General features: G+C 41.4%; 2 protein-coding genes across 2 annotated transcripts; both read left to right on the top strand.

The window, feature by feature from the left end:
- Nucleotides 1–28,502: 28,502 nt before the first annotated feature.
- Nucleotides 28,503–32,192, top strand: LOC132384651 (tubulin alpha-1A chain). Its single transcript, XM_059955977.1, has 4 exons — nt 28,503–28,652; nt 30,243–30,465; nt 30,549–30,697; nt 30,802–32,192. The coding sequence occupies exons 1-4, from the start codon at nt 28,650–28,652 to the stop codon at nt 31,780–31,782; spliced, it is 1,356 nt and encodes a 451-aa protein (XP_059811960.1). The 5' UTR covers nt 28,503–28,649; the 3' UTR covers nt 31,783–32,192.
- A 21,008-nt stretch (nt 32,193–53,200) lies between these two features.
- Nucleotides 53,201–60,288, top strand: LOC132384650 (tubulin alpha chain). Its single transcript, XM_059955976.1, has 4 exons — nt 53,201–53,351; nt 54,576–54,798; nt 54,882–55,030; nt 55,118–60,288. The coding sequence occupies exons 1-4, from the start codon at nt 53,349–53,351 to the stop codon at nt 56,096–56,098; spliced, it is 1,356 nt and encodes a 451-aa protein (XP_059811959.1). The 5' UTR covers nt 53,201–53,348; the 3' UTR covers nt 56,099–60,288.
- Nucleotides 60,289–72,089: the final 11,801 nt, after the last annotated feature.

The following is a 72,089-nucleotide window of genomic DNA, read 5'->3' as shown; positions in this document are numbered from 1 at the left end:
TGGTTTTCAAGAAATATTGAGGCCGTGGTTCTAAAAAAGGAGGTGCGTAGCAGGTATAGCCACATAGGAGCAAATGAGATGCTTATGCAGTGTAAGAGATGCAAGAGGACACTTAAGAAATAAATCAGGAGGTATAAAAGAAGGCATGAGGTTGTCCTAGCAGACAAAGTGAAGGAGAATCCTAAGGGATTCCAGGGACCACAAGGGACCAAGTTAGTCCTCTGGAAGATCAGAATTGTCATCTATGCGTGGAGCCAAAAGTGATGGGGGAGATCTTAAATGGAATTTTTGCATCTGTATTCATTCAGGAGATGGACACAGAGTCTATAAAAGTGAGGCAAAGCACCAGCAAGGTAATGGACCCTATACAGATTACAGAGGAGGAGGAGGTGTTTGCTGTCTTGAAGTAAATTAGGGTGGATGAATCCCCAGGGCCTGACAAGGTGTTCCCTTGTCCCTGTGGGAGGAAAGTGCAAAAATTGCAGGGGCCCAAGCAGAGATATTTAAATCATCCTGAGTGACAGGAGAGGTACCAGAGGATTTAAGTATAGCCAATGTTGTTGTACTGTTTAAGAAAGGCTCTCAACATAAACCAGAAAATTATAGGCCGGCAAGTCTTACATCAGTTGTGGGAAAGTTATAGGAAGGTATTGTATGGGACCAGATATATGAGTATTTGGAGCGATTTGGACTGATAAAAGATAGTCAGCATGGTTTTGTGTGTGGTACGTCATGTCTAACCAATCTTATAGAGTTTTGAGAGGAAGTTACCGGGAAAGTGGATGAAGGCAAGGCAGTGGATGTTGTCTACATCAACATTAGCAAGGCATTTAACAAGGTCAGGAGTGGGAGGTTGGTCTGTTGCTCGGCATTCAAGATGAGGTAGTAAATTGGATTAGACATTGGCTTTATGAGAGAAGCCAGAGAGTGGTAGTAGCTGGTTGCTTCTATGACTGGAGGCCTGTGACTAGTGAAGTGCCGCAGGGATTCATGCAGTATCTATTGTTGGTTGTCATCTACATCAATGTGTGTTGGCGCGTGGCCAAGTGGTTAAGGCGTTCGTCTAGTTATCTGAAGGTCACTAGTTCAAGCCTTGGCTGAGGCTGCATGTGTGTCCTTGAGCAAGTGATGACACCAGTGCCAAGCCGTATGGGTCTTAATACCCTTCCCTTGGACAACATTGGTGCAACTGCCGGTCTTCCATAAAAAAAAACCTTGCCCAGGCTTGCGCCCTGGAAACTTTCCAAGGTGCAAATCCATGGTCTATCGAGACTAACGGAGGCCCACACACATCAATGTGTTTATCTGAATGAGTGAATTTGTGGATAATACTAAGATATCAATGCAGTTATAAGAAAGTTATAAAAAAAATGTAGTTTGAAGAGATTTGGCATGTCAACAAATACACTCAAAAATTTCTATAGTTGTACCATGGAGAGCATTCTGACAGGCTGCATCACTGTCTAGTATGGAGGGGTTACTACACAGGACCGAAAGAAGCTGTCGAAGGTTGTAAATCTAGTCAGCTCCATCTTGGGTACTAGCCTACAACGTACCTAGGACATTTTCAGGGAGCGGTGTCTCAGAAAGGCAGCATCCATTAATAAGGACCTCCAGCATGCCCTTTTCTCACTGTTACCATCAGGAAGGAGGTACAGAAGCCTGAGGGCACACACTCAGCGATTCAGGAACAGCTTCTTCCCCTCTGCCATCTGATTCCTAAATGGACAATAAATCTTTGGACACTACCTCTGTTTTTGCACATTTTTAAAAAATCTATTCAATATATGTATACTGTTATTTATTTATTTATTTATTTTAAAAAAAATTTTCTCTCTTCTAGATTATGTATTGCATTGAACTGCTGCTGCTAAGTTAACAAATTTCATGTCACTTGCTGGTTAAATAATAAACCTGATTCTGATTGGGGGTGTAATGGAAGGCTATCAGGGCTTGCAGAGAGATCTGGATCAGTTGGAAAAATGGACTGAAAGTGGCAGCTAGAATTTAATGCAGACAAGTGCGAGGTGTTACAACCAGGGTAGGTTTTACACAGTGAACAGTGGGGCACTAAAGACTGTGATAGAACAAAGGGATCTGGGAATACAGGTCCATAGCTCATTGAAAGTGACGTCACAGGTAGAGAGGGTTGTAAAGAAAGCTTTTGGCACATTTGCTTTCATAAATCCAAGTATTGAGTACAGGAGACTGGATGTTATGCTGAAGTTGCAGAAGACATTGCTGAAGCCTAACTTGGAAAATTGTGTATGGTTTTGGTCACCTACCTGCACGAAAGATGTAAATAAGGTTGACAGAGTTCAAAGAAAATTTGTAAGGATGTTGTTGGGACTGGAAGACCTGAGTTATAAGAAAAGATAGAAAAGGTTAGGACCTTATTCCTTAGGGCGTAGAAGATTAAGAGGAAATTTGATAGAGGTATATAAATTTATGAGGGGTATAGATAGGGTTAATGCAAACAGGCTTTTTCCACTGAGGTTAGGTGGAACTACAACTAGAGATCACGGGTTAAGGGTAAAGGTAAAGGGGAACATAAGGAGAAACTTCTTCACTCAGAGGATCGTGAGTTGTGGAATGAGGTGCCAGCAGGAGTGGTGTGAGTGAGTTTGATTTCAACATTTAAGTGAAGTTTGGATAGGTACATGGATGGTAGGGGTATGGAGGGCTGTGGTCTCAGTGCAGGTTGATGGGAGTGGGCAGTTTAAATGGTTCAGCATGGACTAGATGGGCTGAAGGACCTGTTTCTGTGCTGTAGTTTTGTATGACTCTATTTGATGAGGTGTTCGAAAGGCTTGCAAAAGTGAGAGGTCACTAAAATCATCCATAATGTAGCTGTGTTCATGAGTTGGATGGGTACTCTTGAGGGACTTGTGAAGACAAGTCGGCAGTGTGACTGGATTGATTGTGAAGGTGGTTGGTAACAATGGCCACTGCCAGAATCACTCTGCACAATGGTCAGTAAGAAAGGGTGGGGCAGAGAGGGCTGGTGTGATTAGATTGGCACACACTGAGAATGGGAGATAAATGGCATGGCTGAGTGGTACACCTCAGTTCTGTGGAGAGACTTAGGTTATATTCAAAGGAGAAGGATTATGTTTTAATTATATAAATGATATAAGAACTTAATAAATGAAACCATGGAGAGTGGTTTCATGTATTAAATTCTGGTGTCTCAATGACTAGATAATTTGCATAGCAGCATACTGAGTAGAGTAAACAGAGACCCCTTTTCTCACTTCATTAAGTAAAATTTTAAATCACAGCATGACACTTGTGATTTCATATTTCACCAAACGTTGATTGAAACGGATTTGATTTTGAATAGCTTTGTAGCCACAGATTCCATTCAGAACTAAAGAACAAAGCGCTTCTCTTCTGCAACCTGGTTTAATATTGAATTGCTCAAATCCGAAAGTTCAGTATATTGGGCTGAGATTTAAAATGGACCAAATCTACTAAAATGGTGTGTGCTTATTCTTGGCTCTGTCTCCAGCCTCTCTTGGTGCATTTTGAGCTGATATAAGGGCAGCTGCTGAATTATTGATAGCACTGCAGCTGTCTGTCATATCCTCTTGAGGTCTGAGTTCCACCCAGGCTCTTTCAGGAAGCAATAGGCTGACAAGACGTTCTCTGGCTGAAGCAGCAATTATTTCACGGAATGGTATGCTTTCACTGAACTATTTTCTGAACACGTCCTTCCTTGTTATAGCCAATCTCAGGCAGCCACAGCTCAAATCAGCAGCTGGGACCTTGTCCAACTGCTGACATCCTGTTTTTTTCTCTCAGCCAGTTTATTAGTTATATTGGCTTTTTTCTTTGAGAGCATCTGCCTCTGATAGCCTCCTGTTTCCATGGATATGACCATTAAAACAGTGGTGATAGTGGGGGAAGAGGCAAGTTAGAGCGAGCCACGTCCTTTACAAACTTAATCATTCATTTTCTGCTTTCTGGATCTGTAATCTAATCGCTCTATCTCTTTTTAATGATGATAGCCTTAACGGGTCAGTTTCACAGAACAGAAATCAGATTGCTTTGTTGCAAGGGGGGAAACAATCCCCTTTACTTGCACAAAAAGAAATACAGTACACAGCAAATATCAGTGCATGGGACAGGATGTTTGCCCAACACAGAACTCTAATCAGACACAATTGAATTTTTCCATTCTCAGGAAGGTTCCAATGTTGGTGTGGTAGAATAACAGACTGACCACAATATGAATCCCATTGCACATTGAAATCACAGCCAAGATACATAATCAGTCAAGCAAACATTCTGTATGAATATTTTTCAGGCCCAGAATAATCATCCACTATTCATCCTGCCCAATACCCCTTTTTTTTCAATCTCCCTGCTCCCATAACCTCAGTAGTGGGACAATCACTGTGTCCTGTGCATGACATTAATGAGCCTGCTGGTACCATTGAAGCAGGACAGATATTTGCAGGTACCTAAATCAGGTTTAATGAACTATTAAATACAGAAGTATGAGCATGCACAAGACAGGAAGGAAAGAGTTGATTTATTTTGCAGTTATATTTTATGCTTCATGATAATTAATTTGTCAAGCAAATCTGCTATGATATATCATGGCACAGATGCTCGTTCTTAATAATGCTGCATATTTATATGGGAAGTTGACAATGCACACACTTGCTTTTGAAATAGCACTAATGAACAAGCAGACTCTAACAGCCAGTGGAGCTAAAGAAACAGTTGTACTCAGTTTACACAGTGCGCACAGACCAGTCTTGAAATAATACCTCCAGGATACTTTGCACTGACTGCCCATTTCCCTTCCTTCTCCTGACAGTCACCCAGTTACCAGGGGTGACTGCCTCCCTGTAGCTCCTATCCATCACTTCCTCAGTCTCCCGTTTGAGCCAAAGCTCATTAAGCTGCAGCTCCAGTTCCTTAACACATTCTCTGAGGAGCTGCACCTCAGTGCACCTGGTAGTGATGTAGTTATCTGGGAGGCTGGAGGTGTCCCACAGAATTCACACATCTCACACACAGAACAAAACACAGCCACTGGAGCCATTCTCACTTCACTAACTATGTCCTAACAGACGAGGAATTTTTTCTTCACCAAGCCAAAGGTTGTGCCAACGCAATGCAGATGACATTGAATTTTATCATTGATGTTATCATCAAGGATGTAAAGAGGAAGGGATCAGGAAGCTATAGGTTAATCATACAAACATTAGCCATTGAAAAGACTATCATAAGATAATCTGTTTGCATAATTCTATAAAAGGGAAATCATGTTCAACTAATTTTAAATAATCCTTTAAGAGTGTAACAAGCAGGATATATAAAGAACCAGGGACTATAATCACTGTCTTGCATGATGTGAAATTTGTTGTTTTGCGACAGCAATAAGTTGGAAAAATATAAAATTACCTTAATTTACCAAATAAATAATAATGCAAAAGAAAGCAAATAATGAAGTAATGTTCATGGACAGATCAGAAATCTGAATGGCAGAGGGGAAGAAGCTGTTCCTAAATCATTGAGTGTGGATCTTCAGGTTCCTATACCTCTTCCCCGATGGTAGTAATGAGAAGAGGGCATGTGGATGGTGAAGAAATGGATGCAGCCTTTTTGAGTCTCCATCTCTTGAAGATGTCCTCGATGGTTGAGAGAGTTTTGCCCATGATGGAGCTGATTGATTCTACAGGCCTTTGCAGCCTCCATACTAGACTGTGATGCAACCAGTAAGAATACTCTCCACCGTACATCTGTAGAAATTTGCTAGAGTCTTTGGTGGCATACCAGATCTCCTCAGAGAGCCAGTAGACGTAATATATTTGGATTTCCTGAAACACATTTGATAAGGTGCCACATAAACAATAACTGCACAAGGGTTTTGGTGTAAAATATTGGGATGGTTATGGGTTTACCTAACTAATGGAAAACAGAGTAGAGATAAATGGGTCATTTGTGGATTAGCAATTAGCAATTTGTACTCGGGGGACCATGGCTATCAGTAACTGACTTGACTGTTCACAATCAAATGACTTGGACAACAAATATTGTAGAACAAAGGGATCTGGGGGGGGGGGGGAAGGAGTCCTTGAAACACAAAAGGTTACCAGCACATAGTTAAATTAACTAGGAGGGCCCATGAAATGGTGGCCTTTATTTCAAGGGGTATGGCAGATAACAGTAGAGATGCTTTAACATGACTTTACAGGGTGATGGCAAGACTACAACTGGACAGTGAAGGACAGCTTTATTTTCCAGATTTAATTTGCATTACAGATCATGCAGAGAAGATCTGCATGGAAGAGAGGAATTACCCGGTTGATTCCTGGGATAGAGGTGTTGGCATGTAATGGGAGACTGAGCTGGGTTTGAACCTGTACTCATCAGAGTTTAGTAGAATGAGAAATGACGTTACTGAAGTATATCACATTCTGAGGGGGGAGGGGTTGATATAGTGGGGGTATGTAGAACCAGGGGCATAGTTTCAGAGTATGCGGGACACACAGACAGAGAGATGAGGAGGAATGTCTTCTCTGAGAAGGTTGTGACCCTTTGAAGTTTTCTAACCTGGGAAAATGTGCAGACATAGGCTGACAGAATGAGGGATCAAGTGAGAGAAGGGGAAAGTGGTCCTGAGGCCAGTCATGCTTATATTGAATAGTGGGGCTGGTTCAAGGAACTGGTCACTCTTGTTTCTTATGTTCTCATGTTTGCCTTCATTTGGAAGCCATAAGCCCATAAGACATAGGAAAAGAATTAAGCCTTTCAGCCCATCAAGTCTGTTCCACCATTTGATCATGGCTGATTTAGTTTCCCTGTCAACCCCATTCTTCTGCCTTCTCCCCATAATCTTTGACATCCTTACTAATCAAGAATCTATCAATCTCTGCTTTAAATATACCCAATGACTTGACTTTCACACACACTTGTGGCAATGAATTCCACAGATTCCCTATCCTCTGGTGAAAGAAATTCCTTTTAATCTCTGTTCTAAAGTGATATTCTGAGCCCATGCCCTTTGGTTCTAGACTCTCCCACTATTGAAAACATCCTCTCCACGTCCACTCTATCTGGGCCTTTCAATATTCAAAACCCCCACTCATACTTCTAAACAGTGAGTACAGGCCCAGAGCTTTCAAATGTTCTTCATATGTTAACTCCTTAATTCCTGGGATTATTGTCATAAACCTACTCTGAGCCCTGTCCAATTTCTTATATATGTAGCCCAAAACTGCTGACAATACTCCAGATGTGGTTTGTTCAATGCCTTATAAAGCCTAATTATGCTTTTATGTATATTCTAGTCCTCTCAAAATGAATGCTAATATTACATTTGCCTGCCTTACCTGCAAGTTAACCTTTAAGGAATCCTGCATTAGAACTCCCAAGTCCCATTGCACCTCTGATTTCTGAATCCGCTCCCCATTTGGAAAAGAGTCTACATTTTTATTCCTTCTACTGAAGTGTATGAGCATACACTTCCCTTCACTGTATTCCATCAGCCATTGCTTTGCACACTCTCCAAATCTGTCCAAGTCCTTCTAGACTCCCTGCTTCTTCAGCACTGCCTGGCCCTCCACATATCTTTGTAGCATCCACCAACTTGACCACAAAGTCATCAATTCCGTGATCCAGATCATTAGCATATAACATGGTAAGTAGTAGATCCACCACAGACCCATGTGGAACACCACTAGTCAATAGCAGCCAACCAGAAAAGTCCCCTTTTATTCCCACTCTTTGCCTCGTTCCAGTCAGCCGATCTTCTACCCATGTTAGTTTCTTTCCTGTAATACCATGAGCTTTTAAATTGTTTAGCGGTCTCATGTGTGGCATCTTGTCATAGGCCTTCTGAAAATCCAGGTAAACAACATCCATTGCTTCTCCTTTGTCTATCCTGCCTGTTCCTTCCTCAAAGAATTCCAACGGATTTGTCAGGCAAGACTTTCCCTTAAGGAAACCTTGCTGACTTCAGCCTATTTGAGTTGACTTCACTCAACTTCATCACCCCTACACGGAACTGTTCCTACAAACTATGGACTCACTTTCAAGGATTCTTCATCTCATGTTCTCCTTATTTATTGCTTATTTATTTAATATTATCATTTTTTTCCTTGTTGTATTTGTGCAGTTTATCATCCTTTGCACATTGGTTGTTTGTCCATTTTGTGTGCAGTTTTTCATTGATTCTATTTGTGTTTCATTGTATTTATTGTGAATACCCAGAAAAAAATTAATCTTGGGGTAGGATATGATGACATATATGTACTTTAATAATAATTTTACTTTTTACTTGGAACTATTTTTCCGTGTTTCTCCAGGAACCCTGAGACCTCATCCTCAATAATAGACTCTAACATCTTGATAACCACTGAAGTTAGGCTAACTGTCCTATAATTTCTTATCTTTTGCCTCCCTCTCTTTTTAAGAGTGGAGTGACATTTGCAATTTTCTAGTCCTCCAGAACCATTCCAGAAACTAGTGATTCTTTTAAGATCACTACTAATGTTTCCACAATCTCTTCAGCTACCTCTTTCAGAACCCTGGTGTGTAGTCCACCTGGCCCAGGTGACTTATTGACCTTCAGACCTTTCAGCTTCCCAAACATCTTCATAGTAATAGCAACTGCTGTCTCCTTCTTTCTCCTGACACTCAAATTTCTGGTATGCTGCTCGTGTCTTCCACAGTGAAGACTGATGCTGAATATTTATTCGGTTTGTCTGCTATTTCTTTGTTCCCCGTTACTACCTCTCCAGCATTATTTTCTAGTCCATTCTTGTCTCTCTTTTATGTTTTATATATCTGAAAATACTTTTAATATCCTTTTATATTATTGACTATCTTCCCTTCACATTTCATCTTTTCCCTCCATATTGCTTTTTTAGTTGCCTTCCATTGGTTTTGAAAGAGCTGGCTCCTGAGATATGGGAAGTGTCAATGGTCAATTATAGTCAGAGGATGGTGTTATACAGTGAGGGCAGGTTGGCAGAGGAGAATCACCAATGACCTGGAGTTTGACCTCAACCATATGCATGTACTGTCTACTTGATGACTGAGCTTGAAGTGACCTTGATTCAGGAGTGGAGGTGATGTGCATGAAAGAGCCTCCCTTCTTGTCTGCAGGTTAGCTCCACTACAGCAGAGAAGCTTGTTGGAGGTGAAACATCTCCTTCCCTTGCAAACACCCTCTGTTCTCCACATTGAAGCCAGTTTGCTATCCTTTCTCTGATTCTACAAAGGTGTATAAAATCATGACAAGGTGAATGCACTCAGTCTTTTTCTTGGAGTTGGGGAACTGGGAACTGCTGTGGGACAACAGTTTAGGGTGAAAGGGGAAATAGTAGAAAACTTGAGGGGCAAGTTTTTGTTGTGTTGTGGTGTGTGTGTGGAGTGAGTTGCTGGGGGTGGGGTCTGGTGGTTAAGGCAGGTACAATAAAAACTTTTGAGAGACAGTTGGACAAGGTACATGGAATGGAAGGAAATGTGCTAAACACTGGTAAATGGGACTAGCTTGGATAAGGTATCTTTGTTAGCATGGACCAGTTGGGCCGAAGGGCCTGGTTCTATGCTGTAGAACTGTATGACTAAAGAGTGAACAAAGTGTCTGGGTCTGCACAGAGATTAGGTCTGTTGCATACCTATTGATTAAAATGACAAAATACACCGTCGTATCACTTAAAGCAAGATGTCGATGAATTTCTGCAGACAGTTACATGAGAGATACATGCTCCATTGTCCCTCTGGATTGACAAAGACTTTTGTGAGGTTGAAAAGTTGCTGATGTTGCTCCTCTCTCAAAGTGAAGAAATGAATGTTTTAGTCATATAAGAGAGTGAGGAGGCTGGTGCTTGGGCAGCAGGTTAATCTATTCTGCACACTCAGCAATATTCAGAAGAACGAGCATCAGCAGATCCATATTAAATGAATGCCAGAGCTGCTGCTGATGATCACATCATTTTAACCCGCTGGTGTATTCAAGAATCTATGGTAGATTTTCAATTTTGTCTGCAAAAACACTAGAGTCTTTGTCGATAACATTCAAGCTCAAAATGTGCCACAGTTATGTATATTTTTGAAGGTGGTCTATTTCTCTGTTGGATCAACTGTTCTGTGTGGAAACTAGCAATGCACAGATGTTAATGAGTTCAAATATAAGTACCCATATGTTCTCTCTGAAGCAGTTTTGGATGCTACAAATGGCTGCAGTATCTGGACCAGCAAGAGTAAGGAATTAATCATTCTTCAGCATCTGATCAATATCAAGTAACCTTCACTGAAAAATGATCCATGGGTGAATGCAGAATCAGGCACAGCTGTGCAGCTCCTGCAGTTAAAAAAAGTATGCTAATGCTCACTCTCTGGCCTTATCCTTGAATAACAAACCATGATCATTTTATTGAGGTACCAAAGTTAGAAGCCACTGGTGGAACTGTCTCAACACAAATCAGTACCTTCACTAAAATCTTGGAAATCTATGGAAAAAGGCTATTCGACCTATTCCATCTATGCTGACAAATGCAAGTTGAATTTATTGTCAGGTGTACAAGTATGGTGAGATTCAGGTACAACGAAAAATTTGTTTGTAGCAGCATCACCAGTATGTTGGTACAGACAACAAACAGAATGTAAAGTGTACATAAATTATACCATACAGTGGGGAAAAGCTGTGCCTTAGTGCAAAAAAAAACAAAATACACAATCACAGACAAATCCATGATAACGCAAGAGGTGGTCCATAGTGTTCTTTTGCTGAGATAGGATTAGATCAGTTCAAGAACCCGGTGATTGTGGGAAAGTAGCTATTTCTGAACCTGGTGGTGTAGGCTTCAGACTTCTGCACTTCCTGCCTGATGGTAGCAGTGAGAAGAGGGCATGGTCCAGATGGTCGGGATCCTTCGTGATAGATGCCGTCTTCTTGAGGCAACACCTCCTGTATGTGCTGTCAATGGAGGAAGGGCTGCACTGAACTCTGGGTTAATCCAGTTTCCTAGTTCTTAGTCTGTGGACCAACAGCTCACGGGTATTTATTGATTTGACTTTATTACTTACATCCTTCATATATATGAGGTGTAAAAATCTTTATGTTATGTCTCCGTTCAAATGTGCAATGTGCAATTATAGTAATTTACAATAAATATTATGTACAACAGGAGAGTCAAATATAACAGAAATACAGTCGTGTCAGCATTAATTAATCAGTCTGATGGCCTGGTGGAAGAAGCTGTCCTGGAGCCTGTTGGTCCTGGCTTTTATGCTGTGGTACCATTTCCCAGGGTAGCAGCTGGAACAGTTTGTGGTTGGGGTGACTCAGGTCCACAATGACCCTTCAGGCCCTTTTTACACACCTGTCTTTGTCAATGTCCTGGATAGTGGGAAGTTCACATCTACAGATGCACTGGACTGTCCGCACCACTCTCCGCAGAGTCCTGAAATTGAGGGAAGTACAGTTCCCATACCAGACAGTGATGCAGCCAGTCAGGATGCTCTTAATCATACCCCTATAGAAAGTTCTTGGAATTTGGAGGGGCCATATCAAACTTCTTCAACCAGCTGAGGTGAAAGAGGTGCTGTTGTGCCTTTTTCACCACACAGCCGGTACGTACAAGCCATGTGAGATCCTCGGTGATTTGTATACTGAGGAACTTAAAGCTGTTCACCCTCTCAACCCCAGATCCATTGATGTCTATAGGAGTTAGCCTGTCTCTCTTCCTCCTGTAATCCACAACCAGCTCCTTTGTTTTTACAACATTGAGGGAGGGGTTGTTTTCTTGACACCACTGTGTCAGGGTGATGACTTCCTCCCTGTAGGCTGCCTCATTATTATTTGAGATTAGGCCAATGTGTAGTATCGTCAGCAAATTTAATTAGCATTAGTTTGTGTCAGTAAATACAATAAATAAAAGTTATAGTTAAATTCTATAGTTAAAGAATGATCTGCCTGGATGGCAACAAACAAATGTTTTTCACCATATCTCGTTTCACATGACAATAATAAATCAATTACCAATATCATTGCCAACTGAACAGTTATTTGAAGAAAATTACTTAGGCCAGTAAGATTTTATAGGCAGTGAAAAAAGGAGAACCTCCATATGATTATTTATTACCATAGTTTAATGTAGCAGATGTGAACAGCAGCATGGTGCACTGAGCCACAGCTGACACCATTTTTGCTACAGAATCAGAAAGTCAAAGGTTCAATTCGCAATCCAGAGTTTTATGCACAAAAACTAGGCTGACTCCCCAGTGCAATCCTGAGGGAGAGTTGCACTTAAGTGGTGCTGATTTTAAAGTGAGATTAATCCAAGGGTATATCCCGCTCCCTCAGGCAGGTATACATAATGGTAAAGCACTACAGTATTTCAAATAGCAGGGAAGTTCTGTGTTCTAGCTGACATTTACTAACCAGTCAACAACATCACATTGTTGCTGTCATATTAATGTTTTGTGAGAGCCTGCTGTGCAACAATGTGTCCACTGTGTTGCCTGCACAAGCACATTTCATTCCATGCCAAGTGCTTTGGAATAACCAGAGTATTTGCAAGTACTCACTAACTGAAACAAGTTGCTTCCTGTGAAATAGTACTATTAAGTGGTGACTGTTTATGTGCAACTCCAATGGGAATCATCAAATATTCCTGTTTAGGACTACTACAGCTGAAATCCACAGTCATATTTCAGTAAGCAGCATCGTTTCAAGGCATTCCAGTTTAAGATGGCACTGGTGAACCTCAGTGACTTCTGTCTGGTGGCTAACTAAACAAGGATAGCAACTAAATACTTTGTTAAGCACACTTTTTCTGGCAAATGACCATTGCAAGTAACATTCTGTAACTTCCCTTTGGACTTGGAAGACCATAGCAATTCAATGTGGCAGAACCGAGGCAAGGCAAGGCGGAGGGCTCATCACTGAGAGCATGGAAGAGCATGAAAGATCAGGCATAGACTGAATCAAAGCAACAGAACCTGTTGTTCAGACAGAGAGTGAAGCGCTAGGCCAGATTGAAAAGGTCAGGCTGTTGAGCCCAAGGCAAGGTACGGGCCGGTTCAGATCACTACTCGAAGCAGCAGTACCTGATGTTCAGATGGAGAGTTAAGCACCAGGCCAGATTGAAAAGGTTAAGGTGTCGGGGCCTAAGACGAATAAAATCTTTGTTCCACGATGTTTACTCAGTTTTGTGCTGAATTATGTATGAGTCTCAGTCTCGGACTCTCTTTGTGGACTTCAGTTCAGAAACACTACTTGCTTGTGTTTACTGTTTGCATGATGTTTTTTGCATTGCACTTTGGATGCTCGACAGTCTTTTTATAGGTTATTTTATTCTTTTATTTTCTTACGGGTATGATATGTTTTTTTAATCTCTGCACATTGGGTGTTAGACAGTTTTTTCATAGATATGGGTTTGGTTTTAGGTTTCTTTGTTCCATGGCTGCCTGTTAGATGAATCACAAGGTTGCATATTGTATACATACTTTGATAATAAATGTACTTTGAACTTTAGAAAATCTATCGATACTCAAAATTGACAAACCTCAGGTAGCACACTTGGCTCATGAGCATAGTTCCCTTTTAAGAAAATGAAAGAGGGGACATTGCACCAGTCTACAAGTACAATTGAAAAACAGAGGCCTTAAATTTCCACTCCCGACTATCTTGCTGGTGAATTGTAAAACTTCTGGAAAATGAAATTGAAGACCTCAAAAGGATATTAGGGGCTGCTGTGTAATCTGCTGTATGGAAACATGGCTCACACCAGCAATTTCGAACACAGCGTTGCAGCCTGATGAATTCACCATTCTCGGCAATGACAGGGCAGCTCAGTCTTTTAAGGGCAGCAGAGATGGAGTATGTTTTGTGATGAACTCATTGGGGTGCACAAACTTAGCCGTTCTGTCTCAGTCCTGCTCAGCCAACCTGGAACATCTAGCGGTCAAGTGCCATCCTTTTTATCTGCCGAGGGAGTTTTCTGCCATCATCTTGGAAGCAGTGTACATTCTACCTCAGGGCAATGTCAGACAGGCACTGGAGGGGCTGAGCAACGTAATCAGCAGGCACAAAACTGTGCACCCTGATGCCTTCCCTATCATTGCGGGAGATTTCAACCAGGCCAGCTTGAAGTCTCTGAACAACTACCACTAACACATCACCTGTGGAACCAGAGCAGCCAACACACTTGACCACTGTTACACCACTTTCAAGAAAGCTTACCATCCTATGTCCACACTTAGGGAAGTCCAATCACCTGACTGTACTCCCGTTCCCTGTGTTCCCCTGCCCTTGAACACATAACGATCAAATGCCAACTGTTTTATTTACCAAGAGGGTCCTCATCTGTGTTGCTGACCACCATTTTACATACCACCAGCAGCCAATTGTAATCAGGCACTTGGAATACTGCATAATGCCATCTCCAAACAAGAAACAGTCCATCCCGATGCATTTCAAATCATAATCGGGGACTTCAACCGGGCTCGTTTTAAGAAATCTCTGCCCAATTACCATCAGCATATAACCGGTAGCACCAGAGGTCCCAACACACTAGACCACTGCTAAAATATGATAAGAAATGCCTACTGTTCCATGCTGTTCCAGACTTCAATTATACCAGTGCCTAAGAAGAACATGGTAACCTGTCACAAGTGCTGCTATCATCTAGCACTACTTACATCCACAGTGATGAAGTGTTTTGAGAGGATGGTGATAAAACACATTGACTCCTGCCTGAGAAGCAGCCTGGATCCACTCCAGTTTGCCTACTGAAATGACAGGTCCACAGCAGATGCCATTTCATTGGCTCTACACACAATCCTAGAACATCTGGACAACAAAGATGCAAACATCAGAATGTTCTTTACTAATTAATAGGCTCCAAGAACTAGGTCTTGATACCTCCTTGTGCAACTGGATCCTCTATTTATTTCCTCACTTGCAGACCCTAGTCCCTAGTCGATTTAGATTGGCAACAACATCTCTTCCACAATCTCCATCAGCACAGGTATATCACAAGCCTGTGTCCTTTGCCTTCTGCTCTACTCACATTACACTTAAGACTGTGAGGCTAAGCACAGCCCCAATGTCATATTTAAGTTTTCTGACGACACCACTGTTGTGGGCTGAATCAAAGGTGGCGATGAATCAGCATATAAGATGGAGATTGAAAATCTGGCTGAGTCAAAGTCAAAGCACATCTATCATCAAAGTATTTATACTACATGCAACCTTGAGATTCATCTCTGTACAGGCAGCCACAAAACAAAGAAACTCAATAGAACCCATTAAAAAAGACTGTCAAACACCCAATGTGGAAAAAAAACAAATTGTGCAAACAACAAAAGCAAGCAAACAACTAAAGTTCATGAAAGTGAGTCCATAGCCACGTAATCAGTCATCACTGCGGTCTTAATTCAGCGCAAAAATGAGTAAACCTCACAGAACAGTGAGCTGAACCAGCTGTCCGTCACCTCCAGCCCCGACACCCCACCCTTTTCAATCTGGCCCAGCGCTTAACTTGTCCAAACCTTGGGCCTTTCCTTGTTCTCGGACCTGGACTCTGCTGCTTCAATATGTTCTTGGGCCTGGGCCCCGTTGCCTCCATTCAGCCTGTACCTGACCTTTTTGGCCCGGTGCTTAAATTGATCAAACCTTTTTTCCTCACTCTCAGGCCCCACTGTATCGACTCTGCCTCACTTCCACTTGCTTTGCCTCAGTTCTGCAGCATCGGATTGCTTCCAAGTCCACTCCAGCTATGGCCAAACATTGCCTCATTCCCCTCTCTCAGGCCTGGGACCCGCTGCTTCGATTCAGCCTGTACATGCTTCGCTGCAACTGTCCTGCACCTTCAAGACTTCAGTTCACATTGCAAAAATGCCAGGTGGTACAGGTGGCTCAAAAGGAAGTTACGGGCTACTGATTGCAGTGATTGTTTACCAGAAAGAGTGTGATTAATAATGTATTTAGTAGTTACCTTTGCTTTGTTTGCTACAGGCAAGGATTTACTGTGCTTCACCAACCTCCTACTAATATCAGAAAAACCAAAGAAGCTGATTAGTGACTTCAGGTAAAGGGAACCAGAGGTCCATGAGACAGTCATCATTGGGGGATCAGAAGTAATTTTAAATTCCTCAATGTTATCATTTCAGAGGACACATCCTGAGACCAGCACATAACTGCAATTATGAAGAAAGCACGACAGCGCTCTACTTCCTTAGAAGTTTGCAAAGATTCAGCATGACATCTAAAATTTTGACCAACTTCTATAGATGTATAGTAGAGAGTATATTAACTAGCTGCATTACAGACTGGAATGGAAACACCAATGCCCTTGAACAGAAAATCCTACTATAAGTAGTGGACATGGCCCAGTCCATCACAGGTAAAGCCCTCCCCACCACTGAGCACATCTACACAGAGCATTGTCACAGGAAAGCAGCATCCATCATCAGGGACCTTCATCACCCAGGACCTGCTCTCTTCTCATTGTTCCCATCAGGAAGAAGGTACAGGAGCCTCAGGACTCACACCATCAGGTTCAGAAACAGTTATTACACCTTCAGGCTCTTGAACCAGAGGGGATAACTTCACTTGTCCCATCACTGAACTGTTCCCACAGCCTATAGATTCACTTTCAAGGACCTTTCATTTCATGTTCTCAATATTTATTGCTTATTTATTTGTTTTTTTTTGTATTTGCACAGTTTGTTGTCTTTAGCACACTAGTTGTCTGCCTTGCTGGTTATGGTCTTATGGTTCCATTATGGCTATTGGATTTACTGAGCGTGCCCCCAAGAAAACGAATCCCAGGGTTGTATTGGGTGACATAAATGTACTTTGATAATAAATTTGCTTTGAACTTTGTACTTCTGTTCCCAGCGTATAGGCAGAGATTAAAGACTGCAGCACCAGTGGTGAGAACCAAGAAGGAGGAATGCTTTGAGTTGGTGGACTGAAAAACATTTAGGGATTCATCTTTGAGTCTGAATGAATACACCACCGTTGTTACTGACCTCATGAAGACCTGTGTAAATGAGTACGTGCCTTCGAGAACATACTGGACATACCCAAACCTAAAGCCATTGATGAACCAGGAGATTTGTAGTTTGCTGAGGGCTAGATCTGTGGCACTCAAGACCCGTGATTCAGAACAATATAAGAAATTCAGGTACAATCTATGGAAAGCTATTTTAAGAGTTTGCAAACAATTCTGATTGACGTTAGAGACAGAATCGGATGCACGTCAACTCTGGCAGGTTTTACAGGTCAATACTTCCTACAAAGTGAAATCTAATGCAATGAATGGCTGTGATGCTTCACTCCCAGATGAGCTCATCGCCTTTTATGCATCTTTTGAAATAGAGAATAAAACTACACCTGTGCGAAACTGCGCAGCATCTGGCAGCCCTGTGATCTCTGTCAGAACATCTATCAAGAGGGTGAACCCTTGCAATCCCTCAGGCCTTGATGGTAGGGCACTGCCAACCAACTGGAAGGGGTGTTCAAAGACATCTTCAATCTCTCATTGCTACAGTTGGAGGTTCCCACCTGTTAAATTTTGTAACTCCAAAACATAAAAACTAATTGAAAGCAAAACAAGAGAGCCAGAAATGTGAGTCTAACTTTGTTTGTTCACTTTAAGTGAGGCAGGCATGTTTCACGTGGTGGCATGATGATGTATGCTATTTGCAAACTTTTACAAATAACACGCAATACATCATATAAACAACAAAGAACGCTTAATCAAACAGTATATTTACAATATTACTCAAATATCACTGAAATATTAAATACACAACACCACCTGCTTCAAAAGGGTGACAATCAAGGTGCCCAAGAAGAGTAGGGTGAGCTGCCTCGATGTCTATCGGCCAGTGGCACTCATGTCTACTCTGATGAAGTGCTGTGAGAGGTTGGTCATGACTAGAATTAATTTCTACCTAAGCAAGGACCTGGACCCACTACAATTTGCCGATCACTGCAACAGGTCTACAGTGGATGCAATCTCACTGGCTCTCCACTTGGTCTTGGATCACCTGGACAATAGCAATACCTATGTCAGGCTGTTTATAGACTACAGTTTAGTATTGAACACAATCGTACCTCAGCTCTAATCACCAAGCTCCAACACCTGGCCTCTGTACCTCCCTCTATAACTGGATCCTTGACTTTTTCCACCATGAGCAGGAGACCACAGTTTGTGCAGATTGGAAATAACAAATAATTGTTAGTGATCCTTGCTGACAATCAACACTGGCACACCTCAAGTATGCATGCTTAGCCCACTGCTCTACTCTCTCTACACACACAATTGTGAGGCTAGGCAAACACCATCTATGAATTTACTGACAACACTTCTATTGTTAGCAGAATTTCAGATGGTGACAAGGAGGCGTACAGGAGCGAAATAGATCATAGATCAGCTGGTTGAGTGGTGTTGCAGCAACAACCTTGCATGCATCTTTAACCTTCCACTCAACATCAGTAAGACCAAAGAATTGATTGTGAATTTCAGGAAGGGGAAAGGGTGACCCTAAATTCATAGCTGTCAACATCTCTGAGGATCTATCCTGGGCCCAACATATTGATGCAATTACAAAGTAGGCAAGACAGTGGTTATATCTCATTAGGAGTTTCAGGAGAATTGGTATATCACCAAAGATGCTCGCAAATTTCTACAGATATACCATGGAGAGTATCCTAACTGTCTGCATCACTGTCTGGTATGGAAAAGCCACTGCACAGGATTGGAAGAAGCTGCAGAAAGTTGTAAACTCAGCCAGCTCCATCATGGGCACTAGCCTCACAGCATCCACAACATTTTCAAAAGGTGATGCCTCAAAAAAGCGGCATCCATCATTAAGGAGCCCATCACCTTGGGCATGCCTTCTTCTCATTGCAACTATCAGGGAGGAGATACAGGACCCTGAAGACACACACTCAACATTTCAGGAACAGCTCCTTCCCCTCTGCCATCATTGTCTGGTACTTTTTCCTTTCTTTTTGTGCTACTTAGTCAATTAATTTTTATAAATACTTATTATTGCAATTTATAGTTTTTATTATTACATATTACTATATACTGCTGCAACAAAGCAACAATTTTCACAACTTGTGTCAGTGATATTAAACCTAATTCTTGTTTCTAGAGCTTCACATTAAGAAAGAAGATGTGCATAATTATACAACATATTGAACACTGGAAGCTGCTATACTCATTGGAAATTGAATTCAAGTACAATTAATTCTATGGATGTGATAGAAGTCACATGCTCCAATGTGATAAAAGAATCTTACCACTCAATAGAGGCAAAGACAGTCTCCATGCCAACAGAGCCATTCATCTCCTAGCAACAGGATTGAAGAATCAGCAGTCCATTCTAATTAGTTTTGCAAGATGTAATCTGTGAGAGATGAGGTACATTAGGATTACTCACAGTGGGGTGCCTGATGTATTCTGGAACAATCAGTGAACAAAGACCACAGGAAAAATAATTTAATTGCTTGCCTTTGTTTTATTATCATACTAATATTAAAAAATTTGAGGGTCCATTTTATTCTTCATCAAAAACTACTGACAAATTTCAGACTGAATATGTCTAACATTTATAATTAACTTCACTTCATAAACTCAGAGTCAGCAACCATTAATCGGTACCAGCACAGGGAGGATCAGTGAACAGATTATACACCTTTTAAAATGAAAAATATAAAAGCAAGGTTTGCATTTCCATTGTGCCTTTCTGGTCATCATCGTGCACTTTAGGTACTGTTGTAATGCAGAAACTCACAACAAGAGGGACATTTAATACCACATTTTAAAGAGAGCACATCAATCACTGAAACTCATTAATAATTAAACTCATTGCACCATTTTGCATTGTCATGCTGAAATCTCTGGAGTGGGACAATCTCACAGTCCTCTGTTTCAAACAAGAATGCTACTCACTAACATGGCCGACACTGAAGAATAGGACTCACCTATTCTTCACTGGAGGCCTATGAGCCAGTTCTTATTAGGAGATTGGAGGTGAAGAGGGTCAGTAACTTTAAATTAGTAGACGTTACTATAACAGAGGATCTGTCTTGGGACCAGCATGTAAGTGCCATCACAAAGAAGACACAATCGTACCTCTACTTTCTTAGAAGTTGATGCAGATTAGAAAGTCATCTAAAACTTTGACAAACATCTATAGATGCACAGTGGTGAGTATCCTGATAGGTTGCATCATGGCCTTGTATAGAAACACCAATACCAGGAACAGAAAAGGCTCCAAAAATTGAAGAATCCAGTCTAGTACATCATCGGCAAAGCCCTTCTCACCATTAAGCATTTCCACAAAAAGTGCTGTTGCAGGAAAGCAGCATCCATCAACAAGGACCTCCACCACCCAGGCCATGCTGTCTTCTCACCACTACCATTGGACAGGAGCCTTAGGTCCCACATCACCAAGTTCAGGAATAGTTATTACCCTACAACAATCCTGAACCAGAGTGGATAACGTCACTCACAACAACACTGAACTGACTCCACAGCCTATAGACTTACTTTCAAGGACTGACCCTACAACTCATGTTCTCACTATTATTTATTTACTTTTTTATTTAGCACAATTTGAATTCTTTTGCACATTAATTTTTTTATTTGTCAGTCTTTGTTGTGTGTGGTTTTTCATAAATTCTCTTGTATTTCTTTATTTCCTGTAAATGCCTGCAAAAAACAAACTTCAAGGTAGCATATGGTGACATATATGTACTTTGATAATAAATTTACCTTTGACTTTTGACCTCCCCGGTGCATCAGTTGATGAATGCACCATTCAATATTACTCGAGAAGTAGAGGCCTAAAACTCAAACCGTTCTGCAGATATTGGAAATCTTGAGCAGCACACAACACAAAATGCTGGAGGAGCTCAGCATCTATAGAGGGAAATAACCAGTGGATGTTTCAGGCTGAGACCCTTCATCGAGACTGGAAAGGAAGGGGGCAGAAGCCAGAATAAGAAGGTGAGGGGAAGGAAAGGAGTACAAGTGGGCAGGTGATAGGTGGAAGCAGGTGAAGGGAAGCTGGATGGATGGGGGAGGGAGGATGAAGTGAGAAGCTAGAAGGTGACCGATAGAGCAGGTGAAGGGCTTAAAAAACAAGAAATCTGATTGGAGATGTTAGCATGGAAGAAAGGGAAAGAGGTGAGGAACCAGAGAGATGTGATAGGCAGGTGAGGAGAAGGGGGAAGAGACCTGAAAGCTGCTTTTGAGTTACCTTTACAATAGGAAAGCCACTGTGGTCTCTTCAAACTAAGAGAAATCAATCCTGGTTTTGATTTCTCCTCCAGTGACTCCTGTTGGAAACTATACATGAATATCAAATGTGTCTATCATTTGAGCTGGTTCCGATGCTACCTATGGTTGCCAACACTTCCCTCTTAAATGAGACAAGAATAGCAAGCACTGGAGTGATGGGTGAATGAGACTTCACTGAGTTAAGATAAAAGCAGCAGGGTTTAAGATGTCCAAATATAAATTTGTTGACATCTAATTTCAGAACTCTGAGGATTAGTTTTATCTCACTTATCTGCATTGCCTCCTGATTCACTTAACATTATAATTCACACATTCAAATCCTTCCATCGTCTTGTCTCTCAATACCTCCATTGTCTCTTGTAGTCCAACAACAAAATGTGAGATCTAAATTTCTCTAACTGGCCTTGAAAGCTCCTTCCACTTTCTTCACTCCCAGCCCCCACCCCACCTCACCCACACCACAATGACTTCTGCAATCGAAGCTCTGGAATCACTTCCCTAAACATCGAGGCTCTCATCTCTCCTTCATTAAGACCCTCTTTATCAATTCTTTGAAAAAACTATAGCCATGTCTCTTAAAGTCTCATTTAACTTGGTGACAATGTGGTGTATTTTATCAAGAGGCATTATATAAACATAACCTCCTCCCTCAGCTCCCATAGTAACCTGGCATACATCTCATCCGGTCCCGGAGACTTATCCAATTTGATGCTTTCCAAAAACTCCAGCACACCCTCTTTCTTAATGTCTATATGCTCAAGCTTTTCAATCCACTGTAAGTATTCCCTACAATCGCCAAGATCCTTTTCTGTATTGAATACTGAAGCAAAGTATTCATTAAGTACCTCTGTTCTCCCTTCCGGTTTCATACACCTTTCCACTGTCACACTTGATTGGTCCCATTGTCTCATGTCTTATCCTCTTGCTCTTCACATACGTGTAGAATACCTCGAAGTTTTCTTTAATCTTGTTGCCAAGGCCTTCTCATGGCACCTTCTAGCTCTCCTAATTTCATTCTTAAACTCCTTCCTGCTAGCCTTATAATCTTCTAGATCTCTATCATTACCTAGTTTTTTGAACTTTCGTAAGCTCTTCTTTTCTTCTTGACTAGATTTTCAACAGCCTTTGTACACCATGGTTCTTGTACCCTACCATCCTTTCCCTGTCTCATTTCCCTGTCTATGAAGAACTCCACGCAAATATCCCCTGAACATTTGACACATTTCTTCCGTACATTTCCTTGAGAACATCTGTTTCCAATTTATGCTTCCAAGTTCCTGCCTGATAGATTCATATTTCCCCTTACTCCAATTAAACGCTTTCCTAATTTGCCTGTTCCTAACCCTCTCCAGTGCTATGGTAAAGGAGATAGAATTGTGATCACTATCTCCAAAAGGTTCTCTCACTGAGAGACCTGACACCTGACCAGGTGTCATTTCCCAATACCAGATCAAGTACAGCCTCTCCTCTTGTAGGCTTATCTATATATTGTGTCAAGAAACCTTCCTGAACACACCTAACAAACTCCACTCCATCGGGGAGTGGAGTTCCAGGGAGATGACAATCAATATTTGGGAAATTAAAATCTCCCACCACAACAACTCTGTTATTATTACACCTTTCCAGAATCTGTCTCCCTATCTGCTCCTCAATGTCCCTGTTACTATTGGGAGATCTATAAAAAACATCCAGTAGAGTTATTGACCCCCTTCCTGTTTCTAACTTCCACCCACAGAGACTCTGTAGACAAAGCCTCCATGACTTCCTCCTGAGCATCTCTGAGGATCTAACCTGGTCCCAACATATCGATGCAGTTATAAAGAAAGCAAGACAGCAGCTATACTTTATTAGGAGTTTGAAGAGATTTGGCATGTCAACAATACACTCAAAAACGACTATAGGTGTACCGTGGAGAGCATTCTGACAGGCTGCATCACTGTCTGGTATGGCGAAGCTACTGCGCAGGACCGAAAGAACCTGCAGAAGGCTGTAAATCTAATCGGCTCCATCTTGGGTACTAGCCTACAAAGTACCCAGAACATCTTCAGGGAGTGGTGTCTCAGAAAGGCAGCGTCCATTATTAAGGACCTCCAGCACCCAGGGCATGCCCTTGTCTCATTGTTACCATCCGGTAGGAGGTACAGAAGCCTGAAGGCACACACTCAGCGATTCAGGAACAGCTCCTTCCCCTCTGCCATCCAATTCTGAAATGGACATTGAACCCTTGGACACTACCTCACTTTTTTTTAGTATATAATATTTCTGTTTTTGCACAATTTTTAATCTATTCAATATATGCATACTGTAGAAAGTATACTGAATATTTATTTTTTCTTCTTCTACATTTTGTATTGCATTGAACTGCTGTTACTAAGTTAACATATTACATGTCACAGGCCAGTGATAATAAACCTGGTTCTGACTTTGCACTAAAATTGACTTTTTTTCATTCCAATTACGTCCTTTCTTCAAAAAAAAAACCATTGTGTATACTTTATGTTTTGTTATGGTGCGAAAATGACAAGGTTGTTGTCACAGGGGGCTTCAATTTCCCTAATATTAATTGGCATCTCCCTAGTGCAAAAGGTTTAAATGGGATAGAACTTATTAGATGTGTTCAGGAAGGATTCCTGACTCAAGATGAGAGGCCATACTGGGTCTGGTACCAGGAAATGAACCTGGTCAGCTGACATATCTCTTGGCAGGTGAGCATTTCAGAGACAGGGACCACAACTCCCTGGCTTTTACCATAGCTATAGAGTGGGATAGGAGCAGATGTTATGGGTGAGTGCTTAATTGATGGAATGCAAATTATAATACTATGAGGCAGGGACTTGGGAGTGTAAATTTGGAACAGATGTACTCAGGGAAACATACAATGGAAATGTGGAGGTTGTTATGGAGCACTGCCGTGGATTCTGGATAGGTTTGAAGCAGAGAAAGAATGGCAGGGTGAAATAACCATAGTTGATGAGACAAGTGGAACATTTAGTCAAGAGGAAAGTTAGAAGCAAGGTTTAGGAATTAGACAGGGCTCTAGAGAATTACAAGGTAGACAGGAAGGAGTTGAAGAATAAATTTAGGAGAGCCAGAAGAGGACATGAGAAGATATTGATAAGTAGCATTAAGAAAAACCTTAAGGCATTTTGCACATATGTGAAGAACAGTGGGAAGAATAGAGTGAGAGTTGGACTGATCATGGACATAAGTGGAAACATGTGCCTGGAGTCAGAGGAGGTAGGAAAGTTCCTTAATTAATACTTTGCTTCAGTATTCATCAGTAAAAGGAACAAGCTGATATGCTAGAATATGTCAACGCTTAAGGAAGTGCTGGAACTTCTGAAAAATATTTGGATAGATACCTCCTCAGGAACAGACAGGATATACCCAGGTTACTGCAGGAAGTGAGGGAAAAGGTTATTTCATCTTTGGCAATGATCTTTATGTCCTCACTGGCCACAGCAGTAGTACCAGATGAATGAAGGGTGGCAAATGTTATTCCTTTGTTCAAGAAAGGGACTAGGGATAAGTCTGGGAATTATAGACCAGTGAGTCTTTTGTGAGTGATGGGCAAATTATCGGCAAAGATTCTTAGAGACAGGGTTTGAAAAAGCAGAGCCTCATTATGGATGATCAGTATGGCTTTATGAAGGGCAGATCATGTCTCATGAGCTAGATTCTTTGAGGATTTGACAAAGCACATTGATGAAGATAGAACAGTGGATGTGATGTGTATGGATTTTAGTAAAGCATTTGATAAGGTTCCCCATGGTAGGCTCATTCAGAAAGTCAGGAGGAATGGGGTCCAAGGAAACGTGGCCACATGGACTCAGAATTGGCATGCCCATAGAAGACAGAGGGTGGTAATTTATGGAAAGCATTCTGCCTGGAGGTCGGTAACCAGTAGTACTCCACAGAGATCTGTTCTGGAACCCCTGATCTTTGTGACTTTTATAAATGACTTAGATGATTAAGTGGAAGGTGGGTTAGTAAATTTGCAGATAATATGAAATTTGGTAGAGTGCTGGATAGTGTAGAGGTGTAGTAAGTTACAACAGCGCATTGTTAGGATGCAGAGCTAGGCTGAGATGTGGCAAATGGAGTTCAACCCAGAAAGGTGTGAAGTGATTCACTTTAGAAGGTCGAATTTGAAAACAAGATACAGGTCTAGTGGCAAGATTCTTCGCAGTGTGGAGAAAAAAGAGGGATCTATGGTCCATGTCAATAGATCCCTCAAAGTTGACATGCAAGTTGAAAGGGTAGCTAAGAAGGTGTATGGTGCATTAGCCTTCATTAGTCAGGGGATTGAGTTCAAGAACCGCGAGGTAACATTGCAGCTCTATAAAACTCTGGTTAGACCACATTTGGAATATTTGTTTGTTTTCTCTCTCTCTCTCTGCCCATCACTCTGCCTGTTCTCCATCTCCCTCTGGTGCTCCCCCCTCCCCCTTTTTTTCTCCCGAGGCCTCCCGTCCCATGATCCTTTCCCTTCTCCAGCTCGGTATCACTTTCGCCAATCACCTTTCCAGCTCTTAACTTCATCCCACCCCCTCCAGTCTTCTCCTATCATTTCACATTTTCCCCTCCCCCCACTACTTTCGAATCTCTTAGTATCTTTCCTTTCAGTTAGTCCTGATGAAGGGTCTCAGCCCAAAACGTCGACAGTGCTTCTCCTTATGGATGCTGCCTGGCCTGCTGTGTTCCACCAGCATTTTGTGTGTGTTGTTTGGAATATTGTGTTCAGTTCCGGTTGCCTCATTATAGGAAGGATATGGAAGCTTTAGCGAGGGTTCAGAGGAGATTCACTGGGATGGCACCTGGATTATACAGTACGTTTTATGAGGATAGGTTGAGCGAGCTAGGGCTTTTTCTTTGAAGAAACAGAGGATGACAGTTGACTTGATGGGGTGTACAAGATAATAAGCGGCATAGACTGGATAGTCAGAGATTTTTCCAGGGTGGATATGATTAATATGAGGGGTATAATTTTAAGGTGATTGGAGGAAAGTAAGGGGGGAGGGATGCCAGAGTTAAGATTTTTTACACAGAATGGTGAATGTGAGGAAGGATTATGGAAGAATGGAGGGTTATGTGGCAGGGAAGGTTTAGATTGATCTTAGAGTAGGTTAAAAGGTTGGCACAACATTGTCGGCTAAAGAGTCTATACCGTGCTGTACTGTTTTATATACTCTGTTTTTCATCTGAAAGCTGCTTATCTGATGCTATGTGCCTATAACAATGCTGCCATTAAGCTTTTCATTGCACCTATGCATACATGTATTTGTGCACATGACAATAAATTCAAGTTTTGACTTTTATTGTGAGGAAATTATTTCACAGCACTTAGTTAACAATTCTACAGGCGTGCAGGTAGAGGAAAATCAATACAACTTTATGTTGTAATTGTCTGGTCTACATTATGCAGCTAACAGAAACAATCACAGTCATATTCAGTTGATCACTATATAGTTTTAGTGTTATGGTGGCGTAGATGTCAAATGTATGTTTTTTTATGGCAAATAGCTTCAAATCTATTTGAAATATTTGTATGAATCCAAAGCTACCACAGGATTTGAATGTTTTGCATTCTGTTCATACACACATGTATATTTAGATAGATATATAGAGGGAAAGAATCCATGAAAATGGTGCAAATTCGAGAAGAAATCCCTACCTCAAATGTCCCTAAAACAGTAATTTTACTGCGGAGAATTTCCTGTTCAATGTCCTGGCTCCTCCACAATGCTTACTCGAGCAACGACAACTTACTCCACAAACTCCTGCCCTCAAGACAGGAGGGGTAAAGGTAGAAAATCTGAAAAAAAAATCACTGCAGTATGAATCACATGGTATAATACCACTGCAGTACTAGTCACATGGGTCTCGGGAGCCGCCCATCCTTTTGAACCAACAATACCTTTTTCAATACATAAAAACGCTAACTGTGTGTATATGAAATAGTAACGTAAATTATATTTCCACTTGAGGCAGATGCAGTCAGTGGCTGTTGCAATTTAAAAAGGCTTTCATCCTTCGTAACACTGCCCTTGGTAATCCATGCACAATCGTTCAGACGTAATTCATATTTAGACCTGAATGTTTCTTAAAAGCCACAGTCAGTTTTATGTCGTTTTATAGCACTAAGTTTATACTTAAAATACATGAAATTCAGTGTTAATTTCTGCAGTGAATTATGATACCTTTGGATAGTAAAGAATATATCTGGAAATTATACCATTTTTGTATATAGCCTGGCAAAATCAGAAAGATTTGTTTAACTTTATCATAAATTATACAGGCAATACATCCACAAAAGGCTGCCTTTCAAGTTCGACCCCAAGAATACACAGGGAGCTCTGACAGTTTGTATCATAAAATAAAACCGATTATAAAGAAAGGGCCACATTTGATTTCTCCCGCTAAAGGCAATATTCGTTTTGAAGCTGACAGGGTGTGGTAGGGGCAGAGAAGCGCTGCGTAACATAAAGGCAGCGCTGGGTCCACCCAGGAATAAATTGCAATGTGCAGAATATTCCTACTACATTGCGAGGAATACAAACCTTGCTTCGTTATAACAGAAACAAAGGGCCAATGTAGCCTACACCACTGGTGTTGAAGTTACCTGTAAATATCACATCACTTTTAAATTTAGATTATAGGAAACCAATGCTGGTCCTGAGTTATCAGTCTAACAATGTGTAATTTACGCATTGGGAGGGGAAAGTTTATTGTTACAAAAATGTAAAAGTAATTTCATTTAAAGTGGCAATCCTAACCAATTCTAAAGGCCAGAAAATGACTTAATCGTAAATTTTTAAGTATATGGATTGTTTCCTCGATCTGATGAACAGCTAAATATGTTTTCGAATTATCACGAAACAATGAATAGCACATATATTGGATTTATGTTTACAGATCAAAATATTTGCAGATTCATATGACAACCGAAAATATTCTTAAATATTCTTATATTTTAAAAATCTCAGTCTTACACCATTTTTGCTCTTCTAATTTTATGTTTTATCAAATCTGAGCCTTTGTTAGAAACTGCAAGTAATCAAGGCATTTAACTTATTCTGCTGCGTTCGTCCAATCAAGACATGCAAATCGCATAACGGAGGATGTATCCTCCTATCAGCGAGTCAGCATTGTGGTGGTTCCCCATCACTCAACCTTACATCCTCCAATGAGAGCCCAGGTTCTGGAGTCTGGCCTTAGTATAAGAACATGTCTCTCTCGCCTGTATTGTAGGTTCTTTCTTACGACGACCCGTAAAAGTCGCGCTGTAGGAAGAAGTTTCGCAAGCCTTCTCTTTATTCCATTTGCTTTGTCTACGACCAAGGACCAGGCATCATGGTAAGATGCTTTTTAATGCAAAAGAGCTTTTTATCTCAGTACAGCAACCTACACATCTCAATTTGACTTTGTAGTAAGTATTTTTTATTCCTAGTGCTGTAAGAAAGTTTAGGTAATCTGTAATACCCTAGGCAAATCCAATGTATTAAATATGAACATTAAAGGGTACCTAGGTAAGTTCATGAAAGGGGTAGAGAGATGAGGTGGATAATGTTGGGTTAAATAGCCCTTTTGTGTTTATTTAAGTAGGCAACACTAAAATCAAAGTACAAAGGGGAGTGTATATTTACGCTATTCACAAACAAAGCCACTTCATTATGGGTTCAGAAAAAACACTTGGGCAATTGGACCCTCCGTAAAGTATTTCTCAGATCAATGAAGCTTGTGTCTGAAATAATGCATAGATTTCTAGCACAATAGGGAGTGGTTACAAGTACAGGATGTAAACTTAATTGTCAGCTTTCCCCTTCAAAATACTTGGCTTTGTCGGGAAACAGTAAGACTTCCAGTTACTTTATTTCCTCCAGTGCTTTGTCTATCATAACTGCTAAAATAACGTCTGATCCATTCCCAGGCGAAATCATTGTAAATCCGATTACTTGCGTCAGTTTGGGCATGCGTGGGACAAAGCCAGCGTCAAACTAGGTCACTGAAAAATTTAGATTTTAAAGAATCGACGTGCAGGGTTTAAATTCGGCGTCTGTATTGGTAGCTGAAATAATTCCTGTTTTGGGGAAAACTATTGGAAAGGGGCAATAATATCAGTTTAAGTTCCAAGTGTCTGGTTAACAATGGGATATTCAGACATCCCACAGTAGGTGGAGGCACTCTGCACTGCAGTGTAGCCCCACCCAAATTCAGCATCAGAATCAGTGACTTCCAGCAACTCATGAATATTAGTGTTGAACTGAATAGCACTGCTGAGCTACCCTCAGGCCAACGGATGTGTTTTTCTTCAGGAATAGGGTTTTCAAACAGTTCTAGATTTGGAGCACAGACGTTTGAGACATTGAATGGGTTCTGCAAAAGTTATTAGTCCTACTGAAATCACTTTCCTTTTTAACGGTGTGAGCTGGGCAATTGAAAATTTGTACTCTCCTCCAGAGGAGGATGTCAATTGAGAATTTGAAATTTAAGTCTCAGTCATAGTTTTATAAGATCAATTTATTTAATGTGAACATTAAAATAGAATAATGAACACTTACACTTTTTCTTTGTGCAAAATTGAGATAGTTGCCAAATTAGAATTCTCTTTCTGGCCACATGATTGCATCAACTATGATTGTGGGACCTCATTTGAATATCTTGTAGAAACCTACAAGCATAATCCCTGACCACTGTCCATGGGGAAATGACTCCCAACACAGCTACTGACTGGTCTTGGAACCTGTTTAACCCTGACTCATTTTTGTACTTTAAATCAGGACTTTGCATAAGTAGACTGATTTCCCAATTGGATATAACAATGTTGGAGCAGCAGTGGACTGCCCTAACACTTGTGCTTGTAGAACAAATGTAGTGATGAATGATCATTGAAATAATTGAAGGAAACCATTCAAGTTGCTGATCACACCTTTTATTTCTTAACAGCGTGAGTGTATCAGTATCCACGTTGGCCAGGCTGGTGTCCAGATTGGCAATGCCTGCTGGGAGCTGTACTGCTTGGAACATGGCATCCAGCCTGATGGCCAAATGCCCAGTGACAAGACCATTGGAGGTGGAGATGATTCCTTCAACACTTTCTTCAGTGAGACAGGAGCAGGAAAGCATGTTCCCCGAGCTGTGTTTGTAGACCTGGAACCAACCGTGATAGGTAGGTGCTGCTTGCTTATTCCATCATTCCTATTCATTTAATAATGTGTGACTGAGACTGAAAAAACCTTGCTTCCTCTGCAGATGAGGTTCGTACTGGTACTTACCGCCAGCTCTTCCATCCTGAGCAACTCATTACTGGGAAAGAAGATGCAGCCAATAACTATGCCCGTGGCCATTACACAATTGGCAAGGAGATCATTGACCTGGTTCTGGACAGAGTTCGTAAACTAGTAAGTACATTCTATCCTTGAGGATAGCAGATCAATGCAAACTCTTTTATGCAGCTGGTCATTGCTGTTTACCTTCTATCTAAATGTGCCCTTGTCTTCCACAGGCTGACCAATGCACAGGTCTCCAGGGCTTCCTGGTCTTCCACAGCTTCGGTGGTGGCACTGGCTCTGGCTTTACATCCTTGCTGATGGAGCGCCTGTCAGTTGACTATGGCAAGAAATCCAAGCTTGAATTCTCCATCTACCCAGCTCCCCAAGTGTCAACAGCTGTAGTAGAGCCCTACAACTCCATCCTAACCACCCACACTACCCTGGAGCACTCAGATTGTGCTTTCATGGTTGACAATGAAGCCATCTATGACATCTGTCGCAGAAACCTTGACATTGACCGACCCACTTACACCAATCTGAACAGATTAATAGGCCAGATAGTGTCCTCCATCACTGCCTCCCTCCGCTTTGATGGTGCCCTGAATGTTGATCTGACAGAGTTCCAGACCAACTTGGTGCCATATCCCCGTATCCACTTCCCATTGGCCACCTATGCCCCAGTTATCTCTGCTGAGAAAGCATACCATGAGCAGCTTTCAGTATCTGAGATCACCAATGCTTGCTTTGAGCCAGCTAACCAGATGGTCAAATGTGACCCTCGCCATGGCAAGTACATGGCCTGCTGCCTCCTTTATCGTGGTGATGTTGTGCCAAAAGATGTCAATGCAGCCATTGCTACTATCAAAACCAAACGTACCATCCAGTTTGTGGATTGGTGTCCAACTGGTTTCAAGGTTGGCATCAACTACCAGCCTCCCACTGTGGTCCCTGGAGGTGACCTGGCTAAAGTACAGCGTGCTGTGTGCATGTTGAGCAACACCACAGCTATTGCTGAAGCCTGGGCTCGCCTGGACCACAAGTTTGATCTGATGTATGCCAAGCGTGCCTTTGTTCATTGGTATGTTGGTGAGGGTATGGAGGAAGGAGAATTCTCAGAAGCTCGTGAAGATATGGCTGCTCTGGAGAAGGATTATGAAGAAGTGGGTGTTGATTCAGTGGAGGGAGAAGGGGAAGAGGAAGGAGAGGAATATTAAAACATGGTGCTGCTGTAACAGGGAACAAAGACAAATGTAAGAAACTGTGGGTTAAACATAATTGTCAAGATTGACCAATGAAGTGAAGTCCTTTGCTACATGACTCCCATTGTTTAATCAACTTTAAATTTTTCAACATTCCATATTTATTTTTAAGTCTGTTTGTAAACTTGTTCTTTCTGTGGTGAACTATACGGTACTCACATGTCAAGCATCCTTTATTGACTTCATCTGGCTTTGGGTCAAGGGATGCCATTTGTATTTAAGTTTTGATTTGCATCTGTTATCTTTAGCAATGTCTTTCAAGAAATTGCAGTATAGCCCTGTGAAGAAAAAATTGGACTTTGTTGCAAAACTAACTCACATGTTGTCTTTATTGCTTTATCAATAAATAAGATCCCTGTCTTTAATCTGTCTGCATTTGATTACCACTTTTGTGAACACATCAAACTCTCACCTAAAACCATCTGCAGCTGGGACACTAAGTGGATCTTTTATTATTGGGGGAGGGGCTTAAAATTGCACTTGCACGCACTATATCAGATAACAAAATGAACCAAGATGCTTTATCAAATCTTTGACATTAACACAAGTTTTTTTTTCTTTGGGTAGTTATTTGAAAGGGTGGTAGATTAGGAGTTTAAATGCTCTCCTAAGAAGATGAGAATAAGGTTTTGGTAACTCAACAGAATGGGAGGAATGGAACATGTGTAGTTTTAGACATTCAAGGAGTCAGTACTGAGGTGACATGTAATCAGAAGCAGTGCAATCAAAATGAGCTGAAGCATTACATGCCATCCTTAAGGGTGGAGTAAACTTGAATGACTCAATTTTTCTTGGTAAATAATATAAGAATTTTCTAGGTAATTTAAACTTGTATTCATTGTCTATAGATTGACATAAGGAAAGAATATTCTATAAATGGACTTGGAGGATATATGGTTAGTCCAACATATTGATGCAAATATGAAGGCAGGCACACCAGTAGCTCCTGTTAGGAGTTTGAGGAGATCTGGTATGTCACCAGATTCTTGCAAGCACCTTCTGACTGGTTGTAACACACTGACTGGAATCTCCAATGCCCAGGCTTGAGAGAAGCTGCAGTGATTTGTAAACTCCACCAGCTGTCAAAGGCATATGATCCTCCACCGTATGGAGGTCATTTTGAAGTGATTGCAACCTCAAGAAGGTGGCATCCTTCACCAAGGACTCCCACCATTCCTCTTATTGCTACCATTGTAGAAGAAGTACAGGAGCCTGAAGACCCACATTTAACAATTTAGGAACAGTTTCTATCCCTCTAGTATCAGATTCCTGCATGGTCCATGAACAATTTTTTTGTCATTTATAGTCATTTTTGTGTCTTTGTACTGCTGCCTCAAAACAACAAATTTCATGACAATCTCAATGATAAATAAGTGATTCTGGATCTGATTTTTCAGTTGAGCCAAGGAAATGGAAAAGTCAATGCATCTAATAAATCTGAAAATAGAAACCTTAAGCCTGGAAGTTAAAAAGTGTACAATATTTAGGGCTTGAACCAAAACTTCACTCAACTTAGATATGTAAATGTTCCTTGTTAACTAGTAACAAAGCTTTGTTTTCAATGATCTTCTGAACTGATCAGTCAGTCCAGCCAAAGGCATATGATAGTTGACATCAATATTCTTGAGGGAGAGGGTAAACAATAGGATGCCCACATCTGTTCCCTATTCAATAGTCTGATGGTTTTTGCAATGGTGCTCTGCTAAATAGATGAAGAATTTGAAAGCCCCATAAACCAATTTGGTAAGATGTCTTTTATTGGAAGAGGGTTATGGAATAGTAACTCTAATGTTGAAGATGAAAATCAGTCACCTTAAATCCAATTATCACCAACTGCTGCTTTGTAGTAAATGGTAAACAACTGCTGGATTTCAGGTAAGGCATCCAATGTACATAAGCTACAGTTGGTATTATGTTGCAACATATTGGTAACCAACCATAGCCAGCTTCTTTCTCTCTGCTTCAGAAACTCATGCAGGACAGTGTTTTTGAGTTAAACGAAGCTTTTAAACCTCCTTGACTCCATTATCCCAGTTCCTGTCTGTTGCTCTCAGCCTGAAACTCCTTTGTGTCATTACTGTGCTCCTTTAAATAGTGGACATGAAATTGTGTCATATGGCTTCTTACCATGTCTACTGATGCTGATTCATTAGGAAAACAGGAAATCATTTGGGTCATAAAGCCATTGCCAACCTGCATCGACAAAGTATCAGTATTCACGTCTGAAATGATTGCTATTATTTTAGCCTTGGAATGGATTGAAGAAGTACACCCTGGTTATGTATGTACTTCTGTGATATGATTCGTTCTCTATTAAAAGAGGTATTTTAAATTGTAGGCCAGACATTCTTCTCGAGATCAGACAGCATCTGTTAAGACTGCAAGGTCTCAGCTTGTGTATCCATTTATGGGTCTCTGCCCATGCTGGGGTTGAAGGAAACGAGGTGGCATACATTCTAGCTAAGCAATCACTTGGAATCAAGGATGTAAATGTACTGATGCCATTGCATAAAGAGGAGGTGAAAACTATAATTAAAATGTCTATTCCATAACTGTTGGGATATGGTGTTTTGAGCAGCAGCCAATCGGACATCACAAGCGTGAGCGGACAAAGCTCGCTCTGGCTTGCTGATTTGATTAGAAAAGACAATGACTTGCACCAGTTTGGTATTTTGAGCAGCGTCCAATCAGCGTTTGAGATTGATTGGCAAGAACAAATTAAAATAAGGCAGGGGCAAGCGGAGTGGTCAGAGCTTGAGTGGGGATTTTTGAGGCTTTGGGCTCTTTTGAGGCTTCAATCAGAGAAGGCAAAATAGCTGTAGGTGGAATTTTTTTAGTTCCCCACATTTTATTGTTTTTCCTTCTTTTTTATTTGCTCAATTAGAACAGCAGAGATGCCAGGTTGGATAGTGGGATGCTTCTCTTGCAGGATGTGGGAAGGCAAGGAGACCTCCAGTGTTTTGACGACTACATCTGCAAGAAGTGTATTCAGCTGCAGCTTCTAACACGCCAGGTTAAAGAGTTGGAGCTAGAACTGGATGAACTTTGGATCATTCCAGTGACTGAGAGGTTGATAGATAGGACATATAGAGAGGTACTGCAGTTACACCCAAGATGCAGGACACAGGAAGTTAGGTGACAGACTAGAAGGGGAAAGGGGTTAAACAGCTAGTGCAGAGTACCCCCCCTCAGCAACATGTATGGGATACTGTTTTGGGGATGACCAAGCAGGTAAAGTCACAGAGGTCAGGTCTGCCACTGAGTCTGGCTCTGTGACTCAGAACAGAAGGGGGGAGAAGAGGCATTCGTTAGGGGAACAGAAAGGAGGTTCTGTGGACAAGAACGAGGTTCCTAGATAGAATGTTGCCTTCCAGGTGCCAAGGTCAGGAACATCTCGGATCGAGTCCTCAGTATTCTTAAATGGGAAGTGTAAGAGCTATTACACAGATTTTGGTCACCTTGGTTTTGGAAAGATATCATCAAGTTGGAAAGAGTACAGAGATTTACAAGAATGTTGCCAGGAGTTAAGGAACTGTGTTTATGAGACAGTTTTGGCAGACTAGGACTTTATTACTTGGAGTGTAGGAGAATGAGGAATAAAATCATGAGGGGCATAGATAGAATGAATGCATCGTCATTTTTGCAGGAGGGGGAAATCAAAAACTAGAGGATGTAGGCTTATGAGCGGGCAGAGACTTAAAAGGGATCTGACAGACCAGTTCTTTACTCAGAGGGTGGAATGAGCTGCCAGAGGAAGTGGTTGACATAGGTACAATAACATTTTTAAAAAGTTAAACATGTACATAAATGGGAAAGGTTTAGCTTAAGAGGGATATGGGCCAAATGTGGGAAATGGGATGAGCTCAGATGGGCATCTGGGTCAGCTTGGATGAGTTTGGCCAAAGGGCCTGTTTCTGTGCTGCAATAATCTGTGATTTCAAGGCATTTAACTTTGATGTCATGTTGGTAACTCTTTGATTCATAAGGGTTGTCTGACATTCTGGCCTGTCCTTATTTGTGTCTCCTGGTCCTTCACAATCACTAGATATGCTATCTAGCTCCATAATTATTTAGTAGCTTACAATCAGGTCACTTCTATATATATAATCTTTTAGAACTAACTACTTAAAAATTATCCAAGTAACTGAGGAATTCAGAACAATAAATCACTATTGTACTCTCAAATCTTATCTAAAGCCAGCAGCTTTACATTCAACTTCCACATCCACCTGTCTGCAACCTAAGAATATCTTGCCAAGGTCAAGACCAATGTGCTACTTTTATTCTGCAGATTTATTGAGCATACCCGCTAGAAAATAAATCTCAAGGTTGTATATGGTGACATATATATATTTTTGATAATAAATTTACTTTCAGCATTGCAGGAGTGCAGCTTACTGTACTTCAGCAGTGGATCCACTGCAATTGATAGTCAAAGATCTAAGTAAATTTATTATCAAAGTATGCATATGTTACCATACGCTACCTTGAGATTCATTTTCTTGCAGGTATTTACAGGGAAAAAATACAATAGAATTTTACAGGAAACAATACATAAACTGACAACCAATGTGCAAAAGACAAACTGTGCAAACAAAAAACCTACCGAGAACATGAGTTGTAAAGAGTCCTTGAAAGTGGGTCTGCAGGTCATAGTTCAGAGTAGTGGTGACTGGAGTTATCCATGACGGTTCAGAAGCCTGATAGTTGTAGCCTGTCAGTTAAGACCAGGAGCTGACTGTTCCTAAATTTGGTGGTGTGGGGCCTAAGGCTTCGGTACCTTCTGCTTGATGGTAGTAGTGAGAAGAAGGCTTGGGCAGGATGGTGGGGGTCTTTGATGATGGATGCTGCTTTCTTGTAACAGCACTCCTTGCAGATGTACTCAACGTAAGAAGACTTTGCCTGTGATGGACTATGCTGTGCCACCACTTTCTGTAGCCTTTTCTGTTCCTGTGCACCGGCATTTCCATACCAGGTTGCGATGTAACCTGTTAGGATACTCTCCACAGCGTATCTGTAGAAATTCAGTAAGGTCAGGAGGCAATGACTATTACCTATTTCAGCTGGATATTCTGCTATGGAGAAGTTGCTTCATCACTGAAGTTGAAGAGATGGTTGGTAACTGTTTCCTCAACTCCCACCTCACTGAAGAACAAACAGCTGGCTGCTTTCCAGCACCTCACCCTGCTTTCAGCAATGTCCCAGACAGTCATTTTGGCAAGTGACTTCCACTGTGTTATTAATGTGACTGGACATTCTGGCAGGGTTGACAGCACATTGGACAGTGCCACTAGAGTCCTGGTTTGAAGTGGTAAAATATGCTGAAGACAAGATGAGTCAGTATGGTCCCAGATGGATTTCCCGTATATCTCATGCAGTCAAGGTCATATCTACCAATGTCACTGCAGTATTCTGTTGTCACCACAGCCATTCATTGGCTATCACCTCTAGGAAGACTTGACGTTGGCAGGTGGCTTTGGCCGGTGAATATTAAACTGATAGTCCCTGTAAACACAGGAACTGAAAAGACCATTTCTAAATTAGAAAACTGAGAATCAGTCGAGATAAACTTCAAGGTTTTTTTTGTCTTTGATCGGTATTTAAAAAGCAAGAGTAAGTCAGAGAGAAGGCAGCTCAGGAATGCATGTAGAATCTGTTCCTTTTGTGGTGGAAGGGGGTCGATATCAAGGAGAAAAGTTTGTAAGTTAACAAATTTGACGTCACATGCAATTAATAATAAACCTGATTCTGATTCAAATATTTTCTCCTTCATCAAAACGAGATGTCTAACCTAACTTCAACATAAGAATGCGGAGTGGAGGGAGTTAATGCATGTGATTGGATGACCAAATGAAAATGGATGACAGACTGCTGACGGCTGAGTGAGGAAGTTGAAAGCTTGTTAATGACTGCTAATCTCTGTAGAGGAGAAGTAGGTAGAGAATGGAGAAGAGAAAAAGGGGTGAACCAGTGATTCACTTGCACTTCCAATTTAGTATACAGGTATCCTTCAACTTATAACATTCAATTTACAAATTTTTGCTGTAACACAATTTGCACTTGATGACACATGACCTCAATTTACAAAGTGTTTCCATTAAATTAAACAATCCTTAATGTTAAAAAATAAGCTCCAAATGAAATTTGGAATTTATTGCAGATATGTACCGGTAATAGCATTGTTCTCTCCAGAGTTATAATTGCCTACATACAGACAGACATACTTTATTGATCCTGAGGGAAATTGGGTTTCGTTACAGTTGCACCAACCAAGAATAGAGTAGAAATATAGCAAAATAAAACCAAAAATAATTAAATGATAATAAGTAAAATATTCCAAGTGGAAATAAGTCCAGGACCAGCCTATTGGCTCAGGGTGTTTGACACTCCGAGGGAGGGGTTGTAAAGTTTGATGGCCACAGGTAGGAATGACTTCCTATGATGCTCAGTGTTGCATCTCGGTGGAATGAGTCTCTGGCTGAATGTACTCCTATGCCTAACCAGTACATTATGGAGTGGATGGGAGACATTGTCCAAGATGGCATGCAACTTGGACAGCATCCTCTTTTCAGACACCACTGTCAGAGAGTCCAGTTCAACCCCCACAACGTCACTGGCCTTGCAAATGAGTTTTTTGATTCTGTTGGTGTCTGCTACCCTCAGCCTGCTGCCCCAGCACACAACAGCAAACATGATAGCACTGGCCACCACTGACTCGTAGAACATCCTCAGCATCGTCTGGCAGATGTTAAAGGACCTCAGTCTCCTCAGGAAATAGAGACGGCTCTGACCCTTCTTGTAGACAGCCTCAGTGTTCTTTGACCAGTCCAGTTTACAGTCAATTCGTATCCCCAGGTATTTGTAATCCTCCACCATGTCCACACTGACCCTTTGGACAGAAACAGGGGTCACCGGTGCCTTGGCCCTCCTTAGATACACCACCAGCTCCTTAGTCTTTTTCACATTAAGCTGCATATGATTCTGCTCACACCATGAGACAAAGTTTCCCACCATAGCCCTGTATGGCTACAGAATGGAGGTTAGTGTTTGCTCATCAGCTGAGAACAGGAAAAGGTCTTTTACAGAATATTACACAAGCACATGAAAGACATTCTCCAAAATGGACTTCAATACAGAATTAGTAATTGAATGCTACTGCCTACAAACCTGCCAGTAGCACAATCCTAACCAATGGGTGGGAAATGGAGAACTTCCCAATCAGATCTGAAGGTGTGCAAGGCTGTTGCCTCTTCTTCTGTGCAACTTAAAATATGCCTAATGGGGATGAAGAGTAAAACATGAACTCCGTTTCTCTCTCCACAGATACTGCCTGACCTGCCAGGATTTCCCAGCATTCTTCTTCATTTTAAGATTCCTAAAACCCATTGAGTTCTGTATCTCATAAATCAAGCATTCTGTCCCTACTCTATTCTCTCTTGATTTATCTATACATCTAGTCCAGATACAGTAGATTAGCTGCAATTAACAAACTTACCATCTTCTCCTAGCTGGCACTGATCTAGGTTATTTTTATATTGCACTGAGCCTTTTGCTGAGTCAAGTAAGGATATGATTATCTCATCCAGGTGGATGAATTGATATAGTTGGGATCACAGAGACATGGCTCCAGGGTGACCAAGGATGGGAGATCAACATCCAGGGATATTCAATATTCAGGAGGGATTGACAGGTATGAAAAGGAGATGGGGTAGCATTGCTGGTTAGAGAGGAGATTAACGCAATAGAAAGGAAGGACATTAGCCTGGAGGATGTGGAATCGATATGGGTAGAGCTGCATAAAACTATGGGGTAGAAAACGCTGGTGGGAATTGTGTACAGGCCACCTAACAGTAGTAGTGAGGTTGGGGATGGCATTAAACAGGAAATTAGAAATGCATGCAATAAAGGAACAGTAGTTATAATGGGTGACTTCAATCTACATATAGATTGGGTGAACCAAATTGGTAAGGGTGCTGAGGAAGAGGATTTCTTGAAATGTATGCGGGATGGTTTTCTGAACCAACATGTCGAGGAACTAACTAGAGAGCAGGCCATTCTAGATTGGGTATTGAGCAATGAGGAAGGGTTAGTTACCAATCTTGTCGTGCGAGGCCCCTTGGGTAAGAGTGACCATAATATGGTGGAATTCTTCATTAAGATGGAGAGTGACATAGTTAATTCAGAAACAAAGGTTCTGAACTTAAAGAAGGGTAACTTTGAAGGTATGAGACGTGAATTAGCTAAGATAGACTGGCAAATGATACTTATAGGGTTGACAGTGGATATGCAATGGCAAGTATTTAAAGATCGCATGGATGAACTACAACAATTGTTCATCCCAGTTTGGCAAAATAATAAACCAGGGAAGGTAATGCACCCCTGGCTGACAAGGGAAATTAGGGATAGTATCAAGTCCAAAGAAGAAACATATAAATTAGCAAAAAAAAAGCGGCACACCTGAGGACTGGGAGAAATTCAGAGACCAGCAGAGGAGGACAAAGGGCTTAATTAGAAAAGGGAAAAAAGATTATGAGAGAAAGCTGGCAGGGAACATAAAAACTGACTGTAAAAGCTTTTATAGATACGTGAAAAGAAAAAGATTGGTCAAGACAAATGTAGGTCCTTTACAGTCAGAAACTGGTGAATTGATCATAGGGAACAAAGACATGGCAGACCAATTGAATAACTACTTTGGTTCTGTCTTCACTAAGGAGGACATAAATAGTCTGGAAAGAGTAAGGGACCGAGGGTCTAGTGAGATGGAGGAACTGAGGGAAATACATGTTAGTAGGGAAGCGGTGTTAGGTAAATTGAAGGGATTAAAGGCAGATAAATCCCCAGGACCAGATGGTCTGCATCCCAGAGTGCTTAAGGAAGTAGCCCAAGAAATAGTGGATGCATTAATGATAATTTTTCAAAACTCCTAGATTCTGGATTAGTTCCTGAGGATTGGAGGGTGGCTAATGTAACCCCACTTTTCAAAAAAGGAGGGAGAGAGAGAAACCGGGGAATTATAGACCGGTTAGTCTGACGTCGGTGGTGGGGAAAATGCTAGAGTCGGTTATCAAAGATGTGATAACAGCACATTTGGAAAGAGGTGAAATCATCGGACAAAGTCAGCATGGATTTGTGAAAGGAAAATCATGTCTGACGAATCTTAATAGAATTTTTTGAAGATGTAACTAGTAGAGTGGATAGTGGAGAGCCAGTGGATGTGGTATATTTAGATTTTCAAAAGGCTTTTGACAAGGTCCCCCATAGGAGATTAGTGTGCAACTTAAAGCACACGGTGGGGGGTATGGTATTGATGTGGATAGAGAATTGGTTGGCAGACAGGAAGCAAAGAGTGGGAGTAAACGGGACCTTTTCAGAATGGCAGGCAGTGACTAGTGGGGTACCGCAAGGCTCAGTGCTGGGACCCCAGTTGTTTACAATATATATTAATGATTTAGATGAGGGAATTAAATGCAGCATCTCCAAGTTTGCGGATGACACGAAGCTGGGCAGCAGTGTTAGCTGTAAGGAGGATGCAGGGCGACTTGGATAGGTTAAGTGAGTGGGCAAATTCATGGCAGATGCAATTTAATGTGGATAAATGTGAGGTTATACACTTTGGTTGCAAGAACAGGGAAATAGATTATTATCTGAACGGTGGCCGATTCGGAAAAGGGGAGATGCAACGAGACCTGGGTGTCATTGTACACCAGTCATTGAAGGTGGGCATGCAGGTACAGTAGGTGGTGAAAAAGGCAAATGGTATGTTGGCATTCATAGCAAAAGGATTTGAGTACAGGAGCAGGGAGGTTCTACTGCAGTTGTACAAGGCCTTGGTGAGACCGCACTTAGAATATTGTGTGCAGTTTTGGTCCCCTAATCTGAGGAAAGACATTCTTGCCATAGAGGGAGTACAGAGAAGGTTCACCAGATTGATTCCTGGGATGGCAGGACTTTCATATGAAGAAAGACTGGATCGACTGGGCTTATACTCACTGGAATTTAGAAGATTGAGGGGGGATCTTATTGAAACGTATAAAATTCTAAAGGGATTGGACAGGCTAGATGCAGGAAGATTGTTTCCGATGTTGGGGAAGTCCAGAAGGAGGGGTCACAGTTTAAGGATAAAGGGGAAGCCTTTTAGGACCGAGATGAGGAAAAACTTCTTCACACAGAGAGTGGTGAATCTGTGGAATTCTCTGCCACAGGAAAGAGTTGAGGCCGGTTCATTGGCTATATTTAAGAGGAAGTTAGATATGGCCCTTGTGGCTAAAGGGATCGGGGGTATGGAGAGAAAGCAGGTACAGGGTTCTGAGTTGGATGATCAGCCATGATCATACTGAATGGCGGTGCAGGCTTGAAGGGCTGAATGGCCTACTCCTGCACCTATTTTCTATTTTTCTATCCAGGGAAGGTGTTGATGTCAAAACCTTCCTGTGCATGGACAATGTCACTGTCTTCTGCTTGGACTCACAAACAGTTTGAACTAGCTCCAGGTGTGAAGTGTTCTGATCTTTTTGGTACATGGTTTAAGTGTGGTTCATACCAGACTTCTGTGCTGCAGCAGTCACCTGAACTGTCTTCCACTTATTGTGAAGGACCAAAATATATTATCTATAGCAGAGACAATGTGATGTACATACAAAGTTCCAAAGAAAAGAGGAAAACTGTTCCCAACACGCCATTAACCTGATGACTACCTTCATGTGTGGCTGCATCACACTGCACACTGATCTTGGGTTTGTCAACACCAAGTGTCACTTGTACTGAGATCCCATCTGTCATCTATGTTGCAAAATAATCAGTTTTAAGAACATAAAAAATAGAAGCAGGAGTATGCCATTCAATTTCATGCACCTGCCCTGCCATTCAACATGACCATGGCTAATCTTTCAACTCAGTCTTTCCTGCACTAACCCTTGATTCCTTTAAAATCCACAAATCCCTTAATCCCTCTTTATACTGAGACTCCACAGTCCTGAGGTAGAAAATTCTAAAGATTTAATGCCCACTGGATGAAGTCCTGTATTGCTTCTTGATACCCTAGGCAGGCAACTATTATCCAAATTAATTGAAACATGTAAATTTCTTATTGGCTTTAATGGGGAATTAAATTGCCCTCCATTTTACTGCCATCAATTACTCCCAATACATTTTGTTAATGCTAATTTCTTTCGGCTCCCAGTTCACAGTTTCCAGGAGACTTTTTTTTTTGTTTTCATACAGATACAACTTACTTGTTCAATTTCTTTGCAGGGAGGACTTCAAGCAAGACTTAAGCATCAGAGTGTAAAACTTCCTCTACCCAGAATCTTGTCAGCTAATGTACAGTCACTGGAGAACAAGACAGAGGGCCCAAGGGCAAGATCACTGTATCAGAGGGAAATGAAGAATTGCTGTGTTCTGTTTCACTGAGACATGGTTCATTCAAGACACACTGAATAAAGTGATCACGCCTGAGGGGTTGTTGATCTACCGAATGAATGACCTGCAGAACATTCAGGGAAGGCAAAAGATCAGGATTTTTGTTTCATGATGAACATTTTGTGATGCTCAGACATACCGGTCTTCCCACACTCTTCTTCTCCCAACCTGGAACATCTAATGTTTAAATGCCATCCATTATACTTACTGAGACAGTTCTCCTCTCTGTAAGCCTGACTGCAGTTTACATACCACTAAAGGCAGATGTTAAGCAAGTATTCAACAGACAGTAGATTTTGGTTAATTGGGCGATCAGTTAATCGTGGCAGCCACTTATTTGGAACAACTCTTAAAGGACAAAAACTAATCAAGAAAATAGCTGGGATTCCCTTTCAACACACACAAAATGCTGGTAGAACACAGCAGACCAGGCAGCATCTATAGGGAGAAACACTGTTGACATTTCGGGCCAAGATTCAGGTCCTGACGAAGGGTCTCGGCCTGAAACGTCGACAGTGCTTCTCCCGATAGATGCTGCCTGGCCTGCTGTGTTCCACCAGTATTTTGTGTGTTGTTGTTTGAATTTCCAGCATCTGCAGATTTCCTCGTGTTTGCTTTTGGGATTCCCTTTGTTTATTTGGAGCACCATGCTGCTTAACTGGGGCAGAAGACTATTGCTGAACTGTTTTTAACTAGTGTCAGACGCATGCTCTTGCATGGCCATAAGGCACTATACTGCTTAGAGTAGACAGTTTGTAAATACGAGGGGTGATTGATAAGTTTGTGGCCTAAGATAGACGGAGTCAATTTTAGAAAACCTAGCACATTTATTTTTCAACATTGTCCCCCTCCTACATTTACACACTTACTCCAGCGGTCGTGGAGCATACAGATCCTTCTTTGTGGAAGTCAGCATCTTGGACCTCCAGAAGTGATCCACAGCAGGGGTGATTGATAAGTTTGTGGCCTATGGTAGAAGGAGTTATACAGCTCTTGTTACATGCACGTGCAGTTCAACTCTGAGTGATTATGGAGAAAGTTTGACTTTTTACTATCTTTTTAACTATTTCCATGAAACTTCAGCTAATTTGGATATACACTTAATTGGACCAGATGTGTCCCAATTAACCTGAATCCACTGTACTCCGTGCTGGGATTAGCAAACAAGAATCAGCCTACCCTGACACCTTTCACATAATGGCCATAGACCTTGAATTGGCTTGCTTGAAGAAACCTCTGCCCAATTATCATCAACATACCACCAAGGGTCCCAACACACTTGATCCCTGTACACCATGATCAGGAATGCCTATCATTCCATCTCTAGACTCCATTTTGGGAAATCTGGTCATCTGGCTGTCCTCCTTCTGCCATACAAGCAGAGGCTGCTGATGGTATTCAGTTTGCTGACCGTGAAGTTCTGAACTCAAAGAAAGACCACAAGCCCTTTCAGATATAAATAGTCATGAGTACTCTCACTACAGGGAGATTATACAGTAATCACCTAAACTTCAAAAACTGGTTTACTTCCCTGACTATTCTCCATGGTGAGTTTAGCTGCCAATGCTCACTATTCAAGCAGTGAGTCCCCTCTCCCTACGAAGGAGAAAATACTTCCAACTGACAAAGTAGTTTAAAACACAGTTAATTTATTTTTAGTGATACACGTTTAAATCCGAACAACATTCTTAAAATACATTCAAAATTTACAGTGGATTTCTATCTTAAACATATCCAAATTATAAACCATTTCTGAAACACAAAGGAATTTCAAAGAAAGGAACAATTCATATAAACTAAAAAGACATAACTATGTAGACAAACAAAATTGTCTGTTGCAGAAATCAAAGCCAGATGGAAGGATTCTAGTTCGCCATGTTTCTTTCATGCATATTGATTTTCCTTACCCCATTCCTAATAAGCTTCAACTGCTCTCTACATGCATACTTTTTTGCCACTTGGATGACTTCACACAGATCTCAGCTAACTATAATTAATACTGTAAAACTAACCTCTGAATAAATAAAACTCCCAAGTACCGTTTGTATAAATGCATTAGTTACTTGATATACTAAATTATAATATCCATCTGTCCTGAAAGCTTTCTTGAATCAAGCAACTTAGTCAATGTTTTCTGTTTTGAAACAAACTAAATTAAATAACCTATTGTCTTGTACTGCACCTCTCTAGCAGCAATAAATCAGGTGCAATAAATCTTACTTCTCACAGACTAAGTATCCGCTATATAACAGAGTTTGTTGGCTAAGTGCTTTGTTTTAACTTCATACAGATTACTGCTTGACATTTACACTTTAAGAAATGAAGACCGGCTCCTGTTTACAACCAGGGGCTAAAAAACGTTAGTTGGAAGTTTACATATCTGTTTGAACTTGGCAAGTGGCAGCTGGTGTGCTTAGAAAGCAAGCTTGGCAAAACTTAAAACCCCTCTGAGAAAGCCCCGGAGAGAGCCCCGGAGAGAATATCTATCACAGGCTAAAGAGCAAGATAATTCTGTTAAGTTTTTTTGTGCTGCGGAGGAGTTGTTTTTTGGAGGTCGATGTTTCTGTTCCATTTTGTGTGTGTGGGGGGGGGGTTTGGGGATTGATGATCGGGATGCTGTCCTTTTTGTGCGGGTGAGGAGGGTTTGATGTTTTTCTCTAAATGTCTTTCATGTTCTTTCTTTGTTTCGTGGTTACCTGGAGAAGACAAATTTCAGTGTTATATGTAGATACATGCTTTGATAAATGAACCTTTGAAGATACCAGATGTATGGACAACAAAGAGGCGTGGTGAGAGGTAGAGGAATGGCTCTGGAATGCTTCGAATCAGTGGACTGGGCCAGATTCAAAGATTCATCAGAGGATCTGAATGAATACATCACAGCTGTCACAAACTTTACAAAGGCACTCATGAAAGAGTGTGTCCTCACAAAATCATTCAGACTTTTTTCCAACCAGAAGTCTTGAATGAACCAAGAGATTCGCAATCTGCTGAGGGCTAGATTGGTGGCATTCAGGCTGACAACTAAGTAACGTACAAGAGGTAAGACCTCTGGAAAGCCAACTCACATACGAAGTGGCAATTCTAGATCAAACTTGAATCACTGAAGTATGCTCGACAGCTGTGGCATGGCTTGAGTGCTATTATGTCCCTACAAAGTAAAACCAAGTGACATAAGTGATAACAAGGTTTCACTCCCAGGTGAGATCACCACATCTTCTGCTCGCTTTGACCAACAGAATAATGGTCAGAAGAGGGAAGAGAAATGGGCAGCAAGTACAGAGTACCCCTTTGGCCATCACCCTCAATAATAAGTATACTGTTGAGGGGGACGACCTACTGGGGACCAACTACCCAACCTACATCGACCGTGTCTCTGGCACTGAGTCTGGCGCTGTGGCTCAGAAAGGATGAGGGAGAGAAGAGGACTGCAGTAGTGATAAGGGATTCCGTAGTTAGAGAAGTAAGCATGAGATTCTGTGGACACAATAGACCTGGATGATATGTTGCCCCCCCCCGGTGTCAGGGTCAGGGACATCTCCGATTGGGCCCATGACATTCACAGCTCCCAATGACCCCATGACTTCAGTCTCTTAGGCTGATATGACAGCGTCCTTCAGAAGGGTGAACTCACAGAAAGCATCTGGCACAGATGGTGTACCTAGTCGAGCATTGAATACCTATGCTAATCAAATGGCTGGACTGTTTACTGATATCTTTAACCTCTCGCTTCCCCAGTCTAAGGTATCCACCAGCTTCAATCATACCAGTGCCCAAGAAGAACAGGTAACCTACCTCAATGACCATCTCATGAGGGGATCAGAGGTGGAGGTCAGTAACTTTAAATTTTTTGGTGTTATCATTTATAAGACCATAAGATATAAAAGCAGAATTAGGCCAGTTGGATATTGAGTCTGCTTAGTCATTTCTCCTCTCAACCCCAATCTACTGCCTTCCCCGTGTATCCCTTCATGTCCTAACCAATCAAGAATCTATCAACTTCTGCTTTTAGTATACATAAAATTTGGCCTCCACAGCTGTGACGACGAATTCCACAGATTCATCACTCTCTGCCTAAAGAAATTCTTCTTCATCTCTGTTCTAAAAGGACGTCCCTCTATTCTGAGGCTGTGTCCTTTGGTCTGACACTCCCCCACCATAGAAAACATCCTCTCAACACCCACTCTGTCAAGGCCTTTCAACATTCAGTAGGTTTCAATGAGGTCACCCTTCATTCTTCTGAATTCCAGTGAATACAAGCCCAGAGCCATCAATTGCTTTTCATATGACAAGCCATTCAATCCTGGAATCATTCTCATGAACCTCCTTTGAACCCTCTCCAGTTTCAGCACATCCTTTCTGAGATAAGGGGCAAAATTGCTCACAATACTCCAAGTGAGGCCTCACCAGTGCTTTATAAAGTCTCAACATTACACCTTGCTTTTATATTCTAGTCGTCACATTGCATTTGCTTTCTTTACTACAGACTCAACCCGTTGCGGCTCAGATTTTTTGTATTTTCTCTCCATTTAGAAAATAGTCAATCCTTTCATTTCTTCTACCAAAGTGCATGACCATGCACTTCCTGATACTGTATTCCATCTTCCACTTCTTTGCCCATTCTCCTAATCTGTCTAAATCCTTCTGCAGCCTCTCTGCTTCCTCAACACTACCTGCCCCTCCACCAACCTTTGTATTTTCTGCAAACTTTGCAACAAAGCCATCAATTCCACCATTCAAATCATTGACATTTCATGTAAAAAGAGACTGTTCCAACACAAACCCCTGTGGAACAGTTAGTCACTAGCAGCCAACCAAAAAAGACTCCCTTTATTCCTACTCTTTGCCTCCTGCCAATCAGCCAATCCATGCTAGTACCTTTCCTGTAATACCATGGGTTATTAACTTGTTAAGTAGCCTCATGTATGACACCTTGTTAAAGGCCTTCTGAAAATCCAAGTACACAACATGAACCAATTTGTCTATCCTGCTTGCCATTTCTTCAAAGAATTCCAACGGATTTCTCAGGCAAGATTTCCCCTTGAGGAAACCATGCTGACTACGGCGTACTTTATCATGTGTCTCTAAGTACCCCAAAACCACGTTCTTAACAATCAGCTCCAACATTTTCCCAACTTCTGAGATCAGACTAACTGACCTATAATTTCCTTTCTTCTGTCTCTCTCCCTTCTTGAAAAATGGTGTGACACTTGCACTTTTCCATTCTTCTGGAACTATTCCAGAATCCAGTGATTCTTGAAGATGTATACTTAAAGATCATCACTAATGCCTCCACAATCTCTTCAGCCGCCTCTTTCAGAACCCTGGAGTGTACCCCGTCTGGTCCAGGTGACTAACCTACCCTCAGACCTTGTAGTTTCCCAAGAACCTTATCCCTAGCAATGTTAACTTCACACACTTCATGACTCCTGACACCTGGAATTTCCACCGCACTGCTAGTGTCTTTCACAGTGAAGACTGATGCAAAATATTTAATCAGTTTGTCCACCATTTCTTTGTCCCACCATTACTACCTCCCTAGTATCATTTTCCAGCAGTTCAATATCCACTCTCGCCTCTCTTTTATACTTTATGTAGCTGAAGAAACTTTTGGTATCCTCCTTAATATTATTGGCTAGCTTACTTGTGTGTTCCATCTTTACATTCTTCATGACTTTTCTAGTTGCCTTCTGTTGGGTTTTAAAAGCTTCCCAATCTTCTAACTTCTCACTAATTTTTGCTCCATTACATGCCCTCTCTTTGGCTTTGACTTTTCTTGTCATCTTCCCTTTACAATACTTATTCCTCTTTGGGATATATATATATATACACACACACATACATATATTAATTGCTTTCAGAAATTCCAACTATTGCTGCTCTGCCGTCATCCCTGCCAGTGTTCTGGTCAACTCCTCTCTCAAGCTTCTGTAATTCCCTTTACTCCACTATAATACTGATACAACTGACTTTAGCTTCTCCTACGCAAATTTTAGGGGTGAATTTGATTATCATTGCCTCACTTTCAGCACCATCTCTCTGGTTCCCATCCTCCTGCCAAATTAGTTTAAACCCACCCGAACAATCAGAGCCAACCTGCCCGCAAGGATATTGGTCCCCCCTCAGGTTCATGTGTAACCTGTCTCTTTTGTACGGGTTGTACCTTCCCCAGAAGGGATCTCAATGATCCATACATCTGAACCCCTGCCCTCTGCACCAGTTCATCAGCCACACATTCACCTGCCAAATCATCCTATCCTTACCCTCACTAACAGGTAGCACAGGCAGCAATCCAGTGACTGCTACCCTGGATGTCCTCTTTCTCAACTTTCCACTGAGCTCCCTAAATCTCCCTTTAGGACCTCCTTACCTTGTCTACCTATATCCTTGTTGCCAATATGTACCAAGAGTTTAGGCTGCTTACCCTCGCCTTTGAGAATGTCACAGACCCAATCGGAGACATCCCTGATTCTGGCACCAGGGAGGCAACATACCATTTTGATTTATTTCAATGGATCTGTCCTAGATCCAGCACATAAGTGTCATTATAAAGAATGGCAAGGCAGTGCCTCTACTTTCTTAGATGTTTGTAAAGATTTGGCATGCCATCTAAAACTTTGACAAACTTCTATAGTTGCACGGTGGAAAGTATACTGACTGGTTGCACCATGGCCTGGTATGGAAACACCAATACTCTTAAATGGAGAAGCCTTCAAAAGGTAGTACATACATCTCAGACCATCACAGGTAAAGCTCTCCCCACCACTGAGCACATCTACAAGGAATGCTGTCGCAGAAAGGAGCATCTATCATCAAAGTCTGCCACCATCCAGGCCATTATCGCTTTTTGCTGCTGCCATCAAAGAGGTGATACAGGAGCCTCAGGTCAGATACTACAGCTACAAGAACATTTATTACCCTATAACTATCAGGCTCCTGAACCAGAGTGGATAATGTCACTCACCTCAACTCTGAACTGACTCCTCAGCCTATTGATTTATCTTCAAGTACTCGACAACTCATGTTCTCAGTATTACTTACTTACTTTTTTTTAAATTTTTTGCATTATTTTTCTTCTTTTGCAATTAGTTATTTGTCTTTGTTTATGTATAGTTTTTCATAAATTCTATTGTATTTATTTTCCTGTAAACACCTGCAAAAACAAATTTCAAGGAAGGATATATGGTGACATATATGTACTCTGATAACAAATTTACCTTTGACTTTTGGCCTCCCCCCCCCCCCCCCGTGCATAAACACACCACTCAATATTACTCCATAAGTAGAGACCTATCGCATTATTACCCCTGAACCACAGTGGATGATTTCACTCACTCCAACACTGAACTGATTCTACAACCTACAGTCTCACTTTCAAGGATCCATAATTCATGGTCTCAATATTATTTGTTACTTATTTATCTATTATTCTTATTTTGTTCTTTTATATTTGCTCAACTTGTCTTTTGCACACTGGTTGTTTGTTGTCTTTGTTCGTGAGTAGTTCTTCATCAATTCTATTGTTTTCTTTGTATTGACTGTGAATGACTGCCAGAAAACAAATCTTCAGGCAGTATATGGTGATGTATATGTACTTTGAACTTTGATTTCCTGTGTATTTTCTCTTCTGTCTGGTACTCATTAACTTCTGCCAATCTTTTCTCCTTACATATTTGTAGAAGCTTTGACCAGAAGCTGCACTACTGTAGAGGGTTTCACTCAATTGGACCATACTACATCATCTGAGAGGTTTCTGCAGTAAAACACTCATCACAAGTCATCCAGATAATGTTCTGCATGAAATGTCCTCAATGCTTCACAGGAGACAGGAAATAGTGAATCCTGTCAGATAGTGCCCTGAGCACACTGCCAAAATCATACGGCAGAATGCCATATCATTAGAATTCACAAATAAGCATTAAGGTCTTACTTAGGTAATGGTGAGAAAGCCGCTCCCCATTTTCCGCAACTCCCTATTATACACTGCCTTTAAGGTGGCACCAATGAGAGTGACACCATCATCCATCTCCTTCTGAAATGCACGTTTGCAGAGGTCCGGAAAGGGATGCAAAGGTCTTTATTGTCCCAAACAGCTGCATAACACTAAGGGACAGTAAGACAAACACCAGCTGCTGCTGCTGAAAGATTATCAACTCAGTGAAAGATGCCTTTGGGTCTGGCTGAAACCTGCTGCCTTTGCATTGCAAGGAAATGCCCTTGACTGAATGTCACAGACCATCTCATTCCCAAATACAAGATATTGCACTGAGAAATATGTTGAAATGTGTGCAGCTGCCAGAGAGGGGCCAAGCAGAATACTAACAGCTTGGGGTCCTCCCATCATTGTAAATTAAGGGGCTGAAACCCTTTTGTTGATTGTATTGAAATGCCTGTAAGGGAAATAATGTCCTATTAAATAGTGTCAAAATAACATTGCATGTAAATAGAGAAAACATCCTAAATGCCTTGTGCTGGACATAAAAATATGTTGCACTATGAATGATAATTATTTCATATATTGTATTATACATCTATAAATGTTATGAGCAAATATATATTTTTGAGAAAAAGCAGGTGCAAGACTGCAGCCAATTTGAAATACAATGTACAGTATTTCTATTAAGCACTATGTCCATCCTCTGAAGCAACTTAGTGTGATGTATCTTAGCGAAAGCATCGACAGAGATTGTCTGCTGCATTTCCTTCGTTCACAATCCTATTTCTTTAGCTCTTAACCAATTTGTAGGGCACGAATTTTTTTTGCCTAAAAGCCGCACTGTGATACTCCAATGGAGTTTCAAGGCATCTCTTATGATCCCAACATGAAAGGAATAAGATACAATAAAACAAAACTTCAAATATATGCCACGATGTATACATGTACAGTGGACTAACGATAAGCTGTACATAAGTATCAAATAATCTTCACGGGAAATAGATCTTTAGGATTCTTAGATACAATCCAAAAAGGTTACTTTAATAATTGACGGTTAGTTGTTTCCTTCATCTATATAATTTTATAGTTCGAGGTTTTCGAGATTCCGTCTTTAAATCTTTACAATGGTTCTGGGATCCGAAATCTCAAATTCAGAATCGATTAACCAAAAGCCTAATACACAACGGTGCCTTATTAACTCACCAAAAAAGTCTCCTCTTTGTTAAAGGAAGACAAGGAAAGCGCGCAGTTTTTCATCCCATACCTCCATTTTTATGTAACCTACACTAAAATCTCGCAGCGTTGTGGATTTAGAAACATTTTCAATTTAGCAAGTTTTGTACTGCAGCAAATACAGACGTAAAATTACAATGATTTAGAGCGAGAATTTAATTGCAAATATACGGCGAAGTGTCAGTTCTTTTTGACATTCTTTAAAAATGAGTCAGAATACGTGATAGGGGTGTGAAGTAAATTCTGCAACAACTGCGGGCTCGGTCAAATTGCTTTTCTCATAGCCTACATTCTGCAGTTTCGCTCATCCACGCCCATAATGCAGATGACTGCAGAGAGGGATTTCATTATTTAATATGTTCATATATTAAATCTACCATTGGCCCTTAAGCTTGTTTTCCCTTTCATCCTTCAGCAAAGACGTGATTATCTTAACTACCTGAATTAGTAACTGATTGGTATCTTTCCTCAAGTTTTCATCCCTGAATCAACATAAAGAGATATACAGGATTACAATTATGTTCGAAGAGCAGGACTATAATGGGAAATAAAAAAAATTCTACTCTAAATCTCACCATTTGTTCAAACGATACGCAAAGGAAGTACTGGCCCCCTTTTCTAGCACATTCTGCAGCAGATTTTTTTTTCCGCGCGGCACCTCCTTAGCGGGATTCGAACCGTTAAAAGCTGACGTGTTTCAGAATAGGGACACTTACCCAATCAAACTTTAGCTTACATCATCTCCCGCCTTGCATCTTCCTTGTAGCTAATAGCAAGAAAGAATCGCGCGTGGGCCCGCCTCCTCGGATATAAAAGGGACGTAGCCGCCACTAGCTCTCTCATTCGGTTACTTATATCGACTCGTTACTGTCGAGCAAAGTAACAAGTCTTTTTTTTGTAGGTTCATCTTCATAGCTAATATAATTTGAAAAATATGGTGAGTATTGCTTAAAATCTACTTTAGTTAAGACTAGATTAGTAGTCATATTACTGCAGTAATATTTTATTATCCAAATTCGATTATCAACATTGCACTAAATTTGGGGTTAAAAGTAATTTACCTAGCTTGTATAAAAATATGATTGTAGTATTAAGTTTTAGCTGAAATTGATTATTATAATTGTTAAAAAATCTTATCCCAGCTATTTCGTTTCTTAATTCTTAAGACAATAATCTTGCCAAAATGCAAATGTATTCTTTGTTTGCAATTATATCCTCATATGAAGTCTCCTTGGCCTCCCGCGTGGTATTACCGTATGTAATACCATGCAGGTAGCAGACATTCAGACATTGTGATGCTGATTGGGAGGGTAGGAACACTCCCGTTTGAAAGGAAGCTAAACCCCTCTGGAAGTGAGTTTCTTCCCCCCCCCCCCCCCCCCTCAAATCTGGCTGGCATTCGCCAGCTGTACGCGTTTAGAGCGCGCCAGAAACCTTACTAACGTTTACTTGCCTTAGCAAAAGCGCGGGAGTGGGCGACTATGTCGTGTAAAACCCCTCTTCGTCTGAAGTACCAAGTAGTTAGGAGGATGACGGCTGGACGTGATCGGAATCGTTTTCCGCAGTCCGAATCCCCCTTTTGAAATCATCCCGCGTGTATGATTGCTGTTTAGCGTCGTGGCGTGGTTAAATTTTGCTCTACCCTGGCGGCATAGTTCTCAATTGGCTTCAGCCGCACTGTTTCGCTCAGCACTATGGTGACTGTTGCATTTCCACCTAGCAAGTGTTTGCAGGAATCTTTTTCTAGTTAAAAAAGATTAGCGGCAAAGAGCCTGGGTGTAAAATGGCGGATATCTCTGGCATATTGTTGCCGCATTGCGCAAAGGATTGTGGGCAAGGCAGTTTTTCCAGACACGAGTGTGTCGTTGGGAGGCGCTGTTGAACTACACCTCCCACCGTCCTTTGTTTCGACGCGTTTATTCCTGCGAGCGCATCGCCTTGCCCGTTCGCTAGTAAGGATGCGCTTATCCCAGTTTAAAATCACAGGGCGAATAGTTTTGATTTTCGGAATATGCAGATACTACTTTATTTTGAATTAAATGTTTGAATTTTACATTTTCCAAATTGGGCTGCTGGAATTGCAGCAAACGATTGTTTCCAGTCATGCACCGCTTGTAGCAGCTTAAATTGTTTGTTGTTTGCTTTCCGTTTTTGTCCACAGCGTGAGTGTATCAGTATCCACGTTGGCCAGGCTGGTGTCCAGATTGGCAATGCCTGCTGGGAGCTGTACTGCTTGGAACATGGCATCCAGCCTGATGGCCAAATGCCCAGTGACAAGACCATTGGAGGTGGAGATGATTCCTTCAACACTTTCTTCAGTGAGACAGGAGCAGGAAAGCATGTTCCCCGAGCTGTGTTTGTAGACCTGGAACCAACCGTGATAGGTAGGTGCCGCTTGCTTATTCCATCATTCCTATTCATTTAATAATGTGTGACTGAGACTGAAAAAACCTTGCTTCCTCTGCAGATGAGGTTCGTACTGGTACTTACCGCCAGCTCTTCCATCCTGAGCAACTCATTACTGGGAAAGAAGATGCAGCCAATAACTATGCCCGTGGCCATTACACAATTGGCAAGGAGATCATTGACCTGGTTCTGGACAGAATCCGCAAATTGGTAGGTGTTTGTGCTGATGTCTGGAAATGTGCTTGTGCTGGAGTGTATTTGGATGCAAATGACTAAATGTGCCCTTGTCTTCCACAGGCTGACCAATGCACAGGTCTCCAGGGCTTCCTGGTCTTCCACAGCTTCGGTGGTGGCACTGGCTCTGGCTTTACATCCTTGCTGATGGAGCGCCTGTCAGTTGACTATGGCAAGAAATCCAAGCTTGAATTCTCCATCTACCCAGCTCCCCAAGTGTCAACAGCTGTAGTAGAGCCCTACAATTCCATCCTAACCACCCACACCACCCTGGAGCACTCAGATTGTGCTTTCATGGTTGACAATGAAGCCATCTATGACATCTGCCGCAGAAACCTTGACATTGAGCGACCCACTTACACCAATCTGAACCGCCTCATTAGCCAGATAGTGTCCTCCATCACTGCCTCCCTCCGCTTTGATGGTGCCCTGAATGTTGATCTGACAGAGTTCCAGACCAACTTGGTGCCATATCCCCGTATCCACTTCCCATTGGCCACCTATGCCCCAGTTATCTCTGCTGAGAAAGCATACCATGAGCAGCTTTCAGTATCTGAGATCACCAATGCTTGCTTTGAGCCAGCTAACCAGATGGTCAAATGTGACCCTCGCCATGGCAAGTACATGGCCTGCTGCCTCCTTTATCGTGGTGATGTTGTGCCAAAAGATGTCAATGCAGCCATTGCTACTATCAAAACCAAACGTAGCATTCAGTTTGTGGATTGGTGTCCAACTGGTTTCAAGGTTGGCATCAACTACCAGCCTCCCACTGTGGTCCCTGGAGGTGACCTGGCTAAAGTACAGCGTGCCGTGTGCATGCTGAGCAACACCACAGCTATTGCTGAAGCCTGGGCTCGCCTGGACCATAAGTTTGATCTGATGTATGCCAAGCGTGCCTTTGTTCATTGGTATGTTGGTGAGGGTATGGAGGAAGGAGAATTCTCAGAAGCTCGTGAAGATATGGCTGCTCTGGAGAAGGATTATGAAGAAGTGGGTGTTGATTCAGTGGAGGGAGAAGGGGAAGAGGAAGGGGAAGAATATTAACTTCACATTACTGTCAATTCACAAAAGCATGTTCTGAAGCTCTGGGCTTGGTTCATTCCAGTGTTTGGCTATTGAGTGATGTTACACAACCAGGGTGTTAGAAATGGTGCCAACTTGGTACTATACTGTAGAATACAGTGCCTTAAAAGTATTCAACTCCCAATCCTTTATTCACATTGAGTTTTACCAACAAGGATTTTTATCAGTTACTAAGAATTATTTATGAATTGCATTCCTTTCACAGAGCCCAGAAAATCATGAAGTGAAAAGCTACAAATTCAAAAATGTTAGCTGTTCAAAAATAGTTATCTGATTTGCTCAGTACTTAGCTGAACCAGCTCACAGCCAGTAGTCTTTGTGCAAAGCTAATGGAGACTTACCCAATGTGATGGGGCAAGATTTACCCCTTTGCAAAATTGCACAAGGTGTGCCAGCTTAGTTGAGAAGTCAGTAGTTAGCAATCTTGCTAGAGGTATTCTTGAGGGTTCAGGTCAGGACTGAGTGGGTTACTGAATGATGGATTTTCTTTTGATCTGAGTAGGGTTTGTAAACTTGGCATCAGTTCAATGTAATACATAGTATAGAAGAAATAAAATATGAATAAGTGAATCAATTAAAGTGTATGTATAATTAATAGATTAAAAATCATGCAAAACAAATATATATTTTAAAATGAGGTAGTGTTCATGGGTTCAATGTGCATATAGGAATCAGATGGTAGAGGGGAAGAAGCCGTTTCTGAATCGCTGAGTGTGTGCCTTTTATGCTCCTGTATCTCCTACCTGATGGTAACAGTGAGAAAGACATGCCCTGGGTGCTGGGGGTCCTCAATAATGGATGCTGCCTTTCTGAGACATCGCTCCTTGAAGATGTCTTGGGTACTTTGTAGGCTAATGACCCAGATGGAGCAGACTAAATTTATGACCCTGTGCAATAGCCCTAGACTCGCATATCAGAATCCTTTATCGCTAAGTATGAAGACACATACAGGGAATTTGATGCCAGTTTCCCTGAACTCTCTGCACAGAATTAAAAGCAGACAAAAACTATAGTGCAAAGTCATCAACTGAATTGAATGTACAGGTGGACTTGATTTATAATGGACTAAAATTCAAGTGTTCATAAGACTGATGGCATACAGAAAGAAACTGTTCTTGTACCTATTTGTCCTGGAATACAGTGATCTAAAGTGCCTACCAGAAGGAAGGAGTTGGAACAGGTGATGTCCAGGGTGTGATGGGTCTACAATCATGCTGCTTGCTTGCATCCTGACTCTAGATGCATACAAGTCCTGGATCGAGGGCAGCTTCACACCAATAATCCTTTCCGCAGCCCTGACGGTTCTTTGAAGTCTATTCTTGTCTTGTTTGGTAGCTGATCCAAACCAGACAGTGATGGACAAACAGAACAGACTGGATTATTCCCAAATAGAATTGAATCAGCAGCTCCTGAGACAGGTTGTACTTCCTGAGTTGATGTAGGAAATACAACCTCTGCTGAGCCTTTTTGTTAAGAGTGTCCACGTTGGGTGTCCACTTCAGGTCCTGGGAGATTGACACCCAGAAATCTGAAGGTTTCCACAGCAGACTACTGTTGATAGTTATTGGGGGGGGGGGGGGCTCCTCCTGAAGTCCACTGTCATCTCCGCAGTCTTGAGTGTATTTGGCTAATTGATGGATCCTGTGAGGTGCAGTCATTAGTGTAAAGGGAGAAGAGCAGTGGGGAGAGCACACATCCCTGGGGGGCACCGGTACAGATTGTCCAGGTGCTAGAGATGATGCTCCCCAGCCTCACTTGCTGCACCCTGTCAGTCGGGAAGCTTGTGATCCACTGACAGATGGTGGGGGGAGACAGTAAGCTGGGTGAGTTGGAGTGGAGGATTTCTGGGATGGTGTTAAACACTGAGCTGAAGTCAACAAACAGGACCCTCACAGAAGTTCCTGGGTTGTCTGTGTTGTAGAACGTAATGTAGTACCATGTTGATGGCATCATCCACTGACCTATTTACCTGATAAGCAAACTGCAGGGGGCCCATGATGTCCTTCAGGTGAGCCAACACTAGTCTTTCAAAGGACTTCATGACCACAGATGTCAAAGCAACAGGCCTGTAGTTATTTAGTCCCTTGATAGTGGGTTTCAGAATGCTCTCTTGGTACATATTTAAGTTTTTGTCATACCAAATCTCTTCAGACTCCTAATGAAGTATAGTCACTGTCTTGCCTTTATCAGGTGCCATTCCCCAGTTTGAGCTTAGACTGCCATGGCCCCCACTCTCCTGTTTTGGGTCAAGTGGATCTTGGCTGCTGTCTCCATCACTGGTCTTTGCCTTCCTCTTGCTTTCTTCCCTTCAATCTGTCATGCATTCTAACACTTTCCTAATCACATGCCCAAAGAAGTTGCATTGCCTTTTCATGATATTGTACATTTTCTTTGTGCTTGCTGTTCATGACATCCTTGTTAGATATTCATTGTCCATGATATTCTATGCATCCTCAAACCACATCCCTGCTGCTTCAATTTATTTGTTACTAGATATTGTCCAACATGCTGAGCCATATAACATACATAACTGTATAATATAACATAACTGGATAAATGTAACATTTCAGTACTGAGGCAGGTCATGTCTAATTTAGTGTTGGTTAGTATACTCTTCATTCTTGTAAAGGTGTCTTTTGCCATCCCTATTCTTTTGATACCCATGTTGCACCTGCCATTTGATGTTATCCAGCTTCCTAAGTAGCAAAGGTCTGTACTTGTCTTCCCTGTTTATTCACAGCCTGCAGATAGGATTCTGCTTTTGGATATCACCATACATTGTCTTTTTGCAATTGATACACCCATTCTTGCACTTCAACTATATCAATTAACTTTTGTAGTTTGTCCTCTGTACTTGCAATTAACAGTATCATCTGCATATCAAAATTGATGTTTTCACTACCAACTTTGATTCCCAGGATGTCTTATTTTTGTAATTTCGCTTCACTCACATTAAACAAATCAGGGGAGAAAACACACCCTTGTCTAATGCCTCTCAATTTTTCGTAAATTAACTTGCTTTTCACTCTTATTACAGCAGCAGTTTGTTCCCAGTACAGATTTCTGATTAGGCGGAGGTCTTTCAAATCTAGATCTAGTTTCCTGTAATTCAAATAACTTATTGTACTTTATCAAATGCTTGTATCTTTTTGTACCTTTGTCTTTCACAAAACCACATTGCCTTTATTGTTGAAGTTAGGCCATCAGAAATCTTGACTCCCAGGAATTTGAAACTGCTCAGTTTCCCAATTTCTGAACCCTCTGAGAATTGGTATGTGTTCCTTTGTCTTACAAGTGCAAGGTGATTGGTCACCACTAATTGGTATATTTCAGATTCTCCTAACAATGGTTAATCAGCAAATTTTTTTTAGATGGTATTGGAGTTGTGCTGAGCTGCAGCCATGGATATGGAGAGTAGAACAGTGAGTTAAGTGTGCATCCATGAGATCCACTGGTGTTGATTGTCAGTGAGGGGATATCACCAATCCATACAGATTGTGGTCTTTCAGTTAGGAAAGCAGAGGGAGGCTTGGGCCCAGGTTCTGTAACTTGTCAATCAGGATTGTAGGAATAATGGTGTTAACAGCATCCAGAAGTAGGTGGTTGAGAGCCATTGAGATTGCATCTGCCTTTTGACCTATTGTGGCTATAGGGAAATTGCAGGTCCTTCCTGAGGCAGGAGTTCAGTCTAGTCATGACCAACCTCAAAGCATTTCATCACTCTAGATGTGACTGCTACTGTCATTAAGGCAGCTCACGTTATTCTTGAGCACTGGTATAATTGTTGCTGCCTTGAGGGGAGGGGGACTATTGCCATAGCAGTGAGGTTGAAAATGATTTTGAATACTCCACCTGTTGGTTAGTATGAGGTAAGGCTCTTTAAAGAAGCTGTCCCCTTTCAGGACAAAGATCCAAAGTACGCTGCCAGATGAGCTTCCTAGTTTAAGCTTGCTGGCGGGGCAAACTGATTTGCTCAAATCCTATTTCAATTGATTTGGAAAATGACTAAAATGTGAAATAGTTGGGGGGGGGGCTGAATATTTTCTCAAGGCACTGTATGTAATCTTTATGGTTGTCTTTGATCTGTGATCATGTTTGCTTGTGTCTATGCATAACCATGTCTGATGCAATAAAGGAGCTTAAAAGAACTACCCAATTGATGTCTTGCTGTGTTTCTCACACTAATTTTGCCTTATTGTAGTTTTGGGTAGAAGTGAGATCTCAAATTTACTCTAGGTATTATGCATCAGTGATGTATAACTATGTAATTGAATTTGGGCTGGGTAGACAGGTCATAATTATTTTTTACTTGAAAGTAAACCTTTTGCTCCTGGACTATGATCATTTATAGTCCAAACTGATTTTAATATTCCTACTCTTCACCCACTTGGCATGTTTTCAGATATTACTAAGTGCAATGGCTTGATTTATAATTAAACCATTTGAGGACAAACTGGAAGTTCACCCATAATATGAACACTATGCCTAGATTTAATTTGGCAGGGGGAGTGGAGAAAGAAATGAACTTGTCTGCTGTAGGGGGTGGGAGGAAGAGAAAATAATATACTTGAGGATTCATGCACATGAAAGTAGGCAATAGAAGAGGTTACACTGCAACTATACATATAGAAACAGCTGTTGACACATTCTCAAACTACAGCACAGAAATGGGGCCCTTACACCCATCTAATCTGCCTTGTTCTCACCCTGCTACACTTGAACCATAGTCCTCTATACTCAAAACTCACAGTAATGCAATGAGGTCATTGAAACATACAGAACTCATACAAGACTAATAGATGGGAAATCTTTAAAACTGAATTGTGGATGCCCTGTTGCTGAAGATCAAGAAAAAAAACCTTAATTTTGATGGAAACAGTGACACATTAGATTATGATCTAACTGAAAGGTAGAGAACACAAGTGAGGTGCAAATGGTTGTCCACTAATTCTACTAAAGAATAAAATTTAAAATCCACTTTATTATTCTCATGTACATCAAAATAGTGAAATGTATTAAGGACCTATTTTAATTTTTTTAATACTGTGGAAAACAGGCTCTTTAGCCTAATTGTAGGACAATTTATAATGAACAATTAACCACTACATCTTTGGGAGGGAACCTATATATTTATGGACAATGTTTCCCTTTTAAAAATAATTTTTATATAAACATTGATCTACATTCCCATGGACTATGGGTATCCAGCATGAAATGGCAATTTTTATTAAAACTAATGGAAGGATGTAAAAAGGCAGCTGAATTTTTAAAATGTTATACAGGTAAATGATATTGCAGGTTCAGTTGTGATAATTCATATGCTGGATTTAGTTAACCTGCCATTGATATCTTTGCAACAGTGTACCTTTCATATTGAACTTTGCAATCTAAATCATTAATTAAATAAGCAAAAGAACATAAAGTTGGAATAAGAAAACTGCATTTGATGGGAACATGGTCATGAGATCAAGCTGCACTGGGTATTGCAAAAATGCTGAATGACTCTCTTATTGGGGATTTTTGCTAGAGAATTATGAACTTTGAGAGCACCCAAATCCATCATCAACGGTCCCAAACCCAGCTGCAAAAGGAGAAAGGTTGGGCATAAGACTAGCAACCCATCAGAACCCATGCCAACAGAAGCTCCAAAGACCTCATCCTTGAGAGAGGAAGGATCTTCAAAAATGGGCTATACCTAGGGACTCTGGTGAGCTGCTGTTGGTTGCCTATACCCCAAGTAGGGGTGATGCTTTAAGAAAAGCACTCTTGGTAGAGCAATATTTTTTCCAGTTTTCTTCCTCTCAGGTGCTTTTGCCATTATTCAGATTTTCTACAAGCCCAGTGCAATCAGATCTCTTGATCAATCACTGAGCCTGACCCTTGGTCAAGTATCAAAAGGGAATTTTGCTGTGAAAGGAATCGGTCAAATTTCATCCAGGTTTCACTCCATGGAGTAAATGCATGTCTACACTCTGCAGCTGGGATCACTGGTTTAATGATCACCAACTAATTGTGTCCTCAAGAGCACTGCTACCCATTTTCAGATTTACTCATTCAGTATAAACTTGGTGATCATCAGTGATGAAACTATCAGTGAAATGTTGTGATAAGTATTTTTGTTTTTGCATTAGCAACACAATTTGATCCAAATAAACAAACCCAAGTCTAGCATTAAGTTAGTCCCCACAACTCGTTTTACTTAGATTGTTTACAATTCAGGTTCTTTACTTGCACAGGCACTGTACAGTATACAGCCATTTGCAGAATAAGCAACAATCTGGTGGAGGAACTCAGCATATCAAGCTGAATTTGGAGGAAAAGGAACTTTTCAGTTTGAAACATTCATTCCTCCTTCCCCCCCCCCCCCACTGCAACAGAAGCTGCCAGACCCATTAACTTTCTCCAACTGATGGTTTGTTGCTCCACTTTCCACCATCTGCAGTGTCTAATGTCTGTACTTGTTTGATAAGTTATGACAACTAATTTAGCCAGTGTGGCTCAACACAACAAGTCTCTTCATTTCAGTCTGGTGATACAATTTTAAAGTGTTGCCTTAGTTCAGGTTTCAGTTCCACTGCCTTGTGGGGTTCTGTATTTCTGGCTGCCATGAGTCACGCCAGTTTATGCTGGCCAGTTTCCTGCTGAGTTCCTAGTCTTAATTCAAGTACTTTTTAAATGCAATGAGTATTTCAAAATTCAGCAAACCTTCCTGGCCCCATGTAGCAAATCCCTCCTACCAAAAAAGTTGGGGGGGTGAAGAGTCCTTGGCTTCCCTACAATTAGAATCCACCACCACTTCCCTCTCTGCTCAGTGAAGTTGGTGTTTCCATTCACCCAGTCTAAGCCTTATAATTTTGTACACTTCCATAAGTCAAACATTGGCCAATGTTCCAGAGAAAACAATGCCAGGCTACCCAATCTTTCCTCATAGCCATAATTCTTCAGCCCTGGCAAGTTCCTCATAAATCCCCCATGCACAGTAACACTAATGTGTTTAAAGTACAGGCATTTATGACAATCAAAACCCAAATTTAAGAAAATAATAAATCAATATTTTATGGTTTCATCAAACCTGTCCACAACATAAATTATTGATATTAAAAATACTTAAATGTAATATTTAAGTTCAAGACCTCTTTTCTGGATCTAAGCAACCTTGTGTGGTGGTCAAATGGTTGACATATCTTTGGTGAGGTCTTTATTATAGTAATTACAGTGCTGATAAAAAGTATTCAACCACACCCCCTCCCAGAAGATTTTATGTTTTATTGTTTAACATCATTGAATCACAGTGGATTTAATTTGTCTTTTTTTGACTGATCAAAAGTCAAAGTGAAAACAGATGTCTATAAAGTGATCTAAATTAATTACAAATATAAAACACAAAATATTTGATTGCATAAGTATTTACCACACCCCCCCCCCTTTAAAATGACACACCAAAGTCATATAATTGGTTAATTGGAGATCTGTTTTTGGAGACCTGTGTTCAGTCAATGTGTTTCGGTTGATTGCAGTAAAAATACACCTGTATCTGGAAGGTCCAACTGCTGATGGATCAGTATCCTGGCAAAAAATTACACCATGAAGATGAAAAAACGCTCCAAGCAACTCTGTGAAAAGGTTATTTAAAATAACAAGTCAGGAGATGGATATAAGAAATTTTCCAAGTCACTGAATATCCCTTGTGAGTACAGTTAAGTCAATCATCAAGAAACAGAAAGAATATGGCACAGCTGTAAATCTGCCCTGAGCAGGCCATCCTCAAAAACTGAGTGAGTGTGCAAGAAAGAGACTAGTGAGGGAGGCCACCAAGAGACCTATGGCAACTCTGGAGGAGTTACAAGCTTCAGATGGGAGAGACTGCACATACAACAACTGTAACCCAGGTGCCTTGCCAGTTGCAGCTTTAATGGGAGAGTGTCAATAAGAAAGCCACTGTCGATAAAACCTCACATGAAATCTTGGCTCAAGTTTGCCAGAAGGCATGTGAGAGACTTAAGTCAGCTGGAAGAAGGTTATATGGTCTGATGAAACCAAAGTTGAACTTTTTGGTCACCAGACTAAATGCTATGTTTGGCATAATCCAAGCACAGCACATCATCAAAAACACACCATCCCTACCGTGAAACATGGTGGCGGCTGCATCATGATGTGGAGATGCTTCACTGCAGCAGGTCCTGGAAGGCTTGTGAAGGTAGAGGGTAAAATGAATGCAGCAAAATAAAGCGAAATGTTGGAGGAAAACAATTAAAACATAGAAAACTATTCTATGTTCTACGTTCTAAAACCTGATGCAGTCTGCAAGAGAACTGCAACTTGGGAAAAGATTTGTTGTTCAGCAAGACAATGACCACAAGCATAAAGCCAAAGCTACACAGGAATAGCTAAAGAACAACAAAGTTAATGTCCTGGAGTTGGCAAGTCAGAGTCCAGACCTCAATCCAGTTAAGAATTTGTGGCTGGTCTTGAAAAGGACTGTTCACTCACGATCCCCATGCAATCTGACAGAGCTTGAGCAGTTTTGTAAAGCAGGATGGGGAACATTGCAGTGTCCAGATGTGCAAAGCTGATAGAACCATGGAACCATAGAACATTACAGCACAGAAACAGGCCTTTTGGCCCTTCTTGGCTGTGCCGAACCATTTTTCTGCCTAGTCCCACTGACTTGCATCTGGACCATATCCCTCCGTACACCTCTCATCCATGCATGTACCTGTCTAAGTTTTGCTTAAATGTTAAAAGTGAGCCCGCATTTACAATTTCATCTGGCAGCTCATTCCACACTCCCACCATTCTCTGTGTGAAGAAGCCCCCCCCCACCCCAATGTTCCCTTTAAACTTTTCCCCCTTCACCCTTAACCCATGTCCTCTGGTTTTTTCTCCCCTAGCCTCAGTGGAAAAAGTCTGCTTGCATTCACTCTATCTATACCCATCATCATTTTATATACCTCTATGAAGTCTCCCCTCATTCTTCTACGCTCCAGGGAATTAAAGTCCTAACCTATTCAACCTTTCTCTGTAACTCAGTTTCTCAAGTCCCGGCAACATCCTTGTAAACCTTCTCTGCACTCTTTCAACCTTATTAATATCCTTCCTGTAATTCGGTGACCAAAACTGCACACAATACTCCAATTTCGGCCTCACCAATGCCTTATACAACCTCACCATAATACTCAATACTTTGATTTATAAAGACCAATGTACCAAAAGCTCTCTTTACTACCCTATCTACCTGTGACACCACTTTTAGGGAATTTTGTGTCTGTATTCCCAGATCTCTCTGTTCTACTGCACTCCTCAGTGTTCTACCATTTATCTTGTATGTTCTACCTTGTTTTGTCCTTCCAAAGTGCAATACCTCACACTTGTCTGTATTAAACTCTATCTGCCATTTTTCAGCCCATTTTACCAGCTGGTCCAAATCCCTCTGCAAGCTTTGAAAACCTTCCTCACTGTCCACTACACCTCCAATCTTTGTATCATCAGCAAATTTGCTGATCCAATTTACCACATTATCATCCAGATCATTGATACAGATGACAAATAACAATAGACCCAGCACTGATCCCTGTGGCACACCACTAGTCACAGGCCTCCACTCAGAGTAGGAATCCTCCACTACCACTCTCTGGCTTCTCCCATTGAGCCAATGTCTAATCCAATTTACTACCTCACCACGTATACCTAGTGACTGAATCTTCCTAACTAACCTCCCATGCAGGACCTTGTCAAAGGCCTTACTGAAGTCCATGTAGACAACATCCACTGCCTTACCTTCATCCACTTTCCTGGTAACCTCCTCGAAAAACTCTAATAGATTTGTTAAGCATGACCTACTATGCACAAAGCCATGTTGACTCTCCCTGATATGTTCATCTATCTAAATACCTGAAGATCCTACCTCTTAGTACTCCTTCCAATAATTTACCTACTACCAATGTCAAATTTACCGGCCTATAGTTTCCCAGATTACTTTTAGAGCCTTTTTTAAACAACGGAACATGAGCTGTCCTCCAATCCTCTGGCACCTCACCCGTAGATACCGACATTTTAAATATATCTGCCAGGGCCCCCTGCAATTTCAACACTAGTCTCCTTCAAGGTCTGCGGGAATACCCTGTCAGGTCCTGGGGATTTATCTACTCTGATTTGCCTCAAGATAGCAAGCACCTCCTCCTCTTTCATCTATATAGGTTCCACGACCTCACTACTTGTTTGCCTTATTTCCATTGACTCTATGCCAGTTTCCTTAGTAAATACAGACACAAAAAAACCTATTTAAGATATCCCCCATTTCTTTTGGTTCCATACATAGCCCACCACTCTGATCTTCAAGAGGACCAATTTTATCCCCTACTATATTTTTGCTCTTAACATACCTGTAGAAGCTCTTTGAATTATCCTTCACCTTGACTGCCAAAGCAATCTCGTGCCTTCTTTTAGCCCTCCTGATTTCCTTCTTAAGTATTTTTTTGCACTTTTTATACTCCTCAAGCACCTTATTTGCTGCCTGTTTCCTATACATGTCATAAATCTCTCTCTTCTTCTTTATCAGAGTTCCAATATCCCTCGAAAACCAAGGTTCCTTATTCTTATTCACTTTGCCTTTAACCGTGATAGGAACATACAAACTCTGCACTCTCAAAATTTCTCCTTTGAAGGCCTCCCAGCTACCAATGACATCCTTGCCAGAGAACAACCTGTCCCAATCTACGCTTTTTAGATCCTTTCTCATTTCTTCAAATTTGGCCTTTTTCAAGTTTAGGACCTCAACCCAACGACCAGATCTGTCATTATCCATGATCAAGTTGAAACTAATGGTGTTGTGATCACTGGAACCAAAGTGCTCCCCTACACACACTTCCATCACCTGTCCTAACTTGTTTCCTAATATAAGATCTAATATTGCATCTTCTCTAGTCAGTATTGATTTAGAAAACTTTCCTGAACACATTTTACAAACTCTAACCCATCTAGACCTTTAACAGTATGGGAGTCCCAATCAATATGTGGAAAATGAAAATCCCCTACAATCACAACTTTATGTTCCCTGCAGTTGTCTGCTATTTCTCTACAGATTTGCTCCACCAATTCTCACTGACTATTGGGTGGTCTATAATACAACCCCATTAATGTGGTTATACCTTTCCTGTTTCTCAGCTCCACCCATATGGTGTTGGTAGACAAGCCCTCTAATCTATTCTGCCTAAGCACTGTAGTAACATTTTCTCTGACTAGCAATGCCAACAACCCCCCCCCCCCCACCCTTCATCCCTCTGCCTCCGTCATATCTGAAACATCAGAACCCTGGAACATTAAGTGGCCAGTCCTGCCCCTCCTGTAGCTGAGTTTCATTAATGGCTACCATGTCATAATTCCATGTGTCAGTCCATGCCCTCAGCTCGTCTGCCTTCCCCACCATACTCCTCACATTGAAATAGACACACCTCAGAAGATTATTACCACCACACACAAACCTTCTATTTGTGACTTTGCATGAGCTTTTAACATCATTTATTTTCACCCCCGCTCCACTATCTGCTCTGTCACTCTGGTTCCCATCCCCCTGCAAATCTAGTTTAAACCCTCCCCAATAGCACTAACAAACCTCCCTGCAAGGATATTGGTCCCCCGGTAGTTCAGGAGTTCAGGTGTAACCCGTCTCTCTTGTACAGGTCCCACCTGCCCCAGAAGAGGTCCCTATGATCCTGAAATCTGAAACCCTGCACCCTAAAACAGTTCCCATGCCACATGTTCATCCTCCAGAGCATCCTACTCTTACCCTCATTGGCTCGTGGCACAGGTAGCAATCCTGAGATTACCACCCTCGAGGTCCTGCTTCTTAACTTCTTACCAAGCTCTCTATACTCACTCTTCAGGACCTCCTCACTCTTTCTTCCTACGTCATTGGTACCGATGTGGACCATGACATCTGGCTGATCACCCTCCCACTTCAGAATGCTGTGCACGCAATCAAAGACATCCCTGACCCTGGCACCCGGGAGGCAACAAACCATCTGGGAGTCTCTGTCACAACCATAGAACCTCCTGTCTGTACCTCTAACTATTGAGTCCCCTATCACTACTGTGGATAGTGTAGAGGGCTGTCCACACTCCAGTTCCTGCTCCAGTTCCCTAACGCGGTTTGTTAGGAGCTGCAGCTAGATGTACTTCCTGCAGTTGTCATTGTCAGGGACACCAGAGGTCTCCCTGACTTCCCACATCCTGCAAGAGGAGCATTCCAACATCCTGCCTGGCATTCTCTCTACCCTAAACAAACATAACAAAACTTACCAGAACCTACACTCGCCTCTGTCTGTTCATGTCGAAGCCTGTCGAGCCAAAGCCGTCCCACTCTGCTCCCTCTCACTCCACTGCCTGCTGTATATGGTGGTCTTTTTTTAAACCTTTGGCGCTCTACATCACGCACCTGCGCAGTCTAGCCTCTTTTCCCCGAGCAGTAAAAAAAAATGACTTCTCTCCGAGATGCCTTTACTCCTTCACTCTCAGCCTCTTGCTTCAATTTAAAACCTGTCCACACAGACTCAAGGCTGTAATTGCTGCCAAAGGTGCATCTACTAAATACTGACTTGAAGGGGTGAATACTTATGCAATCAATTATTTGTGTTTTATATTTATAATAAATTTAGATCACTTTGTAGAGATCTGTTTTCACTTTAACACAAAAGAGTCTTTTTCAGTTGATCAGTGTTAAAAAAGCCAAATTAAATCCACTGTGATTCATTGTTGTAAAACAATAAAATGTGAAAACATTCAAGGAGGATGAATATTTTTATACGCACTGTATGTCCATATTGTTGTTTGACTCTCCTATAATATAAATAATGCAGACAAGAGATTTTGCAGATGCTGGAAATCTTGAACAACACGCAAGTTACTGGAAGAACTCTACAAGCCAGGCAGCATCTATGGAGGAAAATAAACAATCAACATTTCAGGTTGAGACCCTTCAAGCAATTTACTTCCCTCCATAGATGCTGCCTAACTTGCTGAGTCCCTCCTCCAGCATTTTGCATGTGTTGATATTAATAATGTATGTAGTTTTAATTGATTCCAGTCACTATGTGTTAAAAGGCTGTAAAGTTCTCCAAGGCCGTGGTAGGCATTAAACAACTGCAAGCCTTTTTACACTTAGTTCAGTATGAGAAGCTGCAATAATAGTTACTTGCTACCTGTTTCTACAGATAGTCTAACACTGCTGAGGATTCCAGTATTTTTGTTGATACTTCTTTCACACCAAATGCCATTTGTCTTGATGTTTTAAAGTAAAAAAAATAATGCTGGAAAAACTCAGTAGGTCATGCAACTTCATGGAGAGAAACTTAGATTTGATGTTTCAGAATTGACTTTTCATCATAAAGAAACACAGCATAGAAACAGGCCCTTTGGTCCACTGGGTGCACTAACTATCAAGCAGCCATACATACTGATCCAGCATCAATCCCATTTTATTGTCTCCCATCAATTCCCCCCAGATTCCACCCCTCACCCACACACAAAGGCAAATTTATAGTGACCAATAAACCCACTGACCCACATGCCTTGGGCATGTTGAATAAAACTGGAAAACCCTGGGGGGGGGGGGGGTGCATACTGCCACAGGAAGAACATGCAATCTCCACACAGACAGCACCCGGAGAACAGTGAAGATATCAGGACAGATCTAAGATGTCAACCCAAAACATTGACTTACACCTTTTGTTTCATTGAGAGATACAGCACTAAGTAGGACCTTCAGGCCGTTTGAACCACACCACCCCAGCAACCCCCGACAAATCTGATTAACCCTAACCTCAGCACAGAACAATTTTCAATGACCAATTAACCTACCTGGTACATCTTTGGACTGTGGAAGGAAACCAGAGCACCATGCATTCCATGGGGAGGATGTACAGAGATCCTTACAGAGGATGCCAAATTGAACTTTGAACTCTGGAACACCCCGAGCTTTAATAATGTTGTGCTAATTTTCACCTCCACAGATGTTGCTTGACACAATGAGTTCTTCCAGCATTCTAGTTCTTTTTGTTCCAGACTACAGCACATAGTTTTTTTGTCTTCACACAGAACCTGGCAAAGATAGCAAGGCCAGTATTTATTTACCATCCCTAATTTCTCCTTGAGAAGCTGATGGTAGCTGCCTTCTTGAACTGCTATAGATGGTACCCACTGCAGCCCCTTTCTAGCTCTCTTAAGTCCATTCAGAAGCTCCTTCATAGCTACCTTGTGACTTTTAAGAACATTGTCTCATCATGAGACCACAAGACATTGGTAAAGAATTAGGCCATTTGGCCCATCAAGTCTGCTCCACCATTCAATCATGGCTGATCCTTTATTCCCCTTCCTCAACCCCACCCCCTGGCCTTCTCCTCATAACCTTTGATGTCAAGTCCAATCAAGAACCTATCAATCTCTGCCTTAAATAAACCCAACGACCTGGTCTCCATGATGCATGTGGTAGCATATTCCACAAATTCACCACCTTTTGGCTAAAGAAATTTCTCCGCATGTCTGTTTTAAATGAATGCCCCTCTATTCTGAGGCTGTGCCCTCTTGTCTTAGACTTCCCCCACCATGGGAAACATCCTTTCCACATCTACCATGTCTAGGCCTTTCAACATTTGAAAGGTTTCAATGAGATTCCCCCTTATCTTTCTAAATTCCACTGAGTACAGACCCAGAGCTATCAAAAGTTTCTCATATGATGACCCTTTCATTCCTGGAATCATCCTTGTGAACCTCCTCTGGATCCTCTCCAATGAAAGCACATCGTTTCTAAGATGAGGAGCCCAAAACTGTTCACAATACTCAAGGTGAGGCTTCACCAGTGCCTTATAAAGCCTCAGCATCATATCCCTGCTCTTGTATTCTAGACCTCTTGAAATGAATGCTAACATGGCATTTGGCTTCCTCACCACTGACTCAACCTGCAACTTAACCTTTAGGGTATTCTGCACAAGGACTCCTAAGCCTCTTTGCATCTCACATTTTTGGACTTTCTCTCCATTTAGACAATAGTCTGCACATTTATTTCTTCTACCAAAGTGCATGACCATGCATTTTTCAGCATTGTATTTATTTTGCCAATTTCTTGCCCATTCTCCTAATCTGTCCAAGTCCTTCTGCAGCCTACCTGTTTCCTCAACACTACCTGCTCCTCCACCAATCTTTGTATTATCTGAAAACTTGGCAATAATCTTCTAAATCATCGATATAGAGCATAAAAAGAAGTGGTCCCAACACCAACCCTTGCGGAACACCACTAGTCAGTGGTAACCAACCAGAAAAGGATCCTTTTATTCCCACTCACTGCCTCCTATCAATCAGCCAATGCTCCAATTATGTCAGTGACTTTCCTGAAATACCACGGGCTTTTAACTTGGTAAGAAGCCTCATGTGCAGCTCCTTATCAAAGGCCTTCTGAAAGTGTAATTTCCTCAAAGAATTCCAACAGGTTTATCAGGCAAGATTTTCCCTTATGGAAACCATGCTGACTTTGTCCTACCTTGTCCCGTGTGACCAAGTATTCCACAACCTCATCCTTAACAATTGACTCCAACATCTTCCCAACCACTGAGGTCAGGCTAACTGGTCTATAATTTCCTTTCTGTTGCCTTCCTCCAATCTATCCACTTTGATCTGGTTTACTAGTTTGCTTTCATATTTCATTTTTTCCTTTCTAATGATTCTTTTAGTTGCTCTCTGTAGGTTTTTAAAAGCTTCCCAGTCCTCTGTCTTCCCACTAATTTTTGATTTGTTGCATGCCCTCTCTTTTGTCTTTACTTTAGCTTTGACTTCCCTTGTCTGCCTCGGTTGTACTATTTTGCCATTTGAGTATTTCTTTGTTTTTGGAATACATCTATCCTGCACCTTCCTCATTTTTCCCAGAAACTCACACCATTGCTGTTCCACTGACATCCCTGCCAGC

The sequence above is a fragment of the Hypanus sabinus genome, chromosome X1 (genome assembly GCF_030144855.1).
Source record: "Hypanus sabinus isolate sHypSab1 chromosome X1, sHypSab1.hap1, whole genome shotgun sequence".
Lineage (NCBI taxonomy): Eukaryota > Metazoa > Chordata > Chondrichthyes > Myliobatiformes > Dasyatidae > Hypanus > Hypanus sabinus.
The sequence above is the reverse complement of the archived record's forward strand: the minus strand, read 5'-3'. Positions and strand labels throughout refer to the sequence as shown.

Coding starts and splice junctions, on each gene's coding strand:
- LOC132384651 (XM_059955977.1), top strand. Junction 30,466..30,548: donor CCTGGAACCAACCGTGATAG/GTAGGTGCTGCT, acceptor CTTCCTCTGCAG/ATGAGGTTCGTACTGGTACT. Junction 30,698..30,801: donor TGGACAGAGTTCGTAAACTA/GTAAGTACATTC, acceptor TGTCTTCCACAG/GCTGACCAATGCACAGGTCT.
- LOC132384650 (XM_059955976.1), top strand. Junction 54,799..54,881: donor CCTGGAACCAACCGTGATAG/GTAGGTGCCGCT, acceptor CTTCCTCTGCAG/ATGAGGTTCGTACTGGTACT. Junction 55,031..55,117: donor TGGACAGAATCCGCAAATTG/GTAGGTGTTTGT, acceptor TGTCTTCCACAG/GCTGACCAATGCACAGGTCT.